The 71,288-nt window shown below is 45.2% G+C and overlaps 1 protein-coding gene, 2 long non-coding RNA genes and 1 other non-coding gene across 12 annotated transcripts; all 4 read left to right on the plus strand.

Moving 5' to 3' along the window:
* The first annotated feature begins 19,063 nt into the window (after window positions 1-19,063).
* Window positions 19,064-27,524, plus strand: LOC110365092 (ral guanine nucleotide dissociation stimulator-like 1). 2 transcript variants are annotated; one of them, XM_065036262.1, is made up of 7 exons: window positions 19,064-19,123; window positions 20,014-20,222; window positions 22,126-23,181; window positions 23,737-23,861; window positions 24,471-24,686; window positions 25,112-25,215; window positions 26,136-27,524. In XM_065036262.1, the coding sequence occupies exons 3-7, from the start codon at window positions 23,175-23,177 to the stop codon at window positions 26,161-26,163; spliced, it is 480 nt and encodes a 159-aa protein (XP_064892334.1). In that variant the 5' UTR covers window positions 19,064-19,123; window positions 20,014-20,222; window positions 22,126-23,174; the 3' UTR covers window positions 26,164-27,524. The 2 variants fall into 2 exon arrangements, with proteins under 2 accessions (XP_064892334.1, XP_021154753.2); XM_021299078.2 differs by lacking the exons at window positions 19,064-19,123; window positions 20,014-20,222 and having other exon boundaries at window positions 21,441-23,181.
* A 1,156-nt stretch (window positions 27,525-28,680) lies between these two features.
* On the plus strand, window positions 28,681-47,003 carry LOC135575875 (uncharacterized). Of its 8 annotated transcripts, none has more exons than XR_010467241.1 (6): window positions 28,681-28,749; window positions 29,601-30,377; window positions 30,634-30,764; window positions 35,307-38,843; window positions 39,307-39,505; window positions 40,244-47,003. It is a non-coding gene; the product is annotated as an uncharacterized LOC135575875 (long non-coding RNA). The 8 variants fall into 8 exon arrangements; XR_010467240.1 differs by lacking the exon at window positions 40,244-47,003 and adding an exon at window positions 39,585-40,178; XR_010467237.1 differs by lacking the exon at window positions 40,244-47,003 and having other exon boundaries at window positions 35,307-37,523; window positions 38,785-38,843; window positions 39,307-40,178.
* Window positions 47,004-65,488: 18,485 nt separating this feature from the next.
* LOC135575821 (uncharacterized) lies at window positions 65,489-67,762 on the plus strand. The gene is made up of 3 exons (XR_010467121.1): window positions 65,489-65,573; window positions 67,295-67,387; window positions 67,479-67,762. It is a non-coding gene; the product is annotated as an uncharacterized LOC135575821 (long non-coding RNA).
* On the plus strand, window positions 66,043-66,127 carry LOC135575877 (small nucleolar RNA SNORD45). Its single transcript, XR_010467243.1, has one exon. It is a non-coding gene; the product is annotated as a small nucleolar RNA SNORD45 (small nucleolar RNA).
* Window positions 67,763-71,288: the final 3,526 nt, after the last annotated feature.

Here is a 71,288-nt window from a genome sequence, read left to right on the forward strand (position 1 = left end):
GTCAGTATAGATGCTGGCAGTTTTACCTTGAGCTAGCTCCAGAGCAGAGTAAGGGCAATTATTTCTGCCTTTTGTGCGAAAGGATTTTTAAGCAAAGGTCCAGATCACCTCATGGCTAGCTGCTTCCGTCCATAAATCAGTTTTCAGCGTTTTCAATAGGAATGTTTTTTAGATCTGGTCAATTGGATAATGCTGCTTCGATGGTCTCCAGGCAGTCATGATGAACCGGTTCTCCAAAGTTACCACTGAGGAAAGAAGCTGGGTTGACAATGTTAGTGACGGTAATTTCTACACCATCTTGTTAGACACTGGGGGGGATACTAGCACGGTCATTTTCTGACCCATGGTAAACCTCCGGACCCCCTGTATATTCAGTACCACTGCAGCAACTGCCCACAGGCATCCAGGCCACCCCTTTGCAGTTGTGTCTAACTGTTTGGAGAAATAGGCCACTGCTCGTTGATATGGGCCAAGATCCTGTGCCAATGTACCCAAGGGTATTCCCTATTTCTCATGAGAGAATAGGGAAAATGGTTTACTCACATCTGGGAGTCCTAGAGCATCAAAGCCTTTTTTAAGTTCTTTAAAACTCGTGTGGCTTCCTTATTCCATTGCAGGTGTTTCTGGTCCGTAGGGTCCAGGTCACGCAGTCTCCTTGGTTCTAGCAGCGATTAAAATGTCATCCACATATTGTAGCACCTGTCCCTCATCAGACAGGGCTTCCCAGGATTCAAAATCTTTAGCAAGCTGATTTCCAAATATTGTCGGGCTATTCTTAAATCTTTGTGGCAACAACGCCCATGTGAGCTGGGTTTTGCATTTATTTTTAGGGTTCTCTCATTCAAATGCAAATATTGTCTGGCTGGCTTCATGGAGAGGGAGGCAAAAGAAACAATCTTTTAAATCTAAAACGATATACCAAGTCAAATTAGGTGTTAATACTGTCAGAAGGGTGTATGGGTCTGCTGCCACTGGGTAGAGGTCCTCAGTTATTTTGTTTATAGCTCATAAGTCCTGAATCACCCAATGTGACCCGTCTGGCTTGCGAACAGGCACCATAGGGGTGTTATAACTGGACTCGCATTCCTTTAATAACCCTATTTGCAGGAGTTTCTCTATTACGGGCCGAATTCCTTCCCTGTCCTCTTTTTTCAAAGGTATTGTTTGATCCTTACCAAGTGCTGTCCTTCTTTGATTTTTACCTCAACAGGTGGGGCATTTTTGGCTCTTCCAGGTACATCAGTGCGAGCAGCGGAGGAGGCAGGTGCCGACTATCACTCAGTATGAGTGATAACACATTGTTCAACTTTATTGCCGTCAACGACACATATTTATACAGGTTACAGTAATTATGCATACTTGTCACCTGCTGATTGGCTTAGATCCAAAAGGTTACAATCGCCTTGACCCTCCTACCTGCGGCTAGCTAGCCCCGCAAGTTTCGCGCCTTCTCAACTCCCACCTCCCTGAAGTTGTTTACAAGACTTGTCAAGGTCACAGTGTCCTTGCCGTTCCCTCATGATCAGCAGTCTCTGCTGAGGCCTATTGAGGCATGTCAAACCATTAATTTATCAGAACAGAACTCTTATTAGAACAAACATTAGGACAAAACTCTTCTTAGAACAAACTCTGGTCATGCAACTACTCCACGGATTCATGACCTTTATCTTTAAGCCACTCCCTAACACATCAGTGGCCCATATTCCGGAATACACTTGGTTCACAACCTCTTCATTAATTTTGCCTTCTGTGGGAACAGTTACTAAAAGGAAGCTCATTATTTGCACATATTGCTGATCATTTGCCTCCAGAGTAATTTCTCCTTTTTCAAATCTTATCACTGTGCCCATTTGTTCCAATAGGTCTCTCTCCAAAAGAGGATTCATGGAGTTAGGCATATACAGAAATTTGTGAATGCTTCTTGTTTACCCAATCTGTGTTCCAAGGTTCACAAAAAATATGCTCTTCACTTTGGCCAGTGGCTCCCTTCACTGCTATGTAGTCATTACTTATTGGCATTGAGAATGAGAATGTTGCTCCCATATCTATTAAAATTCCACTTGTTTTGTTCTTTCCCTAGTTTCATTATAACCAGCGGATCCGCTAGGGTGGGTTCCCCAGGTCCCCCTCAGTCTCTTTCAACCTTTGCTACTGTCCAGTTCTCCCTTTGCCTGCTTCCTCTGCACCTTTCTCAACATTCATTTTGCCAATGTCCTTTTTATTCCCACACCACACACACTGATCTCTTTCTAAAGGCTTTAGAAACCTTCCAGCCCTTTCAGTTCTCAGCTCCCTGCTCTCTTGTAGTGCTGCTACTGTCATACACCTATGCTTCTGACAGTCTTCTTCTTCTCTGTTAATAAATACTTTCCAGGCTTCATCTAACAATGTTTCCAAATTCCGACTTTCTGTTGCTTTCAGTTCCTGAACGTTCCTCCAATTATAATTTGCTGACTGATTTGTAAATAACAAGACTAACTGCTGTATCCCTCCTTCTGAGCCCGGGTCAGAAGGGGAAATCTGGGTGCTGTGTACGCATTACAGACAACCGAGCAGCCCAGCAGGAACGGGCCAGGCGGGACTGCCCCCCCGCTTCATCCCCCGCAGGCGGCGAGCCCGGAGAGGAGCTCAGCTCCAGCTCCAGCAGCCGCCACTCTCCCTCCCATTTTTCCACCGCTTTAGCAAGCAGGCAGCTTTTTACTTTTCTTCTCGCCGCAGCCTATCGAGGGGGAGCTGCCGGACCCTGAACTTCATGTTCAAACTTCACAGCGCAGGCTTGGGCTCCTCTTGCCCTTTTTCTCTCTTCATTTAATTCCTGCGACTACAAACTTTATATGCAATTTCAATTAGCTGAGCAATAGTTACATCCCTCAGCTCCTACCTTTTGTAATTTGTTACAGATGTCAATAAACAGCATATTAATCATCAATCCCTTGCATTAATTTTATATCCAAATCAGTCTATCCACAGAACAACACTAACTGCAATAAAGCTGATCCAGAAATTCACGTTAAAATCACTTCCCCCACTAATTTACTCGCCTGTGTACAGATGCATCTTAAGGGGGAGCAAGGTGGTGCTTTAGTAATGGAACCCGTTCTCATTTTGTAATTATCTCCCCAAACAAAATTCTTTTGGTACCACATATAAATATACAAACTAAAATACTGAGCTCAGACATGCAAACCAAATACCAGGCTCAAATATGCAAACAAATCACAATTACTTTCATTCAAGACAATATCTTGATTTTAGCATTGCACCTTTAAGCCATGCAGAGGTACCGCTGGGTCTCCCTGACAAAACAGGTCAGTGCGGCTGGAGCCCCATCGGCACCTGCCCCCCGCGAACACAGCAAGCTGGACCAGGCAAGGCTTTTATTAGTGTCTCATCTAGGGTATTACAACTGTTATCCCAAAACAGGATTTCTTACCTGGTGTACATACAAAAAGCTAAATTTGGTACACTGAGATGAGACACAGCTTATCATACACAAAACCTTACCACCACATGCACACAGTTAAAAGCTAAATTGCTCATCGTACTCTAAAGTACTTGGTTGTACTCTAAAAATTACAATAGACATGGAATGCCCAGGCACTTATAAAGATAACACACATGATTACCAAGCTAGCCTTAAAGTGTTAGTTTGTTAGTAGGCACTCATATGTTTAGTTAACCCTTAAAATGTTAGTTCCCTCTATCATTAGTTCTATCAGGGTGATGTATGGTAACATGGGGCAGTTTCTGGCAGTTGTGGAGTGGCATGGGACAACATGTGAGGAGGCTGCCCCTCCCCCATCCCCTTTTATAAGGTTTATTTATTGAAATGAAAGCCACTTTGGGAAAAACAAAGGCCCTATTTTTGGACAAAGGGGGAGGGACCGCCCCCCGCTGTTAATTGTTAATTAGTTAATTAGTTAATTAGTTAATTGTCAATTCCCTGTATCACATGAACCCCTCAATGTCCCCTTGAACCCTCTAGCCCTCTCCGTATCCCCCCTGCACCGAGGCCTTTGGCGTCTCAACTTGGTTTATTCCCACCAATAATTAATATCTCTATGCAAAATCCTTTCATTTTCCCCCCTGCCAGTGTGGGGGACCCAGCGGACTTGCCCAGACCCCCCCCGGAGTTGGGGTCAGGATTGGAGGGGGGCCACATTCCCCCCCAGCTACAAATATAGAGACAAATTGTACAAAAACTCCAAAGGGGCGGGGGGGGGGGGGGGAGGGCGGCAGCATCTCAGGGACACCCCAAAACACCACGGGGAGCCACATCAGCTCCCCAAACCCCACCACTTTTGGGGTGTCAGAACCCAACCTGCACATGCAGCCACCCCTGGGGGGTCCTGGGGGCTTGGGAGGCCCCTGGGGGGGTTAAAGGGGTTAATGGGAGGGTGGGGGGGGCCTGGGTTTGGGGGGTTCCAGGAGTTCTTGTGAGGGTCCCTGTGGGCCTGGGAGGTCTCAGGGGTTTCTGGGGGGGCCCTGGGGGAGGTGCCTGTGATCCTGGGGTTTCTCTAAGGGAAAAAAGAATTTGGAGGACGGGAGGGAACTTTCTGAGAGGAAAAGTGAAACATCCCTTTTCCCTCCATTTTACAACTCCCAGCTCAGCCCCAGCTCATTCTCAGAGGCTCTGTTCAGCAGAGCCTAAAGCAATGAAATCAATAAAATATAAAAGTTATTTTAAATTTCTTCCTCATGTCCGGCCTGAATCTCCTTCTTTTAGTTTAAAACCGTCACCCCTGTCCTGTCACAACAGGCCCTGCTCAAAAGTCTGTCCCCATCTTTTTTAGAAGCCATTTTAAGTACAGAAAGGCCAGAATAAGGTCCCACCAGAGCTTCTTCAGGTCGTGGATCCTTTTGGTGCCAAGACAGATCACTGAGAAAAATAAAAACAATTTTACAAGGGGAAAAAAAACCTACAAACCATGTCCCTGAACTTCCCTTTTAGCTGCACATGACATGTGCTGGGTGAGATTATTTCTGCTGTCAGAAGCATATTTTTGCTGCTCGTTGAATTCTATGGCAAATTAAGCTCATTCCATGGCGCTACCTGTGGTGTGGTACGTTGGGAGACACACACCAACATCTGTGACACAGCAACACAAAAGTCACAAGTTCCTTTGACAAAAATATTTTTCAATATGGTGAGTTTATCTGAAATTATCCTTTTTTGTTTGTCTGCTTTTTCTGGGTTTCCAATTTCCCTACAGTGCTAGGAAATCAAGAGATTTAGTCTTGTGAGCAGAGCGATATTGGCTATTCAACTGTTTAATTACAGAATTTTTAAATTACAGAATTTAAATTACAGAATTTAGATTACAGCATTTTTAATTATAGAAAATATTTAACTGTTTAACTACAGAATTTTAGTGTGGAGAGGGACCAGTGAAGTGGGTTTTAAGCACAAGGCTCTAGAGATTACTGCTAGTTCTGACAGACATCTAAGCCTAGAAATTTAATTGGAAATGAATTTAATTTGAAATGTTCTTTATCAAACTGTTTAGGTCATATGCAACACTTCTGAGATACGAAAAAATTTTAATGTGAAACACTAATCCCAGTAAATTTACAACCTCATTCCCTTCCATTAAACAAAAATTCAATAAAAACCTCAATAACACTTCAAAATCTGTTGCGTTTCGGTTAACATTCAAATGTCATGTTTAATTTTACACAACTTCAGATCAAACTGTTGGAGTACGTGAGTGCCTGGTTGTGGGAGATTTGAGGGATTTTCTTGAGGTTGTTGTGTGGATGGGTTTCTATTAGATGGAGATTTATTTCTGAACTAGCCAAAGGAAGCTCAAAGCCAGCTCAAAGGCTGAAAAACAACACCCACTGTGGGAGTGAGGGCCTCAACAAGGTGTATATATAAGGAGGCTTGTTTCTGTAATAAATGGCTTCGCTTGAATTCATATTGGATTGTGTGGAGTCCATGATTTTTCGCCCTCGCAAGTGGTGATTCCGACGTGATCTATAAGGAGAATTTATGGAAGGGGGACGACCGCTGCGGGGAGCGAGCCCCAGCTGGAACGGCTTGGCTGGACTGGGACCGGGACGCAGTCTGCGGGCTGCGTGACTCCTGATTGATCGCTGCAGAAGTGACAGAGGAGGGATAAAAGGATCCAATATCGTTGCAAAGGACACCCAAAGAGGTGAGCAGCTGGGGCGAGAGGAGATGGGGCAGAATATTTTTAAAGAAGAAGAAGAAGAAATACTGCGGCTCCTCTCGCATATTCTCTCTAAGAGAGGGGTGAAGTATGAGGAGAGTAACCTCAAAAGACTATTAATTTGGTGCAGAGGCCATGGGTTTCCTGCTGACCTGTTAGGAGTTTTTCTAATAGAGACTTGGGAAAAAGTGGGAACGGTGTTGTGGGAGGCAATCAGTCACAGTGAAAAATATATTCTTGGCCTTGTAACCACCTGGAAACTGATAATTACTACAGTGAAGCAATTAAAACCTGAAAAGACTGTTACAAGCATTAGTGACTCAAAACTTAAACTTGAACTTTGGGACAATATAGGGCAGAAATTATGGGACAAAGTCAGCAATGGAGATAAAGAAGCTAAATCATTAGTAACTACATGGAAGCTTATAATCACTACCTTAAAAGATCTTAAGGCTTAACAGTCTGCTGCTGCTGGAATTTTTGCAGCGTTGCAGCCTAATAAGTATCCTGAAGGTTGCTGTGAAGTTCGCCCGCTTTGTGTCTGTGATACCCTCCCTATTCCATTCCCTGCTGTGCTTTCGGCACCCCTGATAGTTCAGCAGTCTGGGGCGGGGGGAGGAAAAATGCCGAGTGGGTGGCCTCCTGTACCATTGCCCAACCCTGGTGAGAACAGCAAGTCCAGAGGATTGGAGTCAGACAACTTGCCCAAAGAACCTGTGAAAGCTGAGAATGCTAAAGTCATAAACAAGCGTCTGCTTTTACCACCTTTTAACCCTCCAACTTCCACGAGAGAGCAGAAGGTGTCGCCAGATAAGAACTGGGCAAAAGAACTGTGTGAAGGATTAGATCAGCTAATCCAGCAGTCGGCAATGCGGTCATGCTGATCGTGACGGGAAAGGGGATGCGCCTGGGGACTCAGGTTATACAGGTAATTATGATGCTAGAAACTATTGGCGAGAATGTGCACTGTTCAAACCCCCCTGTTACCAATGATTCTCCAGCACCGTTCAAGTCCGCGTTATCTGATGACTCGGATGAGCATGAGGGTCTGCAGCATTCTCTTGAAAAGTTAAAGGAGTACGTGTACGTGTTGCCCCGAGATCAGATAAAAACTATGAAAGGCAAAATCAGACCTATGCAATGTAACAGCTATAGATCATTTAGGACAGAACGATGGGGACTCGTTGAAAGGGGCAGGTATCCCAACTCTTGGAACAGACACTAATTAACACACCACAATTACAGGCGCTATTAGTGTCTGAAATCCTGAGGCAGTCAACAGACCTCGCATATCAAGCTGTAGTAGAGGTGTCTGAAACCAATAAAGCAGCTAAATCTTTTATAACTACTATCAGGGTCCCAGTGAGAATTACACGCGATTTATTGACCATCTTCAAGAGGCTATCAATAAGCAGGTTGAAAACTTAGAAGTTAAGGAAGCACTGGTGTTGAAATTAGCAGTAGAGCATGATAATGTTTGCTATCAACATTATCTGTGACTTTTACAGTACATATTATGTGTTTCTGTGTATTGCCTGTCTGAAAATCAAGCAGCTTGTCAGGAATGTGAGTTAATTGTTTTACTGGTTGTTGTTAGAATTGTTTCTTTGTGGTGTAAGTACACCATAAAACTTTCTCTCCACTTTTCCCACTCGTGCCACAAGCAACCCCGTGCTTTCCCCCCTCTCTCCCTCTTCTCATGGTTTTTACTTATGAGATGGGGTCAGAAATTACTGTTTTCAGTTGTGTTCCTAAGAAATCGGTATTGGGAAGTGTTTTAAAACATAGGAAAGCACTTGGAAATATGAGGAAGGAAGATCTTGTAAAATATTGTGATTAATGGTGGCTGCTGTATAAGTTAAACGATTGGGAAAAGTGTCCAGAGAATAAAATCGTGAAGTGTAACACTTTGTTGCAATTAATGTCGTTTTAAAATCAAGAAGAGCAGGACAAAATAAATCCCTACAAGAGATCATTAAATCACTTCAGACAATTTTGCAGGTGGAACAGTTTGAACTTCAACAAGCTGAGAGAGAGTTAACTGATAACACACAGGTCACAGTAAACTTGCTGAAGTCTGCACAATGTTTTCCTTATTAACCTGGGTTTTTTTGTAGGTATCTGTTTAAGCATATTATAGTTTGGTAAGTCTTTGCCTGTTACATGGTACAGTAAGTTCACAGACTGCTAAATCATGAGAATCGGTTGACTCAAAAAGTGCATTTTGTGATAGTACAGAAGATCATGAGTAATTTAGTTCCTTACTGTGTGAACGTGATGTTAAGATTTTATGTGTAATCGCTGTTACTTTTCTTTCTAGAATGATAGCTTTATGCCAGTATCCAGATTCGCGCAACTCTGTGACAGGCTGTCTCTCATCTCGGTGCACTAAATTGGGCTCTTTTGTATGCATGCCGAGTAAAGAATCCTGGTTTTGGAATAATAGTTGTGGCGCACCAGATGAGACACTAATAAAAGCCGTGCCCAGTTCAGCTCGCTGCAGTGGTGGGGGGCGGGTGCCGATGGGGCTCCAGCCGCACTGACCTGTTTTGTCAGGGAGACCCAGCGGCACCGCTACCTGGCTGGGCAGTAAGCAGTTCAAAGGTGCAATGCAAAAATTGAGATATTGTCTTGAATTAGTCTGACTGTGATCCATCTGCATATTTGGTTTTCATATCTGAGCTCAGTATTTTAGTTTTCATATTTCTATTTGGTACCAAAAGAATTTTGTTTGGGGAGATAATTACAAAATGAGAACCAGTTCCACTGCTAAAATTCCACCTTGCTCCCCCTTAGGATGCCTCCTTATGCATTAGAGTAATTGCTTATATTATTATCTAGTAATTTTGAGACCAGAAAACCAGAAAAAAATTTAAATTGTTAAACTCTGCTTTGCAAAAAAAAAAAAAAGAAAAAGAAGAAACCCAAAAAACAACAACAACAACAAAAAACACAAAAAAAACAACAAAAAAAAAACCCCAAACCAACCAAAAAAACCACCTAAATGCTACAATGGATGTGAACTTGATATTGTATGAAATTGTATTTAAAGGTTGCTGGGATGTGAACTGATTTGGATCGAGGAAAATGGAATAATGGATTGATGTTTAATATACTGTATTTTGACATCTTTAAGTTGTGAAAGGTAAATGGGGCTGAGGAATATAACAACTGTTGAGTTAATTGGAATTCTGTATAAAACTCAGCTCATTGTAACTGAGCAGTTTGCCAGGCCTCCCACTTCGTATCAGCGATTACGCCAGCTGCATGGCCTTGGCTGTATCTGAACTGCGGCAAGAAGAGAAAGAAGGAAAAAAAAATGGAAAAAACCTGTTTTCCCGTTGCTAAGCAGAGAAAGGGGGGCTTTACTCCCCCTGCTCTGTCTTTTTTTTTTCTCCTGGAGTATTGTCATCCATCCTTGTTGTGGCACTGTGTTGCTTCTTGGCTTTGAATCAGGGGTTGTTGGTGTTGTTTATTTTTGCTTCTGTCTTGTTTCCTAGGTTTTGGCACATCTGGGGAAAGAGCTCATAATTTTACCTCCTTGCTGAAGTCAGTCGTTTCACACTGGTCAGCTTTGGGGGGTCAGAGTGCTCAGTGCTTCTCTGGGTCAGAGTGGTACTGATGTGGGTGTGGAGTGGAGCCAGGTTGGTTTGATGTGGAGTTCAAACTGATTTGTTTTCATGCTGGGCTGGAGGTCCTGCCATCTCAGATGGGGGCGAGAGAGAGAGGTTTTATTCCCCCCTGCCCAGCGATGTTACTGCTAGGGAACTGTAATATTGTATGAAGGAGTCTGAGGGTGAAATTTAAAGGTATTGCCAGTGGATCCATAGTTCTAATGAAGCTGGGAAATTATACAAAATTTTTTTTTTAATAGACTTATTCTGTGGTAACTAGTTGTAAGAGACTTCTTAGTAAATTCACCGTGCTAGTTTTTGAGGTCATGGGAGAGAATGAAAGAAAGGCTGTTTTTTGAGACCAATAGAATGCCAAATTTGGAACAAAGTTTTAATACATGAATTCTTGTATTTGCCAGAAAGTCCTATACCTCTCTTGGGTCAGGATTTGTTAAGTAAATTGTAAGCTCAAATAACGTTTTCTGAGAATTCTGTTTAGTTGCATGGCCTACAAGAAGCTGCTTGGATGGCTCAGATCTGCTTGTGCAAGTGAGAAATCTCCAAGGAAATTTTGAATGCTGTATTTCCACTAGTATTAACAGCCAATGTTTCGATAAAGCAAATACTACACTGATAGATCTGAAACAGGACTTCGATCCGGTAAGGGAAAACAATATCCAATAAATATGACAACAAAAATGGAGTTGGAAACTTTGAGAAATAAATTTATCACAACCTTACAGGTTGACTGCATTCAATTGGACTTGCAGATTTGTCTGTTACATGTACCATTTGTGAAATTTAATTTTGATTTTTTATTTGCAATCTACATCCTTGTAAATTGCACTAGCCGATTTTCTTAACAGGACAGCTTTTGGCACGCCTAAATCTAAATTGATGCAGAACCTGCAAGTCTTTAACATCAGGTCACAGACCATACTTGTAGTTGGTCTGATCCTACATACTTGCACACTTTTTGTTGATGGTTCTGGGAAGTTTCATAAAGCTGTAGTGGTCTGGCATGAAGATAATGACTAGCATTATTCTGTAAAAATTATTGAAGGTTCAACCCAATTAGCAGAACTTGGCGCAGCTTTACATTACTTAGAGCTTTTTAAGGAGGAACCTCTAAATTTGATTTGTGATTCTGAGTACACAGTCAAGGCCCAACGCACGTATTTGATTCTGAACTGGTTTTTTTTGGTTTTGTTTTTGTTTTTAAACAAAAAGGGGGGAGAAGTAGGGAAAACACCACAAAAACAATTGTCAAAAGCATTGTATGTGATGAATCACTTCTATCTAAGTGGTGCAGCCTACATTTGCCCTGTGATGAAACACTTTGCAAGTATGACCCAAAACCACGCTAAATCAGAAAGAACCTACGTTAGTTATGGTCAGATCACTAATTAATGGTAAATGGAAAAGGCCACATCAATTGATAACCTGGGGGAGAGGTTATGTTTGTGTCATTACAGACCGAGGATTGAAGTGGATTCAACAAAGATTTAACGGATGCAGATGGACAGGAGGGAGATAAGTTGTGAGGACTGTTTCAGATGTAAACTATGGATCCTAATTCAGTGTTATGAATGCTCACAGACCTGATGTTCTAGAAGCCCATTAGCAAGCAGGTGGTGTACCTTCTGTGGAGAATGGCAATTTGAACAAGCAGCAGGAAGAGCCAAAAGGGTGATATTACACTTAGATAGTCAATGCAAAAATGAGGTAAAATTATGAGAGATTCCCACCATAGTATCTACTGCACTCCTTCTCCCTAGTCTAGCAGCTGGTAAAGCTTTAGGAGACATATCAAAGTTAAGCTAATGGTCTTTTAAACAGGCTAATCTAACTTCTGAGACATTAACTCAATTAATAGTAGATGTTGATGGTATTAGGCATGTTACACTTCAAAATCATGTTGCTATAGATTTTTGCTGTTATCGTAAGGACATGGTTGTGATGAATTTAAGAGTAAGATGTTGTATTAACTTGTTTAATCATTCTGGATCTATTCATAGTACTTTAGACAAACTAACCCAGCACATTAATAAGATTGTCATAGTAGAATTAGGGTTTGACAAATGGTGGGTAGTGGTTTAATCTTATTATGTAAGGCTTAGCTACATTATATGTAACATTGTTAATCATATGTCATATGTTGCAGTGTATTTCAAAGATGATTGTTCAAAAACAAAAAGGGGGAATTGTGGGAGATTTGAGGGATTTTCTTGAGGTTGTTGTGTGGATGAGTTTCCATTAGATAGAGATTTATTTCTAAACTAGCCCAAGGAATCTCAAGGCCAGCTCAAAGGCTGAAAAACAACACCCACTGTGGGAGTGAGGCCTCAGGGCCTCAACAAGGTGTATATATAAGGAGGCTTTTTTCTGTAATATATGGCTTCACTTGAATTCATATTGGATTGTGTGGAGTCCATGATTTTTCGCCCTCGCACCTGGCTAAGGCTGGGCAAAATCTTCTGAGGATTTCTTGCAAGTGCCTTAATATTTCATAGATCAACCACTGCAGAATCTTTTAAACCAATTCACGTGATTGCCCTTAAATAATTCTCTGTAATCTCTACTCATAAATGAGCATAGAAGCAAAATGTGGGCAGATTAATTGCCCCCTGCGCCCTCAGTTTGTGCCAATATTTTTATAAAATAAAATAAACTTTGACTTAGGGAAATCACGTATTTTGTGTTCATCTCTTCGTTTTGAAAGACCAGGTTTGTCAAATTCATTTAAAAGTTCCACATTATGAGGCCAACACGAAACCATGACTCCGTTCTGCACAGAACAACTTAAACCCCCTGTACACGTTTATACCACAAAATATTTGAAGAATTCAAAACCGATTTGCAAACACGAGGAAGTGCTGTGGGATTTGCAGGTATTTTAGCTCTACTGCAACTTGTAGCTTTGGCCTAATTGAAGTTCCAGGCTGGTGATTTCCAGGACCTTGGAAAAACAAATTAAAAATAAGACGTATGATAAAAAATTGACCGTTCTTATTTTGGATTGCTGTTCGTTACCTTCTTAATTCATCTTTTTTTATATTATATTATATTATATATTTTTATGTTATCTTATATCCTATTATATTCTATTCTATTATACTATATTATATGAATTATATGAATATTATACTATATTATATTATACTAATGTTATGTTATGTTATGTTATGTTATGTTATGTTATGTTATGTTATGTTACTGTTGATTTTACATATTATATTTCTATTATAAATATTACTTTCCTATAATAATTCTAAATTTTACTATATTAACACATTGTCTTTTGGCTGAAAGGCAGAAGGAAACATGACTCAACAGAACACTGACTTATAAATTCATGACTAAATATTAATCAATTAAATTAAACATCAATGGATTTTAGCTCAGGGGGTCTCACCGAACAGCACGCCCATGATTTGTGACCAGAATCATTAATTCTGGAGGAAAACTAAATGGATTTACCTGTTTTTTGCTGCTGTTGGACATGATGTGAGGAGATGGAATTTCTTGCCCATCCTGCGACACCATCACCTCTGGACAGTTGAGCTCAGCCCCAAAATTTTAATTTGGGTGAACTTCAGATTATTTGGATCAGTGTAACCTCGGTGCAAAACCTTTATCTCTAAAACATCCTGAAGTAAAAGAAGTTATTTGTCAGAAAACGCTTTTTCACTTGAGGCTCACAATTTTTTTCTTCTTCAATTAAAGAAGTGCTGTTATTTATTTGCCAAACGTTGGCAGTTCTGATTTTCCCCATTGCTTCGCCTCCCCTGCTGCTGAATATTAAACAGATTTGTCCTGATGTGAATTTTGCAGCATAGAAAAGGATTAAAACAATTCGTTTTCATAATTCAAACTTTTTTTTCCCCCTGATTTTCCAGTATTTCTCTGGAGTTTCCCAAACTACTGAATTCAGTGGAATGATTTGTGTGCAACCAGCGGTTATTGCTGAAGTCCTACGGGCATTTTGCTGATTTATTTTTAATTTGCCTTTTACAAATGCAAAAAAAAAAAAAAAAATAAAGCTTAAAATGTGTGAAGCTTTTCATTCCTGAACTTAATTAATAATAATACAGTTATTTTACTGCATTTTTCATTACTGGTTGATTTACAACTGTTTTAATTAAGCTTTTCCTTACAAGCTTTCTGTAAAAGCACTTATTATGTAATTTTACAACTGAAAATAGAAAAAAAAAAACCCTTTTCTCCCTTAGAAGTTAATGTCCAATCACTTGGCAAAGTCAAAATGAATGAGATATATGAGTGTGATGGATAAAATATTAAAATTAAAATGCAAATTAAAATTAAAATTACTATTAAGAACAATACATTTTGACCACCTGGAAAATGAAACAACATATTTTTTTCTTACAATATACAAACCATTTATTTTAAATATATAGTCTGTATAATTCCCATCTAATTTAATTATACCTATTGAACTGCTTAAAACAAAAATTTAAAGCTGATATGAAGAAAATTGCAATAATTGTAATAAGCAGCACCAATCACTGACTTTCTTACACAATATTTGCTCCGTGCTCTATTTTCTGTGCTGAAGAATAACAATAAAAATTAAGAATAGTGATAAAAATGAAGAATAAAAAGTCTCAAATGGAGTCAGTGACCCCACACCAGCCTCTGTTCAAAGGTCCTGCTTGGACCTTTAAACGATTAACAATTGTTAACAAAAATTAAACAAAATTAAACAATTTTTGCCCAACTGGCTCTTTTCCATCAAGACATTGGATGGTGGGAGCAGAAAATCTTGTCCTTTATTGCAGCAGTGCAAAAGTAAAAAGAAAATGCAGGGTGTGGGAAAGAAATATTTATGTACTATTAATAAATAAAATTTAAAAGATTTTGTTAATATTATATATTTTATCTTTATCCTCCTTTTTTAATTTCCATGTTTGTGTATGGTTTTTAATTTACATAATAGTACAATATCCAGAATTTATAAATAAATATGTGTTTGTTGAGGGAGGTTCTAGTCTGTCCAAGTGAATTTGTGTCTACGTAGATTTATGCTAAATGGAGGCTATGAAATATGCACAAGTTGATTGGCTAAAATGTCTTAATTTACATAAATGGTTGAAAACTGATGTGCAGGTGGTGCAGCTGAAACACTCTCTGGCTTGGAGGTCTCAGGCTGGGCCAGCTAATTTATAAATAAATATAAATACAAATATGTGGAATAGCCTCACTGAAAGAAATTAAGTTTCCCCAAGTTTTTGCAAAATTAGTTTATCCGTGTAGGATACGCTATTGCATATATTGTCTCTTTGAAAAAATAAATAAAATATAAAATAAAAAGGAAATTAAAAAAGATTAAAAAAAAATAAAAGCCAGAATAAAATAAAAGTTAAACCAAATGGAAGTAAAGTAAAACAAAAAATAAAGCTAAATAAAATAAATTAAAAAAGAAAACAAACTCAAACCAAACAAAAGAAAATTTTTCAAAAAGAAAATGAGATAAATAAAATAAAATAAAGCAAAATAAAATAATAAAACCAAAATACCTGCAACAGTTTCCAGGACACTTGTCCATCACACAGGATCAGCAGCACATCAGGATATTGACACATTTTTAAAATGCCAAATTAAAATACCTTAATTAAACACACCAGGGTAATCAGCCTGGGTATTCCAAAGCTGTTCATTACCATGATGTACCTGATGAGCAGTAAATGATGTCAGCAGGTACCGCCAGCCTTCATACACCTCTGGTAAAAACACACAGTAAGGCAAAATGGATTTGCTGGTCACCCTTGTCTTTTAAATTAAATAGAATTTTTTATTAAATAGAAGAATATATATATGCATATATATGTGTTGTGCAGAGCCTGCAACATTTTGTATGTTAAAATGACAATTCTGTGTATTACTTGTGATAATCTCAGGGAATAATTTGTAGTTATTACAAGACTTCTAGACAGGTGTTATTATATCATATTATATTCTTATTATAGACATTCTTGTCCAGGGCACAATTTAATTTATGCAAAATATATGTTCTATAAATAACATTGCCATTATTTTACCATCATTCATTTTACATTGTATTTTTTATTTTATTTTACATTTTACTCTAAATTTAGAATAATTACAATTATTACGACTAAATTAATTATTTTTTAGTTTCATTAGCTAAGTTAAATCATTGTATTGTAATATTTTTTTCTGATTTGTGCTCATGCTTCCTACGCTGTGTTGTACAATTACACAATAATCCCCAAACAACAGTTAACTGCTTGTGTTGGTAAAAAGAAAGGGAAAATTTATATACAATTGATACTGAATTAGTTTATTTATTTTGTGCAAACTAAATATACTTACCGATGCTCACCCCATCATTCCAGTAAAGCTGCTCTTCTGTAACTGAACTGTCATTCAATGCAACAGTAAGTGCCAATGGGTTTTTTTGGCTAGGAAATAATAATATTTTTCTTGGGAAATCACATTTTATATTTTTCAGGTGTTATAATTTATATTCTAGACATTTTACACAATTTATCTCTGGTACCAGGGTTCCCCAAGGAGGAAACACAAAAGAGACAAAAAAAATCCCCAAACACTATCATATAATTAATAGTGATTTTCTCAGGACTGCAAATGTTCACACAAAATAAGAGATACTAAAGCAGAAAATTTCATTTTTCCCAGGTTGAAATTAAGGAGTGCAAAAAAATACTCTTGCTATGTAATTAAGACACAATTTATTTGCCAGGCCACTAATTAAATATCTCCTTTTAAAAAGGAATAATAATAATAATAATAATAATAATAATAATAATAATAATAATAATAATAATAATAATAATAATAATAACAATAATAATAACAACAATAATAATAACAACAATAATAATAACAACAATAATAATAAATATTAATACCTGTAAAATGTGGTATTAAAATGCTCAGTGTCAGCATTTCCCCAAATATTTCCCCCTTGAAGCCTTTTTTCTCAAAAAACCTACAATTTCCTCAACTGTAACCATGCTCCCAGTAATACTACTTAATGTTTCTTTATAATTATATATAATTATTTATAAATACTAAATATAAAATAATATATTAATATATAGTTATTACTGTTATTGCTTATATAATTTTATTATACAATAATTATATGTACAATATATAATAGATAATATGCCATATAATGTATTTTCTATAATAAGATAATGATGTAATAAATAGAATAGGTGATAATTCTAAATAAATATTACATGTTAGAATACATAATATTATATACATATAAATAATACAAAATATAGCAAACAATAAGTAGTAAATATGTAATAAATATTATATATTACAAATATGTATTATATGCTTGTATATTCTCTCTAGATTATATATTCTTCAATAGTATACATTTTATATAGTATAAAATTTTATTATACAGATTATTTCACAAAGATGGACCCAATATGAAATCGCACAGCTTTAAAATTGGGTTCATCTCTTTTGAAACACCCTGTGTTATTATGTTATTTTATAATTTTATTATGTTATTTTATAATTATCTATTTATTAATAATACATATTTATGAAAAGTAAACCCCATTCTATTTACAAATAAATCAGTTAATGCTTGTCAAGATCCTAATGTGAAAATGTGTATTAAGATCCTAATGTGAAAATCATTGGGGAAATACCTCTTATTAATTTTCATTTCTACTATTCCTTTAGACTTGCTGACCAATATCTACATATCTTTTAATTTTTTTACTTTGGATATATAGAGCTTGACCACCTCAAAAACACTCACTTCAGTTGCCACTTTTTAGCTGCCTTTAGTTACCTGGGGGTTTTTTGACTTATAAACGAAAGCAGAGAGGAGCTAAGTGCACAAATTACTGTACAAGCCAATGAAAGAGGTAAGAATTAAACCAGAGAGTCCAGATCTCCCAAGTCCTAGTGTTGGATTTCAGTGCGGCCACTCTGGGGAGAGGAAGATGAAAGGAAATCTGAGCTGAAATTATTTGGAGTTCAAATATGGCGAAAGTTGGCAGGCAAAAAATATACAGAAATATTGTTTTATATTTAATATAACATATTAAATAAGAAATAATTTTAAATATTATTAATGTAGTTAAAAGACACCTGGTTACACTTAAGGGAATTTATGTCCTTAGATTATTTAACAATGTAAATGAAGCAACAAAAATAAATAGATAATTGCCTCATATAAATCTACTGATCTCCACAACAATTTTTTATTTTTATTTTGGGAGGGCGTTAATTTTTTTATTGCTTGTTTTTGTGCTTGTTTTTGTATTTCATTTCATTTTCATTTTTATGTCATTTTCACATTTTAATTTTTACACTTCATTTTTACTTTTTTAATTTGTGGTCTTGTATTTGGGTTTATCTTTATCCTTATTGTCATATTAATTTTTATTTTAAATTCAACTTATGACATTCGTTTTAATTTTTATATTTTTGTGGACGTTTGCTGGCCACTGACTGGGGACAATGCCGTGCTGCAGTTTGGCCTCTTTGGCGTCCCCTATATTCAGGAACCGCAAATATAAAATTCTGTGAAATACATTTAAAAAAAATTAAATTAAAAATCTCTAAAGAATTCAAAAATTTTAAGGAGGAAAGAAATAATCATATGAATAAATTATGAATTAATATAACTTAAAATAGAATATAAAAATATGAAGGAAAATGTATAGATCAAAATTACACCTAAAAATTAAAAGTATCAATAAATGTATTAATAAATTATATGAATTAATATAAATTAAAATAGGATTTAAAATACAAAGAAAAATTTATAGATAATTATATATTAAAAATGTAAATAATCTTATGAATAAACTATAAAAGTTAATATACATAAAATAATTTCAGATCTTGGAGGTGGAAAAAAATACAGAAAAATCTTACACAGAAATTTTTGTTTTGAAAAGCAAAATGTGTTGAAAAGCAAAATCTGAAAAGAGCCAATGTGGAATAAGGAAAACTAAGTTTTGACGATGTTTGTGAATAGTAATAATAAAATCAACAATAATATAAATAGTAATATGAATAGCTACAGTAACAACATGAATAAGGAATATGATTAATGTATTAATATATCATAATATAGTTAATAATATTATATATCATAATATAGTTAATAATATTAGCAATATGAATAACATTATCAACAACAACAATAATAATAATAGGGGGTTCAAAGAGTGAGTTTGCTGAAATTAAGACTTGAAATTGAAATAAATGTCTATTTTGCGCTGGCAGGGGGTGCAGGTGATCCAGGCGTCCGTCCCTGATGCAGTTTGGTACCATTACCATTCAGTGAGTATCTGGGATTAATTAGGGGGTAACGAGGGTGATGGAGCTGGGAATTGAGTTGGGGATTGAGGAGCAACAGGTTGAATGAAACATTAAAATTATTAATATACCAATGTAGCAATTACTATATTAAAATATATTAAACTATATTCATTATGAAAATAGCATTAAATATATTAAATATTTCAAGATATTAAATATTTCAAAATAGAGAAAAATAAAATATATTAATATATTAAAATATTATATTTTATAGTAGATAATTTATATTTATTATTATATATCATATAATATAGAATACTATATAATTATATATTGTTATAACGATATATTGATATATTATATAACCTATTATATTATATTATATTATATTATATTATATTATATTATATTATATTATATTATATTATATTATATTATATTATATTATATTATATTATATTATATTTATTATATACACAAAGTAGTAAATATGTAATAAATATTATAAAAAAACTTGCAAAGACAAAGGTGACTGCTGAGAGACAATACCTCCCTCTGTTTGAAGAGATGGAAACCTGTGGCGCTTCCAGAAATTGTCCTACAGCTTGTTTCTTTTAGATAATAATGTGATAATTAGATAATAATGGGATCATAAGATAACTTGATAGCAGTTGGACTATATAATATTTTGTGGAGCATGTCAGAGAAATTTCTTGAAGATAAGCTTATAAAAATCCTGCAGTATTTGATACAGCATTTGGTATTTGGAGAGCCAAAACTGACAAAATTGTTTAGTAACTAGAGATGGACTATTCCTGTGAAAAGATGGAATTTAATCTGTGTTTCCTTGTGCAAGCTGTGTCAGGGATCCGGCTTCTGCCTGAGTTTTGTGCTTTGTTTCCACTTTGTAGGCTGAAGGGGACCAGTTACCTGCAGCGCACACTGTCAGCCAGGATGAGACGTGCAACAGCAGGACCTTAAAAGCTGGAACTTTGGAAAAGCTTGTGGAGAACCTTCTGATGGCTTTTGGGGATAATGATTTTAAGTACATCAGCGTCTTCCTCTCCACATACAGGGCTTTTGCTTCCACCAGCACAGTACTGGAATTGCTCCTGGACAGGTAAGAGCCCAGACAGAATGGAAACTGAACCATCATTTATTAAACACGACAGGGGGATGTTGACAGGAATTTCTTCTACTACTTTTAGTGGACATGGACTTAATAAGCCAATGGACAGAGGTCAAGAATCCTGCAAAATTCAGGATTTCAGCATAAACATACAATGTGTAAATGCACGCTGCCCACATCCCAAATCTCATTAAAGCTTAGGCGCCAGGTGGGGAACGTGTGTGGGGTCTGACTGCTAAGGAACCAAACTGGGACCGACACAAGAAAATCAATACCGCTTTTTCCTTAGAAAGAAAAACAGGGTATGTGGGGGCGGTAAAGTCATACCTAGAATAGATTGCTACTTCTTCCATCTTGCAGTCACTTCTAAGTTTGATTGGTTTGTGGTGCTTTATGACCAGCCACTAAAATGTTCACACTCAGATGTATCATTAACTCCCCCTAAGCCGTATTCAACGAGGTTGCAAGGTGTGGTTTGAAAGGAGCTGTTCCAGCTGGTGCAAGGGCTCTCCCTGCAGGTCTCTCAAGGCTCAGTGTCCACAGCTGAGCTCCCTATGGCTGTGTCTGCACCCCTCCTGTCAGAGGGATGACTGGTTTGCCTGATTTAGTCTGGGTTTGCTTTGCAGTGCATGGGGATATGTACAAATCCTTGATCTCTGCCTCAGCTTCCTCAGCCACAGTGGAATTGTCCAACATGACATAAGACTGTTGAAACCTGAGTTCTTATTTTAAAGCCTTGGGCGGTGCTGAGGCTTGTGAGCTGTGGCAGGGCAGAATAATGCTGCCTGCGAGGCACAGGCCTTGCCTGGGTAGGTAAGAGATTCAACTTTGATGTTGGAGTTGTGCCCCTGGTTTCCTCTTCACAGTATCACAGTATCACAGCCCCACGGCCATACCCACTCGTGACAGCTGTGCCAGTAATTTTGGCAAAAGTGGACACTTGCCACCTAGAAAACTTGATGTGGAATCACCCTTGGAGTGGGAAGGAATGGCAAATACTGCAGAAACAGAAGCTGTGTTGGAGAAAGTGGTTGTGTTCCAGCCTCCTTACGTGCTGGAGTGTTGCTCTGGGAAAGGCTGAGTGAAAAAGGGCAGAAAGGGTCTTGGAGCTGTGAGCAGAGCAAGCGTTTTGGTTGATTCCTCCTCTGCGCAGGCTGCTTCCTATGAATTAACAAGCTAGTTTGGAAGATGCTGGCTGTTTCTTTAGGATTTTTTTCCTCTTCAAGCTCCTTAATTTTGCCCAATTCTTAGGTTCCACATCTGCAATTTGAGCTAGAAACACTCTTTAGTTGTTTATGCTGATTGTATATGAATTACGCGATTTGGGATTTTGCTTTTACTCAGTAGGGGTTCCTCTAAACAGCCATCTCATTTTTCAGATATGGAAACCTGGAGATTTCAGGCTCCAAAGAAGTTGGAAACCAGAATTCCCCTGAATCCACCACAGTGCTCAGTATGTAAGCTTGGTTTTGCACCGCCCAGCGAGCCCCAGTCAGGGTTCAGTGTTGGAGGAGGACGTGGGCAGCAGAGCTGTTGTTTCCTTTGACAATTCACAGCTTCAAGGAGTTTGTGTAAAGGCTGAGTATCAACTGTCTCATAACACATCCAATAATGCAACCCAGAGAAAATCTTTAGCTTTTTTTTTAACGACTGTGCTGGTTTCTCAAGGTGTAATTGAAGAAGCAGCCTTTAGTTTCCTATGAAGTAATATCTTAATAATATTTCTTGCATAAAAAGAACAAATTAAATTCTATGCTCAGAGAAGTGTCCATACTGCCTTCACATGGGGGATGAATGTCTCAGTGTTTCTGTTGTTATATTAGGTCCAGATCCATAGGATTGCATCAATACCTGCTGTATACAACCCATGTGTTCTCTCTGAATTTGCTCACAGTGTGATCGCATCGATTTTACAAGCCTGGCTCGATCAATGCTCCGAGGATTTCCAAGAGCCGCCGAACTACATCTGTCTGATGAAGGTGCTGAATTATATGAAGAGGAACATACCTGGCTCTGATCTGGAGAAGAGGGCGCAGAACCTCTTGGAGCAGTTCCAGAAAGAAGAACTGGAAAATGATGGTGAAGTACCTTTCTCTGTGTGTTGTCCCAGCGTCAAGCCTGGCACATCCCCTTGTCCTGGTCAGAAAGCTTCCTGTGCCGTGAGCTGAAAAGTCATAGGACCTCACGTAGTGTGTGAATGAGAACTAGAATCAACTTCCAGCTTTAGCAGAGGGGCGAGAAGGCATAAGTTGTGTAATAAGGAATAAAGGAAATGACAAAGAAAACCCATTTCATCCCATGAAAATCCTATCTGCCAGATGTTCCAGAAATACCATGTGAATGCACAGTACTGTGAAATATCCATCCGTGCCTGGTGCTGTCCTTTCCTGGGTTTGGTTCCCACGGACCACACCAGACGAGCTCAAAAGAGCTCTGTTTAGATGCCTCTGGTGTTCCGAGTGTCCTGGTTTTGGTTAAGCAAGAGCAAATGTCTTTGAGTGAATTTTCCTTTCTGCTAAGTTCTTCTACATGCATTTTTCGCAAGTTGGCTGTGTGTTTTTCAGACCCCGTTGGCTCTGGAGCGGATAACGGTAGGACTGGTGTGCAGAAAAGGCCCAGGTGTAGACTTAGTGCTGTGACAGCCAAGGCTGCTGATAAATTTTGTACATCCCGTGAGAGGGGTGGACTTGCAGGGAGGGGTGGCCAGAACAGGTGACCCAAAGTGACCAGCTAAGTAGGTATTCCATGCCATCCACGTTGTACAGCATCTAGAACTGGGAGATCACCAGGGTCTCGCTCTCTTCATCCACGGCCAGCATCTGAAGAGGACCCTGCCTGCGATCCTAGGCCTGGTTCCAGGCCTTGCAGCCTTGAATCCAGCTCTGGTTTACTGCTGAGTCCAACCAAGGGCATCGCGGTGCCTGTCCTGCAGCTGCTGGAGCCATGACTGGTTTCGTATCATTTGCATTACTTCCTCTCCTCATTAGTATTACTAGCAAAGCATGTTTTAACTTTCCAACTAGTCTCTCTCCCTTCTCCTTCTCTCCCCTTGAAATCTGGATATAAGAGTGTTCTCAACGCAATATTTTGGTAGTATAATTGCAGTCTTGTCTCTTTGCAGTTCAGCTTTTTTTCAGACTATAGAATGGATAAATACTGACAAGTAGATTATAAAAAATCTGCAGTGTTAATAAGGAATTGTGGTTGGTGGGGTGGTGGTTTTTTTTCCTTCCAAAGAATGGTGAGCAAATGGGTTAAGGCACTTCTCAGCTAAGAGACTGTGAACGGCTCAGTTCTCTCTGTTTCTCTTTCTTCCACTTCCTCTTTGCTAATTTAATATTCTGATCCTTATCTTTCTCACTAAAACATGCAGCACACTGAGGCCGTTACACCAGGCAGGACCCTTTGCATGTTCTGCTATTAGATGTAGTGATTTTGGAAATATCTGCTTTGACAAATTGTTTGTTGTGTAAATTTACTAACTCATGTTTTCCACGCTGGACAGACGGGTATCACAGCCTTTCTCCCTGTAACCCGGATGATGACGAGGAGCTGGAGATCAGCAGTCCAGAAGAATTCTCATTTTTCCAAGAAGAAATTGTGGCAGAACAGCTGACATACATGGACATGGTATGTAGATCTCATACGTATCACTTGAAATGCTCAGGGAAATAGTTCTGGGCTTCTAATTTATTTTTTCTAAGAACAGCTCTGTTTCTAGGACACAGAGCTCAACTCTGCTTGTTTATCCAAATTTGCTGCATTGATTGGACTTTTCCTTCAGTTATTCTGAAGGTATTGTTTGTCTTTTGAAAGTGTGAATGTAGATTGTGTAGCCTTTTTTGCAAAGTTTAATATTTCACCCCTCAGAAATAGCATATTTTGGCTATATTTAAGGCTACCTTACCTAAAGATGTATAAGTACTTTTAACTGTAGTGCTCCAAATTGGTTTGCTTGTATCAATCTTTTTCAAAAATATCATTATATAGAAATTTTTCCCCTTGGTTATGCAAGTGATACAAAGGTGTCTCTTATTTTACCAGGACTGTTTAGCTGACAGTTCTTTTAGGGCATCAAGCCTAAAGGGTTGTGGCAAAGTGTATATTTTAAACTAAGAGAAAACAAATATTTGCCTTCTAATACCATATTAGATTTAGATCCAAGTTGTACTGTAAACATGCATTTATTCCTGTGGGCAACAGAGATCCAGGCTGACTTGGACACCTGTTTCCCTCTAGACGCTCTTCAGGGAAGTTGTGCCCCACCACTGTCTGGGCTGCGTCTGGTCCCGAAGGGACAGGCAGGAGAACAAGCACCTGGCAGGGAGCATCAGAGCCACCATCTTGCAGTTCAACGCCGTCACCAACCGTGTGGTCAGCACCATCCTGGAGAGCAAAGAGCTCAAAACACAGAAAAGAGCCAAGATCTTGGAGAATTGGATTCGTATTGCACGTGTAAAGCATTTATTGGCGACTGTTTGATGTTCCTTGTGCAGGTGCTGTGGAGCTGGGAGGGCAAAGGGGCGTTGTACACGTTGGGCCCAGGCCAGCGAGCAGCTGAGCTGTTGTTCTTTTTGGTTTTGACTGACTGTCCCTGTCACAACACATGCAGTGTTGCTCTTCCTCTCCTCACAGCTGTAGTTTGGGCAGCATCACCACAAGTAGATGAAAGTGAGGAAGACAAGGTGTAAATGCCAAAGCTCATCAAGTGTTTGGTGGCTGGAGGGGGGAGTGATATTTTTGATGCTTGATATCTGTAGAGCTGCCTGCTTAGCAGGGAGAATGTGCAGCAAGCAGGACACGGATCAGACAGAAGAGCACTGACCTATTGGTGATGCTGACACTTAATGCTCCTGTGTTTCTAACTGCTCCTTTCACAGGAATGCAGGATCCTGAACAACTTTTCTTCCTTGAAGGCCGTCATTTCCGCACTGCAGTCCACCTCCATCTATCACCTGAAGAAGACCTGGGCCTGTGTTCCAGAGTAAGGCTGCCCTAGACAAAGGCAAAAAACTCTGTGCTCTTTCTTTGTACCCATTTATCCACCTTCTTACAATAATCTCATACCTGTGGTGTGATTGAGAACCCTTAGCAGGGTCAGCGTCCCTGCGGCATTTCTTTGTGTCAAACAGGGCCTGGGAGCACCAGAAGATGCCAGGAAGGTTCCTGGTAGATGTGCAGCATGTCACTGGATGTGTTTTGGTGCTTTTGTCTTTTATGTGCCCAACTGTTAATGATTCATGAGAAAAAATAGTACCCTTCTGCTGCAGTGTGCAGTTCGTGTGGCACCGGGGGTGAACCGACACCCTCAGTTTGGTATCTGGACCCGTGCTGGGCTTGCACATGGACTAAGCCCCAGCTCAGAGCACAAATTGCTGTTCCCAGCCCCGGCTGCCAAGCGCTGGTCCTGCTCTCTCCTCCCTGGTGCGGCCCGAGCGCATGACTGCCCTGCCTGCTCCTGCCCTGGGGCTTGGGGAGCTCGGGTCAAAAGGAAAGACAGACTGGTGTGGGTATGGGATCTCTTAAGTGTCCTGGGATTGCTTTGCTAATCACTCTGTAGCGGTTCCTGGGCTATTCACTAGATTATGTGCCCAGAGAGGCAAATGAAGCATAAAGTGACTTTCCAGTTAAGGGTTTTCACCTTGCAAAAAAACACAGGTGCATTTTCTCATCAGTAACAGACTGAAAGATGGAAGCTGAAGCAGCATGTGCCTCTTGTGAAAACAGGTAACAACAGATGGTTCCATTCAGTTGATCCTTAATTTATTCCTGCACAAGAAAATGGTCCATTAATTTAATCTCTGGTGTCCAGGCAGGGCCTTGCTGATGTTCCTGTGTCGCAGCAAGTGTGTGTGCATGTCAGGCTTTCTGCAGATTTGTGACTGAGTTTTCCATTTTCCCTAGCAAGGACAATCTTGCTGTGTGCTCCTGAAGTCTCCCATAAGCTGGTGGTTGAGAGAAGGATGGGGAGCTCCAGTGAGCTCAGGGAGGACCAGGCAGCATCACAGGCAAAGAAGACAGGAACTCGACTGGGTGAACGTTAATGGAGTTTATTGATAGAAGAAACAGGAACGTCTCCCCCATCTCTGGGCGGATCACCGTGCACCCTGAACCGATACAGGCAGGTGTAGTCCGGGTGGCCCCAGTTGCTCAGCACTTGCACCCTGATCTAATTCACGACTCCAGGGAGCTCGTTCTGCAATGACAAGAAGAAATGAGTCACCTTTTCCTCTCTGGCCCGTGAGCACTGACAGAAGTGCCACAGCGACGGCCTCGATCAGCAGCTTCCTTCCTGCTGCCCCGTGGGGGCTTTTGACCTGTCATGGTGCAGACGTTCTTATCCTGGCCCAGGATGTTGTATCTAGGATGTTGTATTTTGGATGCTATATCTAGGAGGTTGTACCTGGGATGCTGTATCCTGGATGCTGTATCCGGGATGCTGTATCTGGGATGCTGTATCTAGGATTCTGTATCAGGGAACCTGTATCTGGGATGCTGTATCTGGGATGCTGTATCTAGGACGTTGCATCTGTGATGCTGTATCTAGGATGTTGCATTTTGGATGCTATATCTAGAATGTTGTATCTGGGATGCTGTATCTAGGATCCTGTATCTGGGATGCTGTATCTGGGATGCTGTATCTAGGATTCTGTATCAGGGAACCTGTATCTGGGATGCTGTATCTAGGACGTTGCATCTGTGATGCTGTATCTAGGATGTTGCATTTTGGATGCTATATCTAGAATGTTGTATCTGGGATGCTGTATCTAGGATGCTGTGTCTAGGATGCTGCATCTAGGATGCTTTATCAGGGATGCTGTATCTGGGATGCTGTATCCAGGATGCTGTATCGGGGATCCTGTATCTGGGATGCTGTATCTAGGATGTTGTATCTGTGATGCTGTATCTAGGATGCTGTGTCTAGGATGCTGTATCTAGGATGCTGTATCTGGGATGCTGAATCCAGGATGCTGTATCAGGGATCCTGTATCTGGGATGCTGTATCGGGGATCCTGTATCTGGGATGCTGTATCTAGGATGTTGTATCTGTGATGATGTATCTAGGATGCTGTGTCTAGGATGCTGTATCTGGGATGCTGTATCTAGAAGCTGTATATAGAATGCTGTAGCTGGGATGCTGTATCTGGGATGCTGTATCTCATAATCTGTATCTGGGATGCTGTATCTAGTAAGCTGTATACAGGATGCTTTATCTGGGATGCTGTATCTAAGATGCTTTATCTAGGTTATCTGTATAAATATGTGTACCCTGGACCAATAAAGTCAACTATGCTCTGTCACTCACATTGAGTTGTCTCAGCTTTTTCCTCCACGGCTCGCAAGCTTTGGTTTGGAAGACATCAGATTTGGAACGTTAAGGAAGCTGTAACTACCTTGGTGTTTCCTTCTCCCCGTAGTCGCACTTCTGGTTCTGTCTGTCAAGTTGTGCCCCTCTCCCGCACCAGGTGCTGATTGTGGGGCTCAGGGTGAGGGGGGGCAGGGAGGGCGGGGGGGTCCATGGGCTTCAATAAGTTTTGTTTGGGGTTTTTGAATCGCCTCTGTTGACACGTCGTATAAAATCTGATTGCTGCAGTGCTAGTGAATGAAGAAGAGGATGAGCAGCAGACTGCAGAAATTGTTTGGCTTTTGGTTTATTGAAAAATTATGATTTAACTCACAAAGGAATAAGATCTTGCAGTGGTCTTCTAATACCCAGTGACAGCTCTTTAATGTACTGGTTTGGAACTTTGAGATGATATTGGGTATGAAGCGGCTGTTCCATTGTGGAATAGTGCAGGAGTAAACTCTTACATTTCAGCATTCCTGGCAGATCTGCAGCTTGATAAAGACCTCAGGCTGTTTGGTTTAATCAGACTTTTGTAGATCCCACCTTCACTGCTCAAAGCACGGGCTGCCCATGTGTTTTCTGATGTTGTCACTGCTTTCTGAACAAAGACGGCAGAGGCAGCAGCTCTGCTGGTGGTGTCTGTTTGATTGAAACATGGGTATCTACAGGAACTTTAACCTGAAAGCTCAGAAAGCTGTGGTCGGTGGTATATCTTTGTAATGTTTGTAGATCCTTCTGCAGATATTCTTATGCCAACGAGCACGGAACGTTTGTGAGTGTGACCTGCCGTGCAGTTAGAAGGAAGAAAGATGTGTGAGCTGCAGCAGCAGGAAGGCTGCAGCCGTGTAGCCGCGGGTGCAAACGGCACGAAACGGGCTGCAGCGGCGGAGCCCTCGGTCCCGGGCCGTCCCGGGCAGGCGCAGCCCGAGCGCTCCCGGCCCCGCTGCCGCTGACCCGCCGGGGCCGGGGCCGCGCTGCGGGCGGACAGCGCCGCTCTGCGGCCGCCGGCGGCTCCGGGCCGGGAGGGGGGGCGGGGCCCGGTGGTGGGCGCGGACGGGATTGGCTCCTGCGCGGGCTGGGCGGGGCCACGCTGCAGAAGCGCGCGGGCCGAGGAGCGTGTGCCGGCGGTGCGGCGGCGGGAGCAGCGCGCGAGGAGCGGCGGGGCCGGCGGTGAGCGAGGGGCGGGCGGACAGCGGGGAGACTGGACGGGGCCGCCCCGGTCCCGGCTGAGGGGGGAGGCTGGAGGGGGAGGGACGGGCTGGGTTCGGCAGGAGGAAGGCGAGGGGCAGCCAGCCGCAAGAGCGCGGCCCCGGGCCGGGCCGAGAAAGAGGCAAGGGGGAAACACGCGGGCGGCTGTGAGGGAAGGGAGCCCCGGGCTGAGCGCTGCGCGGGGCTCGGGCGGGGCCGTGGGGCGGAGGGGGGAGCCCGCGGTGCCGCAGGGCAGAGGGAGGAAAGCGAGCGGGAGGGGGCAGAGCCGGGTCGGGAGCGGCGCAGGCGGGGCCGAGGCCGCCGTGGGGGCGCCAGGGGGCGCGAGGGGCGGGGGCGGTGCTGCCGCGGGGAGGGGCCGGGAACGGGGGGAGCGGCGGGAGCGGCGGAGGAGCCTGAGGGCGGGACGGCGCGGAAGGAGCTTGGGCGGGAAAGGCTGAGGGACCTCAGGGAGGGGGTGACATCGGGGAGGCCTTGGCGGGAAAGGCTGAGGGAGCTCAGGGAGGAGATGGCGTCGGGGAGGCTGCAGTGGGCAATGCTGAGGTAGCTCAGGACGGGATGGCACTAAGGTGTGGTTTCAAAGGGAAATGCTGAGGTACCTTGAGGAATGGACGCTGGGCTGGGAACTATGAACACATCAGATTGGTTAAGAGAGTGTTCATGACAGAAATTTGTGCAGTGAAGTATTCCAGCAAAGAGAGGGAGAAGAGCCAAACTTAGATCAGGCCTCCTAGGACGCCTGCAGGTTTGGGGACAGGGATGACAAGGTTGTTAATCCGGTCCTAACTGTTTCTTTCTCTGTCCCTCTCTTGCAGCACCTGACTGAATGGAGGAGCAAGTGGACGGGAAGTTCCTGAGCCACACACAGATCACATTTATTACTCTCGCCCTCAGAGACCCGGAGATCCAAACCGTTCGCATGGTGCCTTGAAGCAGCCTGTGCTCATGCGCTTCTCCCAGGGAGAAGCCGGAATGGCAGTGACTGGCCACGTTAAGCCACAGGGTGCACACTCTGCAGCTGTCAAGCCCAGCTCTGCATCAGCTCACACCTGTGATTTTGCGCCGCACACGCGGATTTGAGTTGTCGCTGGTTGTTGCAGCGTTTGGCTTTGGTGAGGACAGCGTGTGTTTATCAGCAGTTGGTGTAGGTGGAATCTTGAGGAGAAAGCGATATTTCCGTGCCAGAACTGGTTGGTGTTTGCATGGTATTGTGGCGGTTGTTCCCGCAGGCGATGAGTGCTGGAGTGTTATTGCAGGAAAGGGGATTTTGGAGGCTTGTCTGTGAGATGCACTAGAGGCAGCAGTTGAAAGCGAAAGGCTGAGATTTGGAGAGTTTGTCGGTGTGTTTTGGGCGGTTGTCAGTTGAAGAGTTGGCTGTTTGCAGGTGAGGTGTAGGGCAGAGGGTGAAGCTGACTTTGCCTGGGCGGCGCAACTGGCTGGGTGTGCAGAGCTGAGGAGAGCGGGCTGCTGCGGGTGACCCTAAAGCTGGAGAACCAGCCGGCAGGTCCAGAGGCTCCCGCTGCCGGGCAGGGCCGTGCAGGCCAGTGCCCTGGGGCACAGCGACGTGACCCTCCGCAAGTACCAAAGAGCAGGTGAGGACCGTGGGCATTTGTACTGAGCTGTGACATCTCTAACCTGTGACATTGGGGTCCAGCCTGAGCAGGGCATGTGCGGAAGCTGTGCTGCAGGGAGGGCAGAGCTGAGGGGAAGGGCTGTGCGAGGGGCTGGTGCCAAGGCAAGGTGGGCGCGCTGTGGGGTGTGGGGAGGTGTCAGCCCCGGACTCAGCCCCTGTCTGACTGTAGTGCCCTTGGGCTGGTGTAGCTCAGTCCTCCGTGTGTTTCTCTTTAGGTGGAGCAGCGTGCAAAGGAAAAGCAAGGAAGGAGGTGAACCCATGAGGAAGAGTGATGGATAAAGAGGGTTGGAGCGCACCTGCCAGTCAAGAGGGATCAAGAAAGAAGACACCGGTGGTGGAACTGCAGGTCAGGAGAGCTCAAGGAGGGAGAAAGGTGACTGTGGCCGTATGGGTTTACCTAGCTCACACACCAATGAAAACAGTTTGGATAATAAAAGAAATGTATGCAAAACCAATAATGAAAGGCAGAGAATGTTTATATGCTATGTATGGGGTAGACCTCAAGGTATATTTCTTCCTACAATGAAGGAGAATTCGCAATGGTAATTAACTGAAGATGCGAATTTCCAGATTGCATTGGCAACATACACAGGGAACATATCAGTTTATTACCCTCAACATAAACTGTGGGCTGAAATTGGTAATTTACCGTTGTACGGCAAATGCTGCTGTCAGCAACGACCAGTAAGTGACAAGACTGTATTTACTGATGCCTCTGGTCGCTCACGTAAAGTTGTAATTACATGGCTAAACTCAGATACCCAGTGTTGCAAACACAAGGTAGAAAAAGAGACCAAGGGTCAAACAAGTTCTTGAGCTGACAGCTGTTAGGATCGCTTTGAGGTGTTCTGTAACAAACCTTTGAATGTTGTAACTGGCTCATATTGTGCAGCTGGCATACTTAACGACCTGGAAGCTTCTTTTCTTAAGGAAGAGGATAATCCTCTTTTGATGGCTGAATTGAGAATGCTATGGTTTCTAATAAATCATAGACATCATGGTTATTATGCAATGCACACCCGCTCTCGCACTGCCCTTCCAGGACCTCTTGCAGAAGGCAATAGGAGGGCCGATGCACAAGCTGTGCTGCTCACTGTGCCTAAAGCCTTGGAGCAAGCTAAATTATCACATAAATTTTTTCACCAGAGTGCAAAGGCGTTAAAACGATAATTTCAAATTACAGTGGATCAGGCCAGGAGCGTTCTTATGTCCTGCCCTGATTGCCAACAGTTGGCACCCGTGCCATCCACAGAGGGTGTTAATCCAGGAGGGATTACTGCCAATGAAATACAGCCAACTGATGTAACGCATTGTTTTGAATTGGGTGAATACGTACATGTTTCTGTAGACGCTCATTCCAGATTTCTCGATGCTGCTGCTCGTGTTGGTGAAAGAGCGCGAGACGTCTGTAATACTTACTGGTTAACATGTTTTGCTGTTTGAGGAGTTCCACGATATGTAAAACCAGAGCAAAGCGGAACGCACACTCGATTAGAGGAGCGATCCCCCAGCGCGCTGTAATAAAAGTGCCTGCTTTTTAACACTTTCAAAACAGTGTTAAAGAGTCTGTTTGCCAACTTTTTGGTATCATTTTCTGGCAACGAGGATGGGATAATCTGCCTGACCTCCCGTGGATCCCAGGATCTCTGGGACCTTGTGCCGGCACCGGGGAATTCGTGGAAGGGACCACAGATCCTCGGACCAGCTCGGACGCGGGTAAAACCCCATCAATGAGATAAGGCACTTTCGTTGTCTGGTTGGGTTGGCACGCTGCCTGCGCGAGACGTGGGCGACACCAGCGCGTTGGGTCTGCGCATTCGCGTCTGCGCATTTTGGTAAACTGGGGAACTTAAAAAAAGAAAGAAAGAAAAAATAAGAGAAAAATGAGAAAACAAGAAATAAAAGAGAAAAACGAGGGAACAGTAATTTGATAAAGGTACTTTTCGTGATTTTGCTGTTTGTGCCTTAGCAATTGTATAATTGTTTGTGTCTTTAGTGGTTTGTTGTTGTTGTTACTTGTGTCTTGGGTGATTTTATAGTCCAGTATTTACGGTTCACGAATCGTCTGTTATTGTGATTGTGAAGTAGGTAGTGGACAATCGACAGGAGAATTCGGGAGAAATCCCCCCAGGCTGTATTTTCTGACATTGGAAAAGGATCGTGTGCTGTTCAACAGGGAGTCAAACAGGGAGAATCTGATTGAATATTGTAATTAATGGCGGCCACTGTAAATAATATTAATATGCTGCACAGGTCTAGGTGGGTATACTTTGAGATGTGTAGTATAGTAATGTGCTATGTGTAATATATAGTAAGATATATAATTTAAATCATATATTGCCTATTACATAAGGCATATTACACAATACATAATGTTATGTATACATTTTCTTCATCCCCTTCAGATCCATTTGTTTTGAAAAAGGATAATCAGGGAAAGAAATGGAAACCAGTAAAAGGTTTATTGAAGAACAGCTATTGGTGTAGAATACACAGAGAACATGAGATCAAAATTGTCCCTCGGTCAGTCCAGGGTGGGATCCTGATATCCTTATATCGGGGGACAGGCTGCATTGGTCTGGACAGTGCATTTTATACGGGATTAGACACGCTGTGCCTAAAGCTGTAAATACGCCAAAACCTTTTGAGATTAAACAGGATCATGAGCAATCTCCCACTGAGTTTTTACGCCGTCTTAAACCAACAGCTCAGTAATATATTAATATAGGTCCTGACTTGGAGAACAGAGAATGAGAATTCGTAGTTGGCTGGGAGCTCATTATTCTGTGTTAAACACTATGCAGGGAATATTAAGTAGTGATTCTGTAACAGTTACGGGTGCCACAAAAATTGCAAAACACGGCCCTTTAACCCGCTGCTTAGAATGTTTGTATGTGGAGTCGGGTACTTATTGATTGTGTGCCATGTGTCTTGTGCACAATGAATGGTTGAAAAAAGCTTTAATGGTGCAGTGGCTGTGCAGTTACACGCTGCTATGGCTGTAATTGTTAAACAAAGAAGGAGAGATGTGGCAGGGTTGTGACATCAGGCCTGTGAGAAACTGCAAGAGTCACAGCGTGAGAACAAGGGCTGGTGGAACAACACAAGCAGCAAGGACTGTGTGGGACATGATCCATCGGGGACAGAGGGACTGATACGGGATTGGTACATCAGGGACAGAGGGACTGATATGGGATTGGTACATCAGGGACAGAGGTACCTGATGTGTCAAATACAAACCTGAGTTTGTATTAAATGTCTCTCTACATCTTAAAGAGTGTCTGTGCCTCATCTGCTACACCCCTTTATCTGTTTCCCTAATTACGACTTAGACTGTATTTACCATTGTAAAAATAAAGCTTTCCCCCCTATTTTTTGTCATGTAATTAGAATTAATATTGGATATTGGAGCCCGTCCTAGCTAAACTGGAAAAAAGACAGCAGCCATGTGTATCTTTAAATAAAGACTAAATCAAGTCTGCTAGCTCATTATCTTTAAGTGTTTTACTGTGATCACCTCCCTCCCAAGGTTTTGTGTCTGTTGTATCAAGGCCTGACACTTGCGGCCACAGTGGATGAATCACCATGGGCACAACACCAGGAACCTGCCTGTTTGTGTCCAGGATATCCACTCCAGCAGACACTGTTACTAGAAGAGCACATCATTAAACTGAAAAACCATCTAATTGTGTCATTATGCACATTCACTGCTCTTTTTTCTTCTTTATACCTGTGGTAGGTTTTTAAAATTAAACAGTTTGAAAAGGGTTTCTGGTTTGGCTCTGCACACGGAGCCTGATTTTCCTTCTCTAGGGCCTTTCACCCGGTTCACCGCACTCGTGTGATCATTGCGCTGCACGTGGGCAAAATCAGCTGTGCCCTGTGTTTCTCCTGTAAAACAGTAAGAATGCTAATATAATCGTGCCAGGAACTGCCTTCACAGGGAATATTTGAAGGAACCCACTGCTAATGTATTTTTAATTGGTACTTGCATTATGGATTAGATGCAACAAAAATCCATACTTTCTTTTATCCTTTACTATACAGGAGGTGGTTGAACTTTTCTATAGCAGATTCGATCACTTGTTGTAAAGCAATGAAATAAATAACTTAGGCTTTTTCTATGGATATACAACATTTAATCCAATTCCTTAATTGTATTCCTTAAACATGTGTTCATTAGAGCATAAGCAAAACAGCGCTGGGTGCGCGGGGGATTCGCTCCGCCCAACACGCACGCTTAAATACAGTAAATACAGTAAGGTGTTACATATTCATAATGACCCCAGGAATGCCTGTACATATCCATAACCTTTCCCGATTCTCATTAAAATGAGTCTCAGAGAACCATTTCCATAGTCTCCTCCTTGACCCTCCCCTGTTCTGCCTGCGCAGTGTCACTTGGTGGCTTTGAGGAGGCGTATCTATGGTCTCTATGGGGCCCTATGGTCTCTATGGGGCTCTGTGGTCTCTATGGGACTCTATTGTTTCTGTGGTCTCTATGGGTCTTCATGGGACTCTACAGATCTCTATGGTCTTTATGGGCTCTATGGTCTCTATGGGTCTCCCAAGATGCCAAGTCGACCGAAACCAGACTGCCCCCCCTTTTGCTGTAAATCTTGGCAGTCTTGTCTCCTCCGGGTTACAGCTGGTGCTGTAAAACTTCTGATCTCGGCATTCGATGAGGTTCTGATTTTTCTTAACACAACTGGCTACATACAGCTCTAAACTAGATACTCATTATGTGGCTTCAAGTGTTAGTTTGTTAGTAGGCCCTTATTATGTGGTTGGTTAACCCTGAAAATGTTAGCTACCTCTATCAATATAACCTCATAAACAAGTTTCAGAACTTTTTACATAGAACTTAACCACCTTTTCCTTTTTCCAGGTTCAGAGCCCGAGCCTCCTTTGGTTGTATCTGTAAACATTAAACATCTCAGCGCGAACCACAACTGCATTTCTCACAGACAGAAGTGCCTGAACTCCACAGCTTGCCTGGCAGTGCAGAGAGCAGGAAGTGTGGTAAGTCCTGGGCCCTTGGGGACATTTCACCCTGTTTTGTGTCCCAGTCCCTCCCTGCTCCCTCCTCTTTCCTACTGTGCCCTTCTTCCTCTTCATCTCTTCTCCCTCTGTCCCTCTGCTGCTTCCTCACCTATTCCTCCACCCTTCTGAATCTCTGTGCAGGGTTTCTCATATCTCCCTCTCCGTCTCCACCCCTCTGTGTTCTCACCATCCCTGGTTTCTCTTTGTCTTCATTCTTGTCTGTTGCTCTGTCCTGCTCCGTGCCCCATCATTTCTCACTGTATCCCTCTGTCCTGCTCCCTGCGCCTATTCCTGCCCCTCTTCTTTTTAACTCCCTCTCCATCTTGCTGCCCACCCCAGGATTTTTTCCCAACCTCTATCCTGCCCCCAACCCTTATTGTTCTTTCTCCTGCTCCCTCTCTGTCTTTCTGCCTGTCTTCCCTTTCCCTGCTGCTTCTTTCTCCATCTCTGCCCCTTTTCCTTCTTGATGTCTTTCTGTCCTGTTTGTCTTTCTGTCTTCCTTGCCTGTTCCCGGCCCCATCCCCTCTCACTATATCTCCCCTGTCCAGCTGGCTCTGCCTTTTCTTTGTCTTCTCTTCCTCTTTCCTGCTCCTCAGCCCTCTTTTCCTCTTCCTCCAGCTCATTGCTGCATGTTTTCCGTTTCCAGTATCTTCATTTTGATCTGAACTTTGCTTTGTTTCTCAGTCCCTTTGTTTTGTTCCCTCCCTTTTTGTCTCTCCATCTGTACATCCCCCTCCCTGTCTTTCTCTACCCCCTTCCTGCTTCTCCTCCTCCCGACTCCCCATCCCTCTGTCCTGCTCCTCAGCCCTGCTCTTTCTTCCTCCCTGTCTCATCACGGCTCCTTGTCCCTTTTTGCCTTGATCTCTACATCTTTTTTCCTGTGTGTTTCTTTCTCTCTGGGCTCCTCTGTCTTCTCTCTTGTCTCATTTGTCTCTTTCTAGTCCTCTGTCCTTCTCCCCAGCAGCTTCAACTGAATGACCAGGTGTCTGTGCACTCTGGTGTTTCCTCATGCCTGCCCTGGGGAAGATCTGTGTCTGTAGGGCTGGGGATCATTTAGGAGCTGTTCTCCTTGTGCAGACGGCAGAGCCGGGTGCAGTTGTGGCAGAGGTTGTTCTCAGCTGCTGCTCTGTGCAGCTTGGTTCAAGAGCCAGCTGGGGGCTTCTTTGGAAGGGAGGTTTCTTGTTCTGTGCTTACTGCTCCTCGGGACCCTGCACAGGAGCGCTGTTGGGGTCTGCAGGGACGGGTGGGACCTGCTGTGATTCCTGGTGAATGTGAACTCAACTTGTCCTGATGGCCTCGAATGAAACCAGACTGACTGTAGATGGTTTTCTTCCCAGATCCCATTCCAACCTCCGTGCTCAGTGCTAAAGAACAAGAGATCTTGTGCTCTTTTCCAGATGTCAGTGGCCGCAAATCAGCTGAGAACATCCTGCCTTAGGTAACGGGCAGGTGGTCTGTGATCAGGGGTGTGGACTTGAATGGCCGTGCTTTCATGAACGTTTTCTGGTCTTGCCATTTCACAGCCCTTCCTTCTCCTGGAAATTTAAGACAGCATTTCTTATCCTGAGGTTCAGACGGGAGTTGGACTTACTGTTGAACAGATGATATAATGTGCTCCCTGAGGAGCACATCTTGCTTTTTTGTTGTTGTTTTCCAACACCGTCTGAACTTTGGTCAGCAAGAGGAAGAGTGGTGACAGAGTCTGTTATCTGAGAGTAACGTGTTCCTGTACCTTTCCCGTCGTTCTGTGGTGAAGGATTCCTTCCCTTGCAGAGAGGACTGCAAGACCCGCTCCTGCCAGGTTGGACTTTGCCTCCAAACGTGGCGCAGCCTCTTCCATTGTGACATCAGCCACTGCCACTGACGTCACAAAGCAGCATGAGCGCTGAGGTCGGCACAGCAGGGGATAAGACCAGGGGTCTCCCTGCGCCTCGGTCACTCTCGATCTTGAGAGAACTGAGATCGCAGAGTTTTTGGCTCACTCCTGAGCGAGCGAGATGCTTGTTACCTTCACCTCAGCAGGTACCCAGAGACATCCAGAGATGGCTGAACGTCTGAACTGGTATGTTGGGAATATTTTCTGCTCCCTTCCCCAGGTGTGTTTTCCACCTTGTCAGCTGGGGTGGGTGGATGGTGGAAAGGAGAGGAACACGAGGGCAGCCTGAGAGCTGGGTCTGGAGCTGCTGGAAGGCAGCAGCCATCTTTCGGTCTCTTCATGAAATTGAGGGCTGGGCCCAGAAGCCTTTGATCTCTGCAGAATGAGGGACAGGTCCATTTTGGATGGGACAGAGAGAGTCCCAGGGGTGGCCCAGACACAGCCTGCCGCAGTAATTGTGAGAACTCAGCTCCGTCCTGTATTGTGCTCTGCAGGGTGGGTTCTGTCCCTGAGCCTGCTTGGTTTTCCTCTCCACAGGGACCAGAAGGACACCAGCGTGTCCTCTGTTGGCCGTGGGTCTGACTTGTGTTCCTGACAGAGGAGGTTTCCTTGGGAAACCTGGTCAGCTCCTCACCAGGGCTCTGCCTTAAGAAAGGGGCTCAAAGTCCTCAGAGGGGTGCAAGGAGTTCTCTAGGAGAACAAAAGGGATTGTTTATTCCTGATGAGTGTCGCTGTGAGCCTGTTGAGAGCCTCCTGGAACAGACAGGAGGAATTTCCCCCTTGCAGAGCGGTGTGTATTGTGTCTTGGCAGATCAGGCTCAGGGCAGCAGGGCCCAGACAACGGAGTTTCTTTGGTGCTTCCTTGGTTGCCCGTTGCTTGCCAGCACGCATTGACATTTAGCCCTCCCTCCCTCTTTCCAGTCTGCATTTGTCTGCTGTTCTGCCAAGAGAAGGGCCAGAGATAACCCGGCTGCTAAAGAAACGCTGCGAGAGGGGAGACACACACCCCCCGCCTGGCAGCTGTTGGACTGTAGGGGCACAGGCTGAACCTTCTCTTGAGAGGGTGGAGAACAGGATCAGCACAAGTGTCCATTGAATGCTGGGCAGGAGAAACAGGCGTTTGTTATGTCCTTCCATTTCCAGAGAACTCCTCTCCAGCCCCACAGACACGAAGTGTGGACAGAAGTCCTGTTGCAACTCCTGCTCTTAGTCTGGAGTCAATCTTGAGCCCTTTGTCCCTAAGGAAACAATCTTTGCCGTGACAAATCCCCCAGTGGTGCAGCTGGTGACACCTCCAGCAGTGACTGGAGCTGGTGCAGGACCAAGCCAATGCACACGGCAGGAACGCCAGGCTCAAGGGCTGAGTCCATGCTGCTGCTCTCCAGTCTGCTGCTGATCTGCACGGGAACCGCCAGCTTCACCAGCCTTTTCTTTATCTGCTCTGCAGGGAGATGAAGGCACTGAAGGCATCGACCCTGCTGCTGCTTCTCGGTCTCTTCTCTTTCGGTGAGTCTCTGCAGATCTCCGACCTGAGGACGGTGCTTTAGAAGGTACTCGGGGCTCCAGCCTGCCCTGTTCCGCTTCCCCCGCTGTGAGCAGAGGAGCTCAGCCAAGAGCAGGAAGTCCCCACAGAGCTGTGCCAGTCCCTGCTCCAGCGGGTTGGGTGTGGGTGAGGAGGGGCTGAATTGCCTTCCCCAGGAGGTCTGAGCCAGTTCTCTTCAGCCCAGGGAGAGGCCGTGGCTGAGCTCTCCTGCCCCAGGGGCTGAGAATCTTCTGCAGGACAAGGAGCACAGTCCAGGGCAGGGAACGTCCATCTATTGCGGAGCCCGTACACCATGATGGCCACTGTCAAAGGCAACAAGAGGAGAGACAACTACGGCACTTGGGAGAGACACTGAAAGGGGAGTGGGCAGCCCGAGGCATAGCCCAGCCTTAGACCAGGTTCTAAGCTCTGGTTTGTGTCTGACAGGTGTTTACCATGTGCGACAACTCGGCACCTAAACCCTCTGGAGCACTGCACCAGAGATAGGAGACCTCAGCGCAACCCTGTCCCTGCCCGTCCAGCTCCTTAAGCTCCAGGAACAGCTTTATCATCTGCAAAGGATGTGGCCAAGCGGGCTCTGCAGGAAGGACTGAAGCAGGCAAAGCTCCCAGGCGTTACCGGACGGGTAAGGGCACAAGGCAGAAGGATCTGCTCAAGGGTTTTATCCTCCATTCACATGTATGCTACTCCATTCCCTGTCACAGCCAACAGGCTGGTGCTGCTGGAACAAGTGCTGTCATGGCCACGCTTCCTTTTCCTGTTGCTCCACACTTCCTTATGGGGAAGAGAGAGCGTGATGGGAACGACAGCTGTCTGAGTCGGACCTTCCTCTGCGCCCAGATCTCGGGTCCTCCTCAAGGGAGGACTGGAAAGAAAGAACGGTCTCAGAGGTCTGTGGGACAGGATTTGGCTGGCCTCAGCAAAACTCCCAGCACTTGTCGGTTGGTGAGGGGAGATGTGCTGGAGCTTGTTGGTCGCAGGCCATGGGAAGGATGAAGGCAGGAACCTTACTTGGAGGGAATGGAGAGTGCTGACTCTATGTTGGTAGGGTTGTAAAGCAGTTGTCCTGTAGGAGAGGGACTCTTGTTCTTGCATGGGGAAGATTGCTTGAGTTGGGGTGGTGACTGTTTGAGAAGGTGTCTTGGCATTAGCCAATCTGTAAATGTCTAGTTTACAGTGTAGACCAATCACCTGTAACAAGGTAACAGAAACACCAATCAGCTCGAAGCACGTTGCTGAGGAAAAGTATAAATGTATGTGAAGTACACTAATAAAGCGGACATTTTGCTTGCATCAAACTGTGTCCCGTCTCTCAATCGCGGCAAATTGGTGACCCCGATGTGATCGTACAACGTGATTCTAGGGCTCAAGAACCACCTATCTGCGTGGCATGCTGTGAGTCCCACAGAACTTTGAATGAGCTGCTGAAAGGAAGCAGGAGCCGGCCGGCCTGAAATCCCTCCGGAGTAGAGAGGTGAGCTGTGGGAAACATGGGAAATCAAGCGTCTTCCCCAGAGAGACATATATGAGCTTATGAAAACTCTCCTTCAAAAGCATGGAAAGAATGTTTCTGGGCACGATCTCAAGCTGATGCTTAAATGGGTACAAGTGAAAATACCCACTGTAACTGCATCTACCATTTTTACGTGGGAACTTTGGGATGACGTGGGGGTGAAACTGTGGGATGCGGTAACAATGGGGAACGCCGAAGCACAGCGCATGCTCCCGTGGTGGAGAAGCATTTTTGAGACTTTGAAGGCCCAGGAAAAAAGTCGCAAAGACAAAGCAGAGAGGGAAGGAGACTCTCCTGCTGTACCTCCACTGTTATCGGTGGGTCAAAAACCCACCACGCTTTTGGAAGTGTGTGCCGCAGGGTACCCCCCAGAAGAGGACCCCTTTGATTTGGGGCCGATGGACCCTGCAAAGGAGCCAGACCTCTACCCCCCTGACCCACATGATGTGTGGGCTAACATAAGGCGCCAAGCCTTGAAGGAGGGAGAGCTGGAAATTGCTAGAACAATAGTGGCCCCTGTGATTTATCAGGGTCGGAGGGCACAGTGGGAAGCTTTATCTTTTCCGGTAGTTAAGGAGTTGCGCCGTACTGTTACTGAGCATGGACTTTCTTCCCCGTATTTTGCAAGCTTATTATCTTCTGGTTTTGACACTTAAGTTATGACTCCGCATGATTTAAAATCTTTAGCACAACTGTTGCTGACTCCGACACAGTACACTTTATGGGAAACGCATTGGAGGGGGCGGCTTCAAGCACTTCTCGTGACTTACGTAGGTCACAGCAATGCAGCTATAGCTGTGCTGACTATAGAACACCTTACAGGCACGGGCCAGCACTCTGATCCAGTAGCTCAGGCTCGCGATATCCCACGGGAAGCTCTTGAAGCAACTTGTGAAGAAGTGAAAAAAGCCTTTTTTAAGGTCTCTGACTTAAAGGCCACAAAAAGCCTTCACTATGATAACCCAGGAACCCCGAGAACCTTATATGCAGTTTATTGATAGATTGAAACAGGCTTTAGAGCGTCAGATAGATAATACAGAGGCGCAGGAAATTTTGTTGTTGAAACTGGCCGTTGAAAATGCTAATGTGGATTGCAAAAAGCTATTGAAATCTCTCCCAAATCCGAACCCCATACTGGTTGAAATGGTAGAAGCTTGTAATAGAATTGGTACTGTAGATCATAAATTTGAAGCTATGGCCGCTGCTTTCGCAGCCATGCGTGGCTCGGTGGGGCCAGGGAATTGTTATGGTTGCAGTAAACCTGGTCATCTAAAAAGAAACTGTTTAGCTGCCCACACTGGTGCCAGGCCCCAGGCTCCTGGGGTTTGCCCTAGACGCTGAAAAGGGTGCCGTTATGCTAATCAATGTCGGTCTAAGTGTGATTTCCAAGGTCAACCGATACAGGGAAACCGATCACGGAGCACGGGGCGGCGACGCGCGCAGACACAAGTACCGCAGCCGACGTTCCACCCCCCACGGAGGGAAGCAGCAGTGCCTCAAGTCTTCACCCAGCAATAGCAGGCAGCGCTGGATTGGACCTGGCAACCTCCCACACAGTAACGTTACTTGATCCTTCAGTTCATTTATTGTCAACAAATATCACAGGGCCCTTACCCCCTAAAACACAAGCGTTATTGTTAGGAAGATCATCCACAACATTGTCAGGTCTTTTTGTACTACCAGGGGTCATTGACTCTGACAGTACTGATGAAATTAAGATTATGGCACGGACCCCATTTCCCCTTGCACAGTACCAAAAGGCAGCCGTATAGCACAACTGATATTGATTCCCACAGGGATGGGCTCCCCAGTTCCTAGCCAGCCTCAACAAAGACGGGAAGGGTTTGGATCTACAGGGAACTCACAAATTTTATGGGTGCAGTCTGTTTCTCAGAAGCGACCTGTATGTCAATGTACCCTTATCCGCGGGAAACAGCAAGTTGTGTTAAATGGAATTATTGATACTGGAGCTGATGTTATGGTAATATCTCAGGCTAAATGGCCACCACAATGGCCTCTGGCTAATGTTTCCCAAGCACTGGCAGGAACTGGAGGAACTGGTAGCAGCCACCAGAGTTTGGAACTAATCCAAATTCAAGGTCCGGAAGGGCATATAGCCTCTGTCAAACCTTTTGTGTTGCCAGTTCCTATGATTCTATGGGGGCGTGATGTGTTGTCTCAGTGGGGAATGTCCATTCGGACCCATTTTTAGGTGGGGCCATTGAAGTGCGCGACACCCTAAAATTGACATGGAAAACTGATGCTCCTATTTGGGTAGATCAATGGCCCCTACCACTGGAAAAGCTTCGCTCTCTCCAAGAATTAGTTACGGAACAGTTAATGAAAGGGCATATTGTGCCTTCTACCAGTCCTTGGAACTCACACAAACTGGCAAGTGGCACTTGCTCCATGACCTTAGGAAAATTAATGACGCTATGGAAGACATGGGAGCCCTCCAACCAGGACTCCCGTCCCCCACTATGATTCCTCGAAATTGGCATTTGACTGTTATTGACCTTAAAGACTGTTTTTTTAATATCCCGCTGCATCCAGATGATGCCCCTAAATTCGCCTTTTCGGTTCCAAGCGTCAACATGCAAGCTCCGTTGCAAAGATACCAGTGGGTTGTGCTGCCACAAGGAATGAAGAATAGCCCCACAATATGTCAGTGGTATGTAGCTAAAGTACTTAGTCCGGTTAGGATCGTAATGCCTGGTGTCCTATTGTATCATTATATGGATGATATTCTAGTGGCCGCACAACATCACGAGGTCATGGAGGAAGCTGTGGCCCTTGTCACGGCTGCTGTTAACTCGGCAGGCCTCTGTATTGCGCCAGAGAAAATTCAGAAAATACCGCCATGGAAGTGCTTAGGTTGGCGCATAAGGGCTCAAACTATAGTTCCCCAGCCCTTACAAATACAGACAGACATAAGAAACTTGCATGATGTACAGAGATTGTTGGGAACAATTAATTGGGTCCGACCGCTGGTAGGAATTACTAATACAGACTTAAAGCCTTTATTTGAACTGCTAAAAGGAAGCACTGATTTATGTGCACCTCGCAGCCTCGGACCAGAAGCTATTGACTCCTTACAGAAAGTTGCCACAGCATTTACTCATAGGCAAGCGCATCGTTGGGCCCCTGAGTTGTCTTTTTATCTTATTATTCTGAATCCTGCCCAACAACTGTGTACTCAAAAACCCCACGCACTAATATTTCAATGGGACTCACAGAAATCAGCCCCACTGTTGATTATTGAATGGGTTTTCTTGCCAAATCAATCTACAAAAACTATCCTCACACAACATGAGATGTTTGCTTCTTTAATAATTAGAGCCAGACAATGCTTGTTAACCTTATCAGGAGCAGATTTTGCTTGTATCTGCTTACCTGTAACCACTTTATATTTACAGTGGCTTTATCAGCAGTCAGATGCCTTTTGCACTGCCTTAGCTGATTACATGGGTCAACTCACATCCCACCCACCTTTACATAAACTGCTTAATGTTGACTTCCACCTCATCTCTATATCGAAAAGAAGCTACCAGCCATTACAAGCCCTTACTGTGTTTACAGATGGGTTTGGGAAGTCACACAAATCAGTTATCCTATGGTGGGACAACCAGCAGGGCAATGGAACTCAGACATAGAGACCGTCTCCGGTTCTCCTCAGATAGTGGAACTGACTGCGGTTGTTCGAGTTTTTCGAAGGTGGTCCACACCACTTAACATTATTACTGACTCAGCTTATGTTGCAGGAATTGTTGAACGAGCTGAAGCATCTGTATTATGTGATGTTTTGCATTCTGACTTATTTGTTTTATTGCAGGAGCTTATTTTTCTTTTGGACTCGCGTTCTCATCCTTACTTTGTTATGCATGTCAGATCACACACTTCTCTACCTGGCTTTATTGCAGAAGGGAACCGACGAGCTGATTTGCTGACATTACCAGTGCAAGTATTACCGGATCGCATAGCGCAAGCTGAACTTAGCCATTCCTTTTTTCACCAGAATGCTGGAGGTCTCAAACGACAGTTTGGCCTTACTTCCCAACAAGCGGCTAATGTTATTGCTGTATGTCCCGACTGTCAGAAACACTCATTTCCGTCAATAGCAGGAGGAGTTAATCCTAGAGGACTGCAGAGCTTACAGTTACGGCAAATGGACATTACGCATTATCCGGAGTTTGGTAAATTGAAATATGTCCATTCCTCTATTGACACCTTTTCAGGTGCTTTGTTGGCTGCTTGTCACACAGGGGAGAAGACACGTGATGTTCAAAAACATTTGATGCGTGCTTTTGCCACCTTGGGTATACCCTCTCAAATAAAAACAGATAATGGCCCTGCGTATGTCTCGGCTGCTATAAAAACCTTTCTTGACTCCTGGGGTGTGACCCACATTACTGGCATCCCTCATTCCCCTACAGGTCAGTCCCTGATTGAACGCTCTCATCAGGCTTTGAAACGTTTATTACAACAACAGAAAGGGGGAGTGGGGACTGCCACCCCTGAGGAACGTCTACAGAAAGCTTTGTATGTTTTTAACTTTTTAAATTGTTCTTTGTTAGATAGCAACCCTCCGATAGTCCGACATTTTAATACGAATGCTTCACTTGAGGTGCGAGTTAAGGCCCCAGTATTGGTTTGTGATCCAGAAACAGGTAAAGTAATGGGACCGTATCCCCTTATCACATGGGGCAGAGGCTATGTTTGTGTTTCCACAGAGAAAGGCCCTCGATGGATTCCGGCAAAGAGTGTACAACCCTTCCGTGAATCCCTACCACAATCATCCAGAGAGAACTCCGATCACCCTCCAGACCAGCCTTTCGAGCAACAAACTGGTGAATCTCCTGAGGACACTGGTGTGACGGTTGCTTAGAAAAGGAAGTTGATGTAGCTGAAGTTTTGCTTGTCACAGGACACAAACCATTGGGGAGTAGTTGTTATTTACATGACTGTATAGATTGGGCCTATTTAGTGTCCAAAAGGGTGGAGGAGGTGTTAGTTTGTGATCTAGAGTGTAGTAAAACAAACCCGGTGCCCGATATATGGGCTGTTCTTAAACAAGATTGGGATCAGACGAAAGAAATGCAGAAAACAATTTGCATGGAAACTAAAGAAAGGCAGAAAGTTGCTTTTAGAATAATATTTCTTTCTATGATTACGCTAGAGGTTGCGCGAAGCCACCCGCTCTTATCTGTACTACCCCAGGTTAACGTGTGGGTAACGCTAGCAAATCTCACGGGACAAGACACCTTGTGTCTCGCTACTGCCTCTCCTAATAATCCCTTTTCTACATGCCTTGTAGGATTGCCATTGGATAAATGGCCCATACCTGATAAGGTGGGAAAAGCCTTTCCAACCTTGGCCCCCAATTTAACCAATAACTGGGATGCCTGGACCCCTTTTCTCCCGCATGCTGCTTTAGAGCCACAAGAAATTGAGTTGCTTGGATCAATAAAGGTGGATTTCTGTGTTAGGTTTAACTATACAGGAACAAACCAGTCTAAGGTATGGGATGTCTCTCCTGTCCATCCCGTTTTTAAAAATGCTACTACTTGGTGTAATTATACAGCAACGAACTTGTCTAGATCTAGCAATGCTCCGCTTTTATTACCATCAGGGATATTTCTTATTTGCGGGGATAGAGCATGGCCTGTTAACCCTTCTCATATAAGAGGAGGTCCGTGTAGCCTTGGGACGCCTTTCTGTCCTGACTCCTAATACATCCATGATTTTACAACACTGTCTTTCTCACGGAACAAAGCGTAGCATCCATGCATATACCCCCGATTGTGATGATAACGTGAAGTTTTGGTCTTTTAGCCAACGCGTTGTCGCCTCTCTTTTAACAGCTGGAGCTGCCGCTGCAAAAGCACTAGCAACATTAGATAAGCTTGGCTGCTGGCTTGCTAAACAAACGAACGCTACTAGCAATGCATTGTCTGGTCTTTTCTTAGATGTACATAGTGTTCACCATGCTACGTTACAAAATAGAGCTGCTATAGATTTTTTGCTTTTAGCGCAAGGCCACGGTTGTGAGGATTTTGAGGGCATGTGTTGTATGAATCTCTCTGACCACTCGGAATCAATTCATGCTAGTATTCAACAGCTTAAAGCTGGGGTCTCTAAGCTTCAACAAAATGATATTTGGGATTGGTTAGATAGGCTTTTTGAAGGATGTGGATTGTCAGGATGGTTAAGGAGTCTTGTGAAGTTGGTTGTATATGTTTTGGCAGTTTTTATTCTCCTGTTACTATTCTTGCCTTGTTTGTTGCAATGCCTACAAAAATTGATTTCGCGTTTTATGAAAAGAGTTCTTTGTCGTGGTTGAGACGGACAAGCGACATGGACCAAGTTCTTTCAAGATGAAAGTAATGGATGCCATTTATTGCTACAAGTGCATTTTTATACAATTCTACCAGTTCATGTGTCTTTTCACTATTGGTTACAAGTTACAGCACTAACATTTCGTTGGTTAATTTTCCTATCATCCATGTTATTCTTCTATCCCCTTCTTTCTCACGGGTACATCTCTCCTCTCTCCGGATACTCCTTTACTCCCATCCTTCTCAAGGGTAAATCTTAATATCTCAAGGCTGATCTCTACTCTCATATTTTCTGTCAAGGATTCCACAGACCCGCTGCAGTTTCCCACAATTCCCCCTTTTTTTTATTTGTGCTAAAAATGCTGCCCTCATTGTCCACTGCAGGGCCCTTTGCAGCAGAGAAAACATGCATGGCAACATTAGTAACACAACCACAACAATCATCAAAATGATCAGTCCTGTTTTCACTACTGATAACAACCATCCTAAAAACCATCAACCGCTAAGCAATTTATTTAACAAATCCTATCAAAATCTTCACACCCATGTCCTTGAGCTAATAACAAAAAATCTATTGTGGCCCTACTCTGCCATGTGGCATGTCTTACAGAATCTACATCTAAAAAAAATCCACTTAAAGCCTTTTAAGTTCTGTTAGTTTGCTTAACTAGCCAGCATCCTAATTTTCTAAAATGTTTAAAGCTTTTAGCTGTGCCAACACCAGATACAAGAGATCCTAAAACCCTTAACCTTGATCCCCAAAAATCTACTCTGTCATCACATTTTGACTTATATGCATGCAAAAAACGTTTTTCCCGTGTTGCTTTTCTGTGATCTACTATCATGGATACATTGGGCATTAAGAGAGTTAATCGTCCCAAACTACATGGTCCTTCAACAGCATTGGAAGGAATTCCTGATCAGGCTCTATCTCCACAGATCAAGAATACACCATACAGGAGGTTTTGGGGTCGCTGTCCCACATTATCAATGACATCCCTTGGATTCTTCTGTGAGGCATTACACCATTGAGTTTCATTTCTATAGTCACCAAGGGTAGCATTAACATTTCGCAGTTTTATCCATTCATGCTTTAGCATATTGTCCTGGCACTTTTCACAAACCGACTGGATACAAGTGTCCATGGGCACAGAACCCAGCAATTCCAGTTCCTGTGGTTCAATGTCTATTTCCAGGAGGCATTTAATCCAAGGTGCCATGTTAGTATTATTACAGTTTGATGCAATGCCTTTGCACCGACCACCATTTTGAAACAATTGTGTGATGCTGCTGTAGTCATCAAGGGGGATGCCAACCAAGCATGTGTGGAACGGGTTTTCCGGAGATGCCATAGCTAGGCATATGGAGTCCTGGTCAGTCATGTTGGCTAAAGTACTCCACATGTTAGTCTTTGTCTGTGCGGGCATCCAAAACACAGCAGCTGCAACAATCATTGTCAGGAAGATAACACAGGTTTCACGTTTCGTGCCAGCAACCATTGCGGCCCTTGATCTGTAAAGACATAAGCATAACCTCTCCCCCAGGTTATCAATTGATGTGGCCTTTTCCACTGACCATTAACTAGTGATTTGGCCATAATTAATGTAGGTTCTTTCTGATTTAGCATGGTTTTGGGTCACACTTGCAAAGTATTTCATCACATACAATGCTTTTGACAATTGGTTTTGTGGTGTTTTCCCTACTTCTCCCCCCTTTTTGTTTTAAAAAAGAACAAAACCAAAACAAAAAACACAGTTCAGAAGCAGATACGTGCGTTGGACCTAGACTACGTACTCAGAATCACAAATTAAATTTAGAGGTTCCTCCTTAAAAAGCTCTAAGTAATGTAAAGCTGTGCCAAGTTCTGCTAATTGGGTTGAACCTTCAATAATTTTGACAGAATTATGCCAATTGTTATCTTCACACCAAACCACTACAGCTTTATGAGACTTCCCAGATCCATCGACAAAAACTTTGCAAGTATGTAGGATCAGACCAACTACAAGTATGGCCTATGACCTGATGTGAAAGACTTGCAGGTTCTGCAGCAATTTACATTTATGCATGCCAAAAGCTGTGCTGTTAAGAAAACCAGCTAGTGCAATTGACAAAGACATAGATTACAAATAAAATAAAAAAATCAGAATTAAATTTCACAAATGGTACATATATGACAAAAGGATCATGGCCTATTGAAACTTAAATTCGTTCCCTGCTTTTCTTGATCAGAGTAACAAGCAGTATATCAGTCTGCTAGCAATCTCATCATACTGTTCCACAATAGCCACAGGTTGTTTCTATGTTGTAGCTATAAATAGACAAATCTGCAAGTCCAGTCGAATACAGTCAACCTGTAAGATTGTCATAAATTTATTCCTCAAAGTTTCCAACTCCATTCCAGCCAATTCCATTTTGGCTGTCATATTTATTGGATATTGTTTTCCCTTACCGGATCGAAGTCCTGTTTCAGATCTATCAGTGTAGTATTTGCTTTATCGAAACATTGGCTGTTAATACTAGTGGAAATACAGCATTTGAAATTTCCTTGGAGATTTCTCACTTGCACAAGCAGATCTGAGCCATCCAAGCAGCTTCTTGTAGGCCATGCAACTAAACAGAATTCTCAGAAAACGTTATTTGAGCTTACAATTTACTTAACAAATCTTAACCTAGGAGAGGTATAGGAGTTTCTAACAACTATAAGAATTCATGTATTTAAACTTTGTTCCAAATTTGGCATTCCATTGGTCTCAAAAAATGGCCTTTCTTTCGTTCTCTCTCATGACCTCAAAAACCAGCATGGTGAATTTACTAAGAAGTCACTTACAACTAATTACCACAGAATAAGTCTATCAACAAATTTTTGGTTTAATTTTCCAGTTTCATTAGAACTATGGGTCTGATAAGGATGCCTTTAAACTTCACCCTCGGACTGCTCCATTCAGTATTACATTGCTGCAGTGGGGGGGAGAGAGAACCCCCCTTTCACTGCTTTAAAAGCAGGCAGCCAGGTTTTTCCAGTTGTTTTTTCTTTCTGTGCAGTGTAGATATAACCAAGGTCACGCAGCTGGCACACTGGCTGGTACGAAGTAGGAGGCTCTGGGAAACTTCTCAGTTACAATGAGCTGCACATAGGCCTGGGATATTTTGGTCTTTTGTTTACCCATTTCATTCCAGCCATAATACACTTTATATGCAATTTCAAGTAGCTCGGCAATAGTTACGTTCCTTAGCTTCATTTACCTTTTACAATTTAGAGATGTCAAAAAACAGTATAAACCAGTATAACAAACATAAATCCATTAGTCTATTTTCCTAGATCCAAATCAGTTAATATTCTAGCAATTTTTAAATACAACCTCTTCCAAATTCACAGCTATCATAGCATTTTAACAATTTAAATGCTTTTCTAACAATATAAGCGATTACTCTAATGTGTAAGGATGCATCCTAAGGGGGAGCAAGGTGGAATTTTAGCAGTGGAACCGGTTCCCATTTTGTAATTATCTCCCCAAACAAGATTCTTTTGGTACCAAATATGAATATGCAAACTAAAATACTGAGCTCAGATGTGAAAACCATATACCAAGTTCAAATAAGCAGATGGGTCACACTGACACCAATTTAAGACAATATCTCAATTTTTGCATTGCACCTTTGAACCGCTTACTGCTCAGCCAGGTGGAGGTACCTCTGGGTCTCCCTGACAAAATAGGTCAGTGCGCGCTGGAGCCCCATCAGCCCCCGCAGCAAGCTGGACTGGGCAAGGCCTTTTTTTTTGTTTTGTTTTGTTTTGTTTTTTATTAGTGTCTCATCTGGTGCTCTACAGCTGTTATTCCAAACCCAGGATTCTTTACATGATGTGCATACGGAAAAAACAAATCCAGTACACCGAGATGAGACACAGCCTGTCACAGAGTTGCGCAAGTCTGAATGCTGGAATAAAGGTAGCATGCTAGAGAAAAGAAAAAAAAAAATAACAGCTACTACACACAAAATTTTACCATCACATTCACGCAGTAAAGAACTAAATTACTTATGATCTTCTGTATTATCACAAAACGCACATTTTGAGTCAACGGATTCTCATAATTTAACAGACTGTGAACTTATCGTACCATATAACAAAGACCTACCAAAATTGCAACATGCTTAAACCGATACCCACAAAGAAAACAGGTTAATGAGGAAAGCATCTTGCAGACTTTAGCAAGTTTACTGTGACCTGTGTGTTATCAATTAACTCTCTCTCAGCTGTCTGAAATGATTTAATGATCTCTTGTAGGGATTTATTTCGTCCTACTCTTCTCGCCCTAAAAACAACATTAGTTGCAACAAGGTGTTATACTTCAAGATTCTGTTCCCCAGACACTTTTCCCAATCATTTAACTTAAACAGCAGCGAACACTGATTCCAATATTTAACAAGATCTTCCTTCCTCATAATTCCGAGTGCTTTCCTAAGTTTTAAAACACCTCCCAATACTGATTTTTTAGGGACACAACTGAAAACAATTATTCCTGACCTCATCTTGCAAGTAAAAACCTTGAGAAGGGGGAGGGAGGGGTAGAAAACACAGGCTGCTTGCAGCACGACTGGGAAAAATGGGGAGAAAGTTTTACGGTGCACTTAAAAACAACTAGTAAAACAATTAACTCACATTCCTAACAAGCTGCTTGATTTTCAGAGAGGCAATACACAGAAACACATAATATGTACGGTAAAACTTGCAGATAACATATTGATAGCAAACATTAGCATTCTCTACTGCTAATCTCAACACCAATGTTTCGTTAGCTTCTAAGTTTTCAACCTGCTTATTGATGGCCTCTTGAAGATGGTCAATAAATTGCATGTAATTCTCACTGGGACCCGGATTAATAGTTGCAAATGATTTGGCTGCATTGTTGGTTTCAGGCACCTTTATCATAGCTTGATATGCGAGGTCTGTTGACTGCCTCAGCATTTCAGAAAGTTATCGTGCCTGTAGTTGTGGTGTGTCAATTAGTGTCTCTTCCAGAAACGCACAGGGTCCCGTGGTTTAACTGTAATCGAAACTGGGGGTAAATCCCAGCTTTTTGGTAAGTTCAGTTTACGCTCTGAAACTCTACCCCCACCCTCAGGAATTCGCTTTTCAGCAGTGTGGGAGGGAGGCGGGGGCAGGTTGGGGGGACCCAGATCCTTAGGAATTACGTTACTTGGCTCAGTCTGGCTCACCACGGGGGGGTCCTCCCCACCTAAATCTCCAGGCAAGGGGAATAGGAAAAAAAAATGTCCATTTTTTTTCTTCCGCGACTGATAGCGGCGGGGCAGAGGGTTGAACTGTGATCAATGGCAGTGACGCAGACGGCGGAACTGCTGTTGATGATGGTAGAGGAGAGGTTTGAGCCACGACTGATGACAGCGGAGCGGTCGGCCGAATGCACCGCTCCGGTGTTTCAAGGGCCCCTCCCGAGATCGCACATAACCCAACGCTGTTTTTTCATGTGAGTCTTTCATAGCTTTTATCTGATCTTGGGGCCACACACGTATACGAGTCTTTCATAATTTTTTTCTGATCTTGGAGCCACACATACGTACGCTCCTCCTTTATTCCTTTTAACTTTCCGATTAAGTGCTGCGGATCCTTATCCGTGTCAGATAATATGGACTTGGGCAGTTTTGACGAATCTTTAGTACTTAATCTTGCCTTTTCCTCCGAATCTGGCCCAGGAGAGCCAGGAAGACCATCCCCCTCCACTGCCTCTGCCTGTTGCTGTTTTAACTCTTTCAGAGTATCTAATAACAAGCACCACGTCGTTAACAGTTCAGATGCTTCCTTGGACCCTTGAGTAGCACTGTCAAGCAGTTTATCCCCCAAGTCCATCCATTGTGACACACTAAATGCTGTCACAGGATTAACCTCTAAACCTTGTGCTTTGCCCCATAGTAACATTTTTCTTAAAGTCAGTTCCGGAAGGCTAACACCCTGCTTCTTCAGAAGCAGCTTCCATGTAGATATAGTACCCTCTTCTTTAGATAAGTTTAACCACCCCCTGTTCCCGGTAGCTCACCTCCTCCTTAGCGAGGTGTCTTTTCAATCGATCCGGATCTTCGGCAGCTCTCCTCGGCTGCTCTTATCAGCTGTACCGGGCTCCGTCTCCACAGCTCTTCTTGTTCTTATTTTGCAAAGGGAAGAGGGAGATGTGGGACAGGATTTGGCTGGCCTCGGCAAAACTCCCAGCACTTGTCGGTTGGTGAGGGGAGATGTGCTGGAGCTTGTTGGTCGCAGGCCATGGGAAGGATGAAGGCAGGAACCTTACTTGGAGGGAATGGAGAGTGCTGACTCTATGTTGGTAGGGTTGTAAAGCAGTTGTCCTGTAGGAGAGGGACTCTTGTTCTTGCATGGGGAAGATTGCTTGAGTTGGGGTGGTGACTGTTTGAGAAGGTGTCTTGGCATTAGCCAATCTGTAAATGTCTAGTTTACAGTGTAGACCAATCACCTGTAACAAGGTAACAGAAACACCAATCAGCTCGAAGCACGTTGCTGAGGAAAAGTATAAATGTATGTGAAGTACACTAATAAAGCGGACATTTTGCTTGCATCAAACTGCGTCCCGTCTCTCAGTCGCAGCAGAGGTCCAGAATTAAGCCAGGCCTATCTCATGCCCAGTAGGCTTGTCTGTCCGTGCTGCCTGGCCTGGGGCCTCTCCACAGGAAAAGCCCCTTCCCGCAGCTCCAGCATTCAGAGCACTGGAGTGAGCAGCCCCCCCTTTCTGATCCCGACAATCAGAGCAGAGCAAACCTGGGAGGCTTCCAGGCAATGTGGGCATTCCCTCCATCTGAAATGGGCCGTGTCCTCATTCACCTTGGCTGGCCTTGCAGGGGAGCTGCTTGCCCCGGTCCTTCTCCTTCTAACAGGCGCTCTCCTTTGTGTTCCTTCCCAGGCTGTTCACGAGATCATTAATCAAGCTTTGGAGAAGCTGGAAGAAATGCAGGTCCCGATGCCGGATTATGCCCTGAAATCAACAGGTGCCGTGACATTGTACAAACAAACCAGTTCCAAGGCGCTTCCTGTCCAGATTGACAAGATGGGCATTGGAACATGCCCAGGGGTAGGAGAGAAGGGGTGAGAAGTCAAGGGTCACCTCGTGCCCTAAAAGTGCCCCCACTGACAGAGCCTGTAATGGGCCAGACCCCATGGGAAGAACAGAAAGGCTGGTTCACATTCTTGCCTATTTCCACGGCCAAATACAGCAATTTGATGACTCCTTGCTGTGTGTTCCAGAGGGGTCGTGCCAGCAAGACAAAGGGGAACCCACTGTAGGACATGGATGACAACTGAGAAGCCTTTTTCAAGTCAACAGTGCAATATTCCTCGTAACACTGCCTGGTGATCACGCTCATGTTTGAATTTCCAGGGGCAGCTGTCATTCAGTCCAGGAGTTCTCCATCCCTTTGGACTGCCAAAGCAAAGGTGTTCTGGTAATCCCTGCTGGTGATGGATTACATGAGGTCTCCTGAGCTGATTCTGGAGGTAGGAGCACCAAGAAGCAGTAACACAAAGGCTGGGAGAATGAACCATACACGCTACTCTGAGTGTCCTACCCCCTCTTTGCTCCATGAAGCTTCTTTTCCTGCCCCTGTCCCGCATGGACCTGCTCTCCTCCTGTGTCTCCCTGCTGAGTATTTCTTGTCCTTTCAGCCGGACAATCATCCTGGCAACTGCTGGCCCTTCCCAGGGAGTCAGGGACATGTCTTCATCAAGCTGTCCATGCTGGTCATTCCGAGAGCTGTCACCATGGCCCATGTCTCAGGGACAGCGTTCCATGGAGAAAGCATCTCCGGAGCTCCCAAGGACTTTGCTGTCTATGTAAGTGATTTCTCTGGAGTCGGGGGCAGGCGGTTGCACAGCATTGCTAAGCAGGGGGTGAAGATGGGTCAAAGATTCTGGTGGCCTGAAGCTTCCTCCTGTCTCTCAGAACAAACAGGCTCCTTGAAGTTGCTTCCTTCCCATTGTATTCCTCTTTTATTCAATGTACCACTCAAAAAAAAAAAAATCTTCTGGGGCAAGATGCTACTCCAGGAGCCACATGGAAAAGGAGCTGGACAGTGCGTGGTCCTAAACCACCTTGTCTTCCAATCCCAGTGGCATTTGTGATGCTCAGGTCACCTCCCTCTCACTGGGAGCATCTGCTCCTTTTCTGACAGGCAGCCTGGACTCGTTGAGTGGGCAAGTGTGACGTGCTGCCCACCTGCAGCTTCTTGTCTTGTCCTTGTGCTCATGGTACTTGGACTACATAGCTGAAATAACCCCGTACTTCACCGGCTGAAGTTCAGCCTCCCATGGTGCACCAGACGCTCTTGTTTTCTCCACCCATCTTTCTGTAGGGCTCCAAGGAAGAACACGAGGAGCAGGGAACGTTCCTGGGACAGTTCACTTTCCTGGCGATGCGGAATCCAAGTCAGACCTTCCAGCTGAAGGTATGGGGACAGAGAGGGAGGAGAACTGCAGGAGAGGAGGAGAAACACGGTTGGATGGGGAGAGGCTTCCCTGCCAAAGAGTACAGGCAGCCCTGTCCTTGAGCGTGTGCCACGCTGCCTTTCTTCTGCTTTAACGTCCTGGTGGTGGATGGCTGGACTGCCATCTTCTCATTCATTTTGTGTTTAAACTTCAGTGCTTAGAAGCGCCACAGTTGAAGCTGGAATCAGCTTGACTGTCTGGACCCCAAGTACACACAAGTGGCTGCATCCTGTAGGATGCACAACTGCTGGTCTGCCAGTTAGAGACCAGAAATACTGGGCTTCCTGAGGTTCTGTTGGTGCTGGCAGTGAGCAGTGACAGGGAGGCCATTCTGTTTCCATGGCTTTCTAGAGAAGGCAATGAGACGTTATACTGACCCCAGCACTGGGTCTCCTGACTGTGGAAGCCTGTGCCCCAAAGCAGGCGAGAACTGTCCAGTGTATTTTCTGAGGCATCTGGTAGCTGCTTCTTCCTTTGCTGTTCTCGTGGCCCAATGGGTTAGAGCAGGATAAGAATGTCTGGACCACGACAGCTCAAAAGCCCCTGCGGGGCAGTAGGAAGGAAGCTGCTGATCAAGGCCGTCGCTGCGTCACTTCCTGTATCTGGGATGCTGTATCTAGGATGCTGTATCTAGGATGCTGTATCTAGGGTGCTGTATCTAGGATGCTGTATCTGGGATACTCTATCTAGGATGCTGTATCTTGGATGCTGTATCTGGGATATTCTATCTAGGATGTTGTATCTAGGATGATGCATTTAGGATCTTATATCAAGGATTCTGTTTCTGGGATGCTGTATCTTGGATGCTGTATCTAGGGTGATGCATCTAGGATGCTGTATCTGGCGTGCTGTATCTTGGATGCTGTATCTCAGGTGCTGTATCTGGGATGCTGTATCCGGGATGCTGTATCTAAGATGATGTATCTAGGATGATGTATCTAGGGTGCTGTGTATAGGATGCTGTATCTTGGATACTGTATCTTGGATGCTGTATCTAGGATGCCGTATGTGGGATGCCGTATTTGGGATGCCGTATCTGGGATGCCGTATCTGGGATGCTGTATCCGGGATGCTGTATCCGGGATGCTGTATCTGGGATGCTGTATCTGTGATGTTCTATCCGGGATCCTGTAGCTAGGATGCTGTATCACAGTATCACAGTATGTTTGGGATTGGAAGGGACCTCAAAAGATCATCTAGTCCAATCCCCCTGCTGGAGCAGGAACACCTAGGTGAGGTCTCACAGGAACATGTCCAGGCGGGTTTTGAATGTCTCCAGAGAAGGAGACTCCACAACCCCCCTGGGCAGCCTGTTCCAGTGCTCTGTCACCCTTACTGAGAAGAAGTTTTTTCTCAAATTTAAGCGGAACCTCTTGTGTTCCAGCTTGATCCCATTACCCCTTGTCCTATCATCGTTTGCCACCGAGAAGAGCCTGGCTCCATCCTCATGGCACTCACCCTTTATATATTTATAAACATTAATGAGGTCCCCCCTTAGTCTCCTCTTCTCCAAACTAAAGAGACCCAGCTCCCTCAGCCTTTCTTCATAAGGGAGGTGCTCCACTCCCTTAATCATTTTCGTTGCCCTACGCTGGACCCTTTCCAGCAGTTCCCTGTCCTTCTTGAACCGAGGGGCCCAGAAGTGGACACAATATTCCAGATGTGGTCTCACCAGGGCAGAGTACAGGAGCAGGAGAACTTCTCTCGATCTACTAGCCACCCCCCTTCTAATACACCCCAGGATGCCATTGGCCTTCCTGGCCACAAGGGCACAGTGCTGGCTCATGGTCATCCTGTTGTCCACCAGGACCCCCAGGTCCCTTTCCCCTACACTGCTCTCTAATATGTAATTTCCCAACCTATACTGGAACCTGGGGTTGTTCCTGCCCAGATGCAGGACTCTACACTTTCCCTTGTTAAATTTCATTAGGTTATTCCCCGCCCAACTCTCCAGCCTGTCCAGGTCCCGCTGGATGGCAGCACAGCCTTCTGGCGTGCCAGCCACACCTCCCAGCTTAGTGTCATCATTAAACTTGCTGATAGTACACTCTATTCCCTCGTCTAAGTCGTTAATGAATATATTGAATAATATTGGCCCCAGTACTGACCCCTGAGGCACTCCACTAGATAATGGCCTCCAACTAGACTCCGCACCATTGACTACCACTCTCTGGCTTCTCTCCTTAAGCCAGTTTGAAACCCACCTCACTACTCTATTGTCTACACCACACCTCCTCAACTTAGCTGTGAGGATGCTGTGGGAGACTGTGTCAAAGGCTTTACTGAAGTCAAGGTAGACCACATCCACCGCTCTGCCATCATCCATCCACCTTGTTACATTCTCATAAAAGGCTATGAGGTTGGTCAAGCACGACTTACCCTTGGTAAAGCCATGCTGACTGCCCCTAATAACCCTCTTATCCTTGATATGCCTTGAGATGGCACCAAGGATAAGCTGTTCCATTACTTTCCCAGGGACAGAGGTAAGGCTGACCGGTCTATAATTACCCGTGTCCTCCTTCTTGCCCTTTTTGAAGACTGGAGTGACATTTGCTTTCCTCCAATCCTCGGGCACCTCTCCTGTTTCCCGAGACTTGGCAAAGATGATGGAGAGCGGTCCAGCAATGACTTCAGCCAGCTCCCTCAGCACCCGCGGATGCATCCCATCTGGACCCATGGATTTATGGATGTCCAGACTTTTTAATTGCTCCCTAACCCAGTCCTCATCGACTAAAGCAAACTCCTCCATTGACCTGGCTTCATCCGGGGTCTCAGGGGTACAGGGCTCCCCAGGACAGCCTCCGGCAGAGTAGACAGAGACAAAGAAGGCATTCAGTAATTCTGCCTTCTCTGTATCTTCTGCCACCAGGGCACCCACCCCGTTCATCAGTGGGCCTACATTGCCTCTGGTATTAGTTTTATCTGCTATGTATTTGAAAAAGTTCTTTTTGCTGTCCTTGACCCCTCTCGCCAGCTGTAATTCTAAGGAGGCCTTGGCTATCCTACCTGCCTTCCTACATCCTCTAACAGCAGCCTTATATTCTTCCCAAGTGGCCAGCCTCTGTTTCCACGACCTGTAAACTCTCCTTTTCTGCTTGAGCATACCCAACAGATCCCTATTCAACCACGCAGGACTCCTGGCTCCCTTCCTTAACTTCCTTCGTGTGGGGATGCTCTGATCCTGAGCGTGGAAGAAGCATTCTCTGAATGCAATCCAGCTATCTTGGGCCCCTTTTCCTTCAAGCAGTCTTGCCCATGGGATTTCCCCCAGCAATTGCTTGAAAACGCCAAAGTTAGCCCTGCTAAAGTCCAGGGTTGCAATTCTACTTGCTCTTCTGTTCCTGCCACACAAGATGCTGAACTCCACCATCTCGTGGTCACTGCAACCCAGGCAGCCCTCAACCTTTACTGCTTCGACCAGACCCTCCTTGTTAGTGAGGATGACATCCAGCAGTGCACCTCTCCTAGTTGGCTCCTCCACCATCTGCATGAGGAAGTTATCATCAATGCACTGGAGGAACCTCCTGGACTGTGGCTGGCTGGCTGAATGGTCCTTCCAGCAAACATCAGGGAAGTTAAAATCCCCCACAACAACCAGGGCCTGTGACTGTGAGGCCGCTCTCAACTGCCCATGGAAGGCCTCATCAACTTCCTCAGCCTGATCTGGTGGCCTGTAACAGACACCCACAACAGTGTCACCCCTGCCAGCCTGCCCCTTAATTCTGACCCATACACTCTCAACTCGCTCCTCATCCACTCCTGGGCAGAATTTCGTACACTGTAGTTGCTCTCTCACATAGAGAGCAACTCCACCACCATGCCTGGCCGGCCTGTCTTTCCTGAAAAAGGCACAGCCATCCATGACCACATTCCAGGCATGTGAACTGTCCCACCATGTTTCTGTCATTGCCACCAGATCATAATCTCCCGACTGAACACAGGATTCTAACTCCTCCTGCTTATTCCCCATGCTGCGCGCATTGGTGTGCAGGAATTCCAGGGAGCGAGCAGAGCACACCAGTTTATCCCTGGGAGCATAGGAGGCCACCTGGTCCTCATCAGTTTTAGAATGCTGCCCCACTGGGACAAGCCCAGCTACAACCCCATCCCCCTTCGAGCCAATCATCTCCTTCTAAAGAAGTGCTGTTTTGTCTTAAGATTTCTGACTTTTTTTCTAATTTTTGGTGCCTGTTTTCTTCTACCTCTCTCAAAATCACTGAGTCGTATATGAACTAGTGGCACATCATGCTGGTGGATGGTGGGGACACGTTGGCCTTCCACTTCGGGCGGTGTAGATGTCGAGACTTTGGGATTTTCTTCTTTTCCCGTGCTGACATAGGACATGAAAAGAATGCCTACTTTTTCCAAGGATTTGTCTGCTCCCTAGGCCGAAACCAAACTGCATGGAGGGGGGAAGAAGTGTGTTGGGGAGCAAAAGGAGATTGAGAGCTTGCAAGGACCTTGTTAGGGTCCACTCAGTGATGGACTCGTGATGGTTCATTTACGTTCTTCTCGAAGCACAAAACTAAGGCATCTGAAATGCCAAGGGCTTAGAATGCAATCAAACAGTGTTACTTTATTATTTTGCCCGTAAAGCGGCACGCGATAGCGAGAGAGTAAGAAAACGGGAAAGGAAAAAGAAACAGGGAAAGAAGAAGGAAAAGATGGGAATGAGGACTGGTTTACCAGCAGGTGAGTTCCAAAGGCGTCCCTCTGGTGTCCAGTCCCGTGGAGTCCTGCCGGTCCTCCATGGTGGTTTGGGATCCTCTGGTGGGGAGATCTCAATGACGTCCAGTCAGGAACCATCTTTATACTTCTTCACCCCCCCTCGCTCCCATTGTTTCAGGCCAATCTCCACCTTTGTTTCTCAATCCGGGCTTAACTGCGCAGGCTCAAAAAGTCTTCGCCTCTCTTGCCAGCGCTTGTCTGCGCCTGCGTGGCCTGCATTCAGGGGTATCTCTCTGGTCCATCGGGCCTCAGGACCCTTGGCGAGCTTCTGGGCATGGTCTTTTTTGTTGTCCTTTGTTCGAGGGAGCGGGTGGGGGACAAGGTGTGACTGAGGCTGCAGGTAAGAATCCATCTTCTGGACGGCAGCGATTGTCCCTGGGTCAGAGAGACCCGTCTAACAATCCCTTTTAGGAGGTGGGGGCTAGCTTGGCTGAAGCAGCAGGCAAACTCCACACAGCAGCCATTATTAGCAGTAGCCTTCCAGGCTGGAGACACCTGTGCAACACAATGCTTCTCCTCAGGCCTCTCTCTAAGTCACTGTCAGTCTGTTCTCAGTGGCGATGTTCAGGCAGATTCTGGTTTTGGACCGACTCTTACAGAGCTGGAGCAGATTCTGAGAGTTTGCTGTTCCAGAAAGGTTTGGCTGGTGCAGCAGCTGAGAGGTAATGGGTCCCCAGCTATGATGGGTCCCCAGAGGGATGCTTTGGGACCGGTGGCACGTGCATCTCCCTAACCAGGCAGTAGAATGCACTTTGGGCCCGGTAGAAGGAAGGTGGCAGAGGCAATGCATTGGAGAGCTGGCAGGCTAAAACTGGGAGTTGGATGAGGCCACCTCCTTTAGCAAGTGAGTCACTGAACAGCTCACAAGTACTGTAATAGCGCACCTTGAGAGAAACTTGGTTGTCACTAAAGGGGGAAACGGTAGATTCTATTGCTGAAAACGGACTGTGTGGTTTTGTGAATGTGGCTTCAGCCTATTTCTTCAAAGGAGGCTCATACCTACTTAAGAAAACTCATGATGATCATGTTGAAAACAAAGAATCAGCGTGGTGAGGCTGTTGAGTGGCCCTTGGTTTGTCCTGCAAACAAACTCTGAATGCGGATTCTTGCAGGTGTAGCGGAGCAGGCAGCAGCATCTGAGTAAAGCTCTGGGGGACGGGGTCCTGTGTGCTAGGGACGGCTTCCCTCGCCATTCTCTGCTCCCTCCTCCTTCAAGCAGGGGCTGCCCCACGCCGTGAACAGCCAGTCCCAGCTGGGCCCGGAGGTGGGTGTCTCCGTGACGACCACCTGGGCTCTGTGACGTCATAACCAGAGGCCATTGTGACAGGGGGTCGACATAGCCAGAGGCCATTGTAACGCGGGGGTCCCCGCCCTGACCCTGGGGGTATTTAAGGAGCGAGAGCCCTGGGGTGATTACTCCCAGGAGAGCAGCTTCTCAGGAGGCAGCAGCTTCTCAGGAGGCAGCATCTCCCACGGGTGCCCGTTGCAGCGCTTTGATAGAGGAGACCCAAGATGCCAGCTGACAAGGAGGTGTCCTGCTCCTCCTCCTGCCCGCAGATCAGCCACAGCCTGGGCCAGCACACCCTCCAGAGCACCTGGGTCACCCCCTCGGTCCAGGAGCGCTTGCAGGACCACCATAAAGGTCCCCAGGAGGGGTCTGGCTGGCCTCGCAGCACCAACAGCGAGGCAGCAGCAGAGGCAGAGTGCCCGGCACCTGCCCCACAGGGCCCCACAGCCGACGACACGGCTCTGTGGGACACAGCCCAGCGCATCGTCAGTGAGGCCGTGCGCAGGGCTGTGGCTGAGATCGTGGCAGCTGGCCAGGAACCGGAGGAACAGCAGGACCTGGCCCAGTGCATGGACTTGCAAGATGAGAACAGCAAAGAGGGGTGCCAAGGTGGAGAGAGCATCCACAGCATCTGGATCAACCCCTCGGTCCAGGAGCACCTCCAGGACGTCCCTGCAGGTCCCCAGGAGGGGTCTGGCTTGCCCAGCTGCACAGACACGGAGGCGGCAGCAGAGGCAGAGCGCCCGGCACCTGCCCAGCACAGCCCCACAGAGGACGATGTGGACCTGTCAGACATTGTGGAGTACATTGTCAGTGAGGCGGTGCGCAGGGCTGAGGCTGAGATCCAGGGACCTGGACAGCAACTGGTGGAACAGCAGGACCTGGTCCAATGCACGGATGTTCCAATGGCAGCACCAGCACCTGCAGGACTTGAAGCCATTGAGGCTCATTTGGCAGGAGAGGATGAGAGACAGGCTAGCACAGCCCCTCTTGTCCCAGCTGCAAAGGAGGAAGAAGGGAATGCTCATGTCTGCAGAGCATGGAGGAGAGACCAGTGCAGACATCGCCTGCCCAGCGCAGGGCCCAGCTCCACGTCGATGGCCTTCCCGGTTCAGGAGGGCGCTCCGGGCTCTGCGCAGGGCTTTCCGCTGCAGCTGCACCGCGGGACATCAAGAGGAGTAGAGCCGCGACCGCGGCGTTCACCTGCCCTGAGGACATGGTGCTGCCAGCCTCTGCTCGGCCTTGGATTGTTTTCAAAATCAATAAAGCCAATAAAAAAAAAATGACAAGTTTTCCCCCCGTGCTCCTCTGTTCCTGCTCCACCTCGGGACAAAGAAGGCTGCAGGAAATCTCTGTCCTCGGGGTGTCATGCACCCAGAAGTGCTTCTGAGAGAGGAGGGGATACAGTTGCTTGGTGTTGGCATATATAGACCACTAGAGATCCCCCAGTCCTGTGAGCAGCAGTGAGTTCCTTCCCAAACATGTGGAGCATTCTGACTGCAGAAGGGCTTTTGGCAGAGCTGGGGCTGGCACGGCATACCCTGTACCTCCCAGCAGAGTACATATTTTGTCCCAGCAGGGTGAGAGCTTTCCAGAGATCGTGGCTCCTGCTGGTAGACCCAACCCTGCACCGGCCCAGCCCCACAACCCACTATGTAGGCCGTGCTTGGGGCAGGGTGTGCTCAGGGGTGGGGAAACAACCCCCAGCACAGTCCACCACAGCAGCCCTCAGTGCCCTGTTCCCCTCCAGCCTTCTTGCTTTGGCAGCCTCAGCTCCCAGCCTGTTCCTGTCTCGGCCATATCCCACATGAGGGTTTGCAGGCCATCATGGTACAGTGTCTGCTGGGGTCTGGGCCTGGCTACAGGCCAGGCAGGGATGGTTGTTCACCCAGTACAGGCACTGAGCCCAACAGGCGAAAGGAGCTGGTTACATTGCAAAGACCAGACCTCTCTGTGATTATGGTAAATTGCCACAGTGTTGCTGTGAAAGGTCTCATGGCCTGATTGGGATGATAGAGATGAACCATCTGTCAGACAGCCAACTACCAGAAGAAAGCACAAACCAACAGCTACCCATGATGGGCAAGGCAACTCACTTCTGGTCAATACCATGAACTTTTCCCTAGTTTGAAGACCCCAGACCCATTTTCAGAAGAGTCTTCCTAATTAGCATGAAGGGCAAGCAGAGGAGGAGACGAACCGCCTTCTCCTCTCTCTCATGTAAATGAACTGGGTTATAAAACAACCTCACGTATGGTACAGGTTGGCGGCGTGTGAATCTTCAAAGCGTCCTCCCCTCCAGAGGTTGTCGCGGGACCGATGTACCTGTGGAGTGGTGATATCTTACTCTCCCTTGTTGAGGATTGATAAGGATCATGGCCGAAAACATTGTGACTAGTTCAGCCAGAAGAAGACACATTCAGAGCAGGAGGCACTGTGATCTGCACATCACCGACGAGCTAACGAGCCACAGATCAGGCTGGCTGACCATCAGGAGATGGAGGATGTGCTGGAGGGCACATAGCCCCATCTCCTGATATGCCCAGCTTGGCAAACAAGGGGAAAAAGTTGAGACCCTTTATCACGGCCCAGAGCTTGTCGAAGCTTGTTGATGTTTTGCAGTCACCATTTCCCCCTGGATTTCTGCATGACACAAAGGGAGACCCTCAGCGTGGCCCAGGACTTGTCCAGACTTGTCCCTCTTTTGCAATCACCACTTCTGCCCCCACCCAGACCTTCCTCTACTCTGGAAGCTATAAAAAGCTCACCCTAAAACAGCATGGGGGGAGGGAATACCAGTCTCATTGAGGGAACACCAGTTTCACCAGGGCCTACCAGTCTCACCGAAGGGAATACAAGCTCAGCCTCACCAAGAGAATACCAGCACCCTGAGGACCCTCAGACTGAACCAGACATTGGAGGACGCTGCACTCCTGACCCCAGCATCCTCGCCGTGGAACACCGAGGCCGTACATCATTGTACAAGTCCTGTCATCCACACAGTGGGGCCATAAGAGACTGGATCCCTCACTCCTTTCTTCCTTTCTCTCTGCTCTTTTCTTCTCTCCTTTTTTCTATACCCTCATTGCTTTGTCTCTCCTTCTATATCTCTCTCTCTCTCTTATACCTTAGTTTTCTTCCTTCTCTACCACTTTCTTCCTCTCTTTCCCTTTTGAAGATATAAGGATAACACCATCTTTAAGCTCTGCTGTTGATTTCTGGTTAAATTTCATATTGTAGCTACTGATGGTTGCCAATATACCACTCATAGTAGGACTTTCGCTGTTAATGTGTTGATAAGTTCTGTTATACTTTTGCCAAGTCACCATTCTCTGTAACCAATATCCCAACAATTTCTTTTAGTAAAACTCACAATTGAATTGGACCCCGGAGGTGATTGTCTGTCATTTACTTCACATAACCGCGCAGAATTAACCCAGAGTTAACTTGCACCTGGTCTCATCTGTTGAGTCAGGGCGCGTGTCACGTCTAGAGTTAACTCATCCCTCATCCCATCTGTTGAGATGGGACATCCCTCTCTGTCACTCTCTCTCTCTCCCTTTCTCTTTCTGATACCTTAGTTTTCCTCTTCTTTCTCTCTCTTCCTTTTTCTTAAACATATAAAGTAATACCATTGTAAGTTCTGCTGCTAAAATCTTGTGAAATTTTGCATTACAGTTACTAATTGTTGCCAGTCCACGGCTTTTAGAAAGGTTTTGCTGTCAATGTATTGATAAGTTTTGTGGTACTATAACATATCCCCGAAATGATTGTCTGTCATTCACTTCACATTGCCGCGCAGAATTACCGGGAGTTAACTCACGCCTGATCTCATCCATTGAGTCAGGGCGCGTGTCGCGTTCAGAGTTAACTCATCCCTCATCCCATCTGTTGGGATGGGACACTGTGTCAGCCGAATCTCTGGGCACAGCCGGGCTCTTGGTGCTGAGGCTTGGGAGAATGTGACCTGGCCCAGGGTTGTGGTTCGATGTGGAGCTTTACTATGTGGGAAGACTTCAGCAAGCAGCGTAGCTTATTGCTACCCAGAGTTTTCTATCAGTGAGCATGGCCTTCTGCTGAGTGAAATTTCCATTTCCGGAGAGTTTTCAGCCAGTTGGTGCTGCCGAGTGTCCCGAGTGACCCCCGGTCCTGGGAACCCCCATAGCTGAGCCCACAACTGACGGCCTGTTGGTGCTTTGTGCAGGTGGCAGCGCAGAGGCCACCATGGGAAACACGGGTGTCCCCAGCACATTCCTGTTGGAGTAGCACGTGGCCTGTGCAGCTTCGTGTGGGACAAGGGAGGCGACTGTGTCCGTGTTGACTCAGGTCGGTGCAGCTGCGCTTGGATTTAGAGCAGTAACCCTGGCTGGCTGAGCCTTGGGGGTTGTTTATTTCTGAGAATGATAGGGGTCTGTTCAGCAGGTCTTTAATTGCTGTGCACTTTTACCCTGACAAGAAGGATTCATTTTCAGTTTTATTCATTCATTGTAGCTCTCTCCATTGTACAGGTAAGTTTTCCCTCTCTCAAAGGTTCCCTCTCCATTTGGTGGTGGAATTTCTCAGTGTCTCTGCTGCCGTTTGTTTTCCTTCTCTTGCAAAGTGGGGTGGAAAAGAGAAGGCAAAAGGCTCCACTGCTTCCAGGCGGGGACTTGGTTGCTTGTGTAATGTATGCCTAGTTAATCTCGAGGAAGACAGAGCTGAATGGTGTTAGAAATCAATAAGCTGCGTCCTGTTGGAGGGAGAAAGTGTGTTGGATTTGAAGCCGCTGGGCAGGACGGGAGGAGCTGCCTTCTTGGGTCAGTGATGGGTGTTGACATGTATTATCTGAGCTGGAGCTGATGTCTGTCACCACTTGAGCTCTAGAATTACTCTGAGACCCAGGAATCTCCAGTTCCTTGTGGAGCTTTTCCAGGCTGTGGAATCCCCTTTCTGTCACAGGTTGTAACGCAGCCCATGGAGAAGGGGGCACTGCTTGAGGTTCCTCAGTGTGTGCGTTAGGGAGGCGTCGTTCTTGGGCTCACGCTTGGCGTTACGAGGAGACGCTTTCACGTGAGCTGAAGGCAGCTTTGGGTACCCAAAGCTGTTAACCGGTGTTAACAAACCCTGCTGGTCGTGATGAGCGTGGATGTTGCTGAACCGCAGACACCGTCTTGTCCAGGCTGCACAGCCAGAGCGTTTGAAGGGTGGTGTCCCAGCTTCCTTTGATTGCAATGAGCACTCATGTTGGGATTTGCTTTTTAAGAAGCATGCTCTGCTTGAATCTTCTGCGTTGGGGTTTGTTCTGTTATTTCTGCAATGCCATGAAAGCTGAAGTGCAGGAGGTTGAGAGCTGTTGGAGCAGAGAGGAGCATGTCTTGTATTGCTTGGATTTTTGTGGGTTTTTGAAGTAGAAAATCGACCCCAGCATGGGTTGGACCCCAGAAGGACATTATTTGAAAATGCATAGCCAGGTTCCAGTGACGTGTTGGCTTGGGCATGAATGACTGGAAGTGCCTGTTGGGAGAGCTCTGTTAGTGTGGACCCGTGGAACCTTTATGATTGAGCTTCCAGGTGTGAGAATGCAAAAGGAAACTTGAGTTTGAGCCGGTCTTGCTCTCGAACCAGAATGGTTTTGACTCCTGCCCAGATTTCTGAGAGAGCCGTGAACGTTCCAGGCAGCCGAGGTTGTGACCCAGGGTGTGTGAGTCGCCCGCTCTGCAGTTGTCCAGCGGGCCCTGCAGATAATGTTTGAGGTGACAAAGCTCTTGGCAGGTGACAGCGTTTGAGTTCATTTGCTTCTATCTGGGGATATATGGACCAGCTGAAAAGGTGGTGTTTGTGTTTACCCGCAGTAGACAGACAGACCCCTGGAGTGTTCACATGCCCTTGTCGACGAGTGAGGAAATTGTCTGTGAGACGGAAAAGGGAAGGGTCCCGGGACAGGTTTTAGGTGTTTTTTCCAGCTCCCTGCAAAACCTGGGGTTTTAGTGTTTTGTTCCAGATTTTCCCTGGAGATTTGAATGTGTTCTTCTTGTTCCTGAAAAACTAATTTATTTCCTTTCCTGCAGCCCTGCCTTCCAGGAGAAACAGCTACAACGCTCTCCCTGTGTGCTGCAGCCGTCCCAGCCCTTGTGCTGAGACCGAGCTCATCACTTGCACAAGTACAGACTGTCCTGGTTAGCGCTGCCAAAGCTTCTGAGGTAACGAGCGTGGTTGGGAGATGCAGCGCACGAGCTGCTGTTGTGCTTGCAGGGAAAACTGGCTGCTCTCTGTGTGGGGAAAGCAGGAGGATTCGTTTTGTAGCCGCCTGAGCTGTGGTGGATGAGGAGGTTCTGAGTGCCGCGCAGGACGGGTGAGTGTGTCTGTAGATGGAGATGTTTCAAATTAGCCAGTGTCACACGTTGCCTGTAAATGTGTCTGTGCGATCCCTTTCTACAGGCAGGTGCGAGTCACTGGAGTGTATTTACATTTAACTGATCACCTCGCCAAATCTTTTGCTATATCCCCAGACGTTCCACCCCGTAGCTCAGGTGACTTGCTTCTGCTGTGGCCAATGAAGCCAGAGTTGTTCATTTGTGCTTGTGAGGTGTTGCACAGAGCAATTTGCAGGGGCACACAATAAACACATACAGAAAAAGGAAAAAACATATTTCTGCAATAATCAGGTGTCCCATTCATCTTGTCAAGGAGTTACATGAGTTATTCAGGCAGGCATTATCAGTAGATGGTTTCACTTGCCGCATTAGTTCCAAAGACGTGAGATGTTGTCAACTTCCAGTAAAACATACGCTGCTGCTCCAGCTCTGTCAGCTCTGTCACTCTGGGTTTAACAGCCTGCTGTGGGTTAATTGCCCACACAGACTGGAAAGTCGTGGCCTGCACTTTTTCAGATTGGATGTTGAGTCTATGACACCAATAACATTGTTCCAGAGCTGTCTCCTCTAGATAAAACACAGGTGTTCACTGAAGATACCTGAAATACAAGAACTCGAGAATCTGATATTAGCAAAGGATGTAACATAAGAGGAGGTCAGGGTACAAAACCACACAGCATTCTCTGGAGTCGTATGAATTTTTACATCTAGATCAACAGGCTGCAGTCCCACTTCACAATCCATTGCTGTGAATAATTTCATTTCCCCTGTAGTTGGTGCTGACACTGTATTCACAGAAGTGTATACATATTGCCACCCCCTAGATGGGGGTACGCGGCCAATATAATCAACCTGACAGGTATTCAAGGCCCACTGAGCCCGTTTTACCTTTCCTCATGCTCTTAAATGCAGCTGTGTACAGGCAGCACAATGATGTGAGCATGTTCTACAAGTATATAACAGCATAGGGGTTTGATTGTGATGAGTGTCCCATGCGTGTGCAGCATAAGCTGATCCACGTCCACAAGCTATATGCACATTTGCCAGTTTACAGGTCATGGAAGAAGGGGCTGGCCACTTGGGAAGAATATAAGGCTGCTGTTAGAGGATGTAGGAAGGCAGGTAGGATAGCCAAGGCCTCCTTAGAATTACAGCTGGCGAGAGGGGTCAAGGACAGCAAAAAGAACTTTTTCAAATACATAGCAGATAAAACTAATACCAGAGGCAATGTAGGCCCACTGATGAATGGGGTAGGTGCCCTGGTGGCAGAAGATACAGAGAAGGCAGAATTACTGAATGCCTTCTTTGTCTCTGTCTACTCTGCCGGAGGCTGTCCTGGGGAGCCCTGTACCCCTGAGACCCCCGATGAAGCCAGGTCAATGGAGGAGTTTGCTTTAGTTGATGAGGACTGGGTTAGGGAGCAATTAAATAGTCTAGACATCCATAAATCCATGGGTCCAGATGGGATGCATCCGCGGGTGCTGAGGGAGCTGGCTGAAGTCATTGCTGGACCGCTCTCCATCATCTTTGCCAAGTCTTGGGAAACGCGGGAGGTGCCTGAGGATTGGAGGAAAGCAAATGTCACTCCAGTCTTCAAAAAGGGCAAGAAGGAGGACCCGGGTAATTATAGACTGGTCAGCCTCACCTCTGTCCCTGGGAAAGTAATGGAACAGCTTATCCTTGGTGCCATCTGTGGCAGATTGCAACCCCCCTCCCTCCTTCAGTATGGCAAATCTCCCTCTTCCTCTGCTACTTGAGACTAACAGCTTCTTTTGTTTGGCCCGGAGCACCCTGGCTCCTGGGACATTAGAAGAAGGGAGTGCCAAGGCACACTGAGCCGCGCCCAGTGTGGGGGGTCTTTGGAGGCTACAGGGGCACCCACAGACAGTGTGGGGGTGCAGAGAAGCTTCTAGAGTGCCTACAGTCAGATCTGATCAGCCAGCATAAAAACGGGACTCTCGTCGAGACTCCGCCCATTTGCCGCGGGTCTCTTGGAGCACGAGCAAGATGCTACCGCCGAGAGCCCCCCTCCCCGGGATGGGGACTTGCCTTGCCTTGCCGCCACGTGTGTAAGTAAAATTTCTCGCAGGATTGCGAGTATATTTATACTTTCGTGCACATATGCACGTATAACTTTCCGTGCTCCATATGAGCGCGTGTAAAATTAATCCTCGCAGAATCGCGGGTGTATTTTCTTTCCGTGCACATTTGCACAAGTACTTTATTTCCTCGCACAATCGCGAGTGGCCGCCGAGAGCCCCTCGCACAGTCGCGAGTGTATTTTCCTCCCGTGCTTCCACATAAGCACGTGTAGGATTCCGTGCACATTTGCACGTGTAAAATAACTCTTGCAGGACTGCGAGCGTATTATAAATTTACTCTCACGGAATCGCGAGTGCACACTTTCCGTACTCACTACGAGTACGTGTATCTCTATAAAAATAATCCCACACAGTGTTTAGGCAAGTGTGTACTCCTCCGGGACTCGGGGACAGCTCCGGCATTGTTTTGAGTGAAGCCACGTGCACGCACTCTGTGGACCGCTCCTCTCAATAATTTCCTCCACTGATATCCGAACCTGTATTTAAGTCACTTTTGGAGTGCTAAAACCCTGTTCCTCGCCGGTCTAATAAAAGTTGTTTTTGGACCTTGTTGTCCCTTAAATTGACCTGTGGGTTGCCTCCGTGACACCATCTCAAGGCATATCAAGGATAAGAGGGTTATTAGGGGCAGTCAGCATGGCTTTACCAAGGGTAAGTCGTGCTTGACCAACCTCATAGCCTTTTATGAGAATGTAACAAGGTGGATGGATGATGGCAGAGCGGTGGATGTGGTCTGCCTTGACTTCAGTAAAGCCTTTGACACAGTCTCCCACAGCATCCTCACAGCTAAGTTGAGGAGGTGTGGTGTAGACAATAGAGTAGTGAGGTGGGTTGCAAACTGGCTTAAAGAGAGAAGCCAGAGAGTGGTAGTCAATGGTGCGGAGTCTAGTTGGAGGCCAGTATCTAGTGGCGTGCCTCAGGGGTCAGTACTGGGGCCAATATTATTCAATATATTCATTAACAATTTAGACGAGGGAATAGAGTGTACTATCAGCAAGTTTGCTGATGACACTAAACTGGGAGGTGTGGCTGACACGCCAGAAGGCTGTGCTGCCATCCAGCAGGACCTGGACAGGCTGGAGAGTTGGGCGGGGAATAACCTAATGAAATTTAACAAGGGAAAGTGTAGAGTCCTGCATCTGGTCAGGAACAACCCCAGGTTCCAATATAGGTTGGAAAATTACATATTAGAGAGCAGTGTAGAGGAAAGGGACCTGGTGGTCCTGGTGGACAACAGGATGACCATGAGCCAGCACTGTGCCCTTGTGGCCAGGAAGGCCAATGGCATCCTGGGGTGTATTAGAAGGGGGGTGGCTAGTAGATCGAGAGAGGTCCTCCTTCCCCTCTACTCCGCCCTGGTGAGACCACATCTGGAATATTGTGTCCACTTCTGGGTCCCTCAGCTCAAGAAGGACAGGGAACTGCTGGAAAGGGTCCAGCAGCGTAGAGTAACGAAGATGATTAAGGGAGTGGAGCACCTCCCTTATGAAGAAAGGCTGAGGGAGCTGGGTCTCTTTAGTTTGGAGGAGACTAAGGGGGGACCTCATTAATGTTTATAAATATATAAAGGGTGAGTGCCATGAGGA

The sequence above is a fragment of the Columba livia genome, chromosome 19 (genome assembly GCF_036013475.1).
Source record: "Columba livia isolate bColLiv1 breed racing homer chromosome 19, bColLiv1.pat.W.v2, whole genome shotgun sequence".
In the NCBI taxonomy this organism is placed as follows: domain Eukaryota; kingdom Metazoa; phylum Chordata; class Aves; order Columbiformes; family Columbidae; genus Columba; species Columba livia.

What these genes read in the sequence shown, in the direction of transcription:
- LOC110365092 (XM_065036262.1), top strand. An exon ending in AGCTGACATACATGGACATG is followed by an intron (nt 23,862 to 24,470) that starts GTATGTAGATCT and finishes GTTTCCCTCTAG; the next exon opens with ACGCTCTTCAGGGAAGTTGT. An exon ending in ATTGGATTCGTATTGCACGT is followed by an intron (nt 24,687 to 25,111) that starts GTAAAGCATTTA and finishes CTCCTTTCACAG; the next exon opens with GAATGCAGGATCCTGAACAA.